This window comes from Acipenser ruthenus, chromosome 1 (assembly GCF_902713425.1).
Source record: "Acipenser ruthenus chromosome 1, fAciRut3.2 maternal haplotype, whole genome shotgun sequence".
NCBI classification, from domain to species: Eukaryota; Metazoa; Chordata; class Actinopteri; order Acipenseriformes; family Acipenseridae; genus Acipenser; species Acipenser ruthenus.
In genome coordinates, this window is record NC_081189.1 from 117,504,825 (window position 1) to 117,575,949 (window position 71,125).

Genomic DNA, 71,125 nt, shown 5'->3' on the forward strand with positions numbered 1-71,125 from the left:
ATCTTCTCTCTGACACACCATCAACATACTTTGTGGGATTCTAAAATCCCCTGAACTTTTTCCTATTCTGTTCGTTGTACTCGTGACCCCGGCTCCACACACAGTGGTCGTTTTTCCTATTCTGTTCGTTGTACTCGCGACCCTGGCTTCACACACGGTGGTCGTTTTTCCTATTCTGTTCGTAGTACATGCCACCCCGGCTCCACACACGGTGGTCATTTTTCTTATTCTGTTCGTAGTACATGCCACCCCAGCTCCACACAAGGTGGTCGTTTTTCCTATTCTGTTTGTAGTTCTCACGACCCCGGCTCCACACACTGTGGTCGTTTTTCTTATTCTGTTTGTAGTACATGCTACCCCGGCTCCACACACGGTGGTCGTTTTTCTTATTCTGTTCGTAGTTCTCACGACCCCGGCTCCACACACCGTGGTTGTTTTTCCTATTCTGTTTGTTGTACTCGCCACCGCAGCTCCACACACAGTGGTCGTTTTTCCTATTCTGTTCGTTGTACTCGCGACCCCGGCTCCACACACAGTGGTCGTTTTTCTTATTCTGTTCGTAGTTCTCACGACCCCGGCTCCACACACGGTGGTTGTTTTTCTTATTCTGTTTGTAGTACATGCCACCCCGGCTCCACACACGGTGGTTGTTTTTCCTATTCTGTTCGCAGTACATGCCACCCCAGCTCCACACAAGGTGGTCGTTTTTCCTATTCTGTTCGTTGTACTCGTGACCCCGGCTCCACACACGGTGGTCGTTTTTCCTATTCTGTTCGTTGTACTCGCGACCCTGGCTCCACACACGGTGGTCGTTTTTCCTATTCTGTTCGTAGTACATGCCACCCCGGCTCCACACACGGTGGTCATTTTTCTTATTCTGTTTGTAGTACATGCCACCCCGGCTCCACACACGGTGGTCGTTTTTCTTATTCTGTTTGTAGTACATGCTACCCCGGCTCCACACACGGTGGTCGTTTTTCCTATTCTGTTCGTTGTAAATGCCACCCCGGCTCCACACACGGTGGTCGTTTTGTAATGCCTACCCCATTACCATTAAAGGTTGTACAGTATTTATAGAGATTACTCATAACTTCAAGGTAATGTTGCATTTTACCCCCTGAAAATACATTTTACTCTCTCAGTGTTAAAATTAGAGGGTAAGTTACTCCCAGACCCGAAACCATATCTGGAGCTCTGTACTTACTGTACCTATTTGTGCTTTGCAATGCTAACCTAAGCTTTACCTTGCTGTCACTATGCTTTATTACAGTGTGCTATGCTTTTACTATGGTAAACTTATAAGGGTATAGCAATAAATCCCTGGTATTTGTTTCACAACAGACATTTCTTTCTCCTCAGCACACCTAAATAAACATGTTGCATGAGATCCATCAGCTGAGAACTATCATCTCAGCCAGCCATACAAACTGGGAATGGGGAATCCATTTGAAATATGGTTCAGGGTTCAGACTTTGGCTCCATGCACACCAACAATATTTAATATAACATTCTACATGCTGACCATTGGAATGTAAAATTTATACATGCCTTGGCACACTTACCGCATAGTCGCTTTTTGTTATCAAATAAGCATATTTACACATTCAGTTTTAAGCTTATAATACCACATAAACTTTCCATTAGAGACATGCTTATGACATACATTATTTATTGATGGGATAATTTGCAGTTGGATGATCACAGAGCAAGGAGCTCTTATATTCACAGGATACAAAACACTCAAGATCAGAGATTCCAAAAACTTGTAAAAGAAATCAAAAGATGAATCTCACTAAAATTGATTTTTATATTTGCCTGATTTCACACTTCTGAAGTTCCATTTGTAGCTCTTTTGCTAGGGATAGCTCAGCCACTAATGATTTGTAACGATGGCAGCTTTTGGAGACATCGAAGAGAATTTGAAGTTTCAGACAAATACATTATTTACTAAGCTTTCATTTATAAAGCTGTTCGGCGATTTCTTGAGCAAAATCATAATTCATAAAATACTTTGTTGGAGAATTAAATGGTACCATATGTATTTAATAATAATAATAATAATAATAATAATAATAATAATAATAATAATAATAATAATAATAATAATGTTTGAACAAGCAGTTTGTCAATAGCAATTTTTAAGTCTTATAGTGTGGAGTAGTGGTTAGGGCTCTGCGTTCTTGACCGGAGGGTCATGGGTTCAATCCCAGATAGGGGACACTGCTGCTGTACCCTTGAGCAAGGTACTTTACCTAGATTGCTCCAGTAAAAACCCAACTGTATAAATGGGTAATTGTATGTAAAAAATAATGCGATATCTTATAACAATTGTAAGTCGCCCTGGGTAAGGGCGTCTGCTAAGAAATAAATAATAATAATAATAATAATAGATCTGTCAGTTTTCAAATCAGGCGTGTGTGGTCATGTCTCTGCAAAAATCTTGTCTCCCGATGAAAAATGTCATCGTCTGGTGTGTAGCAGCCTTTAGTTAGACACACGTAATAATGAAAGCATCAGTTATTTTTAAAAGACATAAGGCATTCATCACTGTTCGTGGAAAGCAAATCATGAAAGAAAGTACGCTTGTTCTTGATATACCAGGCTTCAGTGTGTGATGGCTCCCCCTGGTGGCCTGGGTCCTTCAGTGCGACTCAGGTGCAGGATGATTCTGAAGCAAAGGAAGACACAGACACTTGTAGTTACAGTGAAATGTTTTTTATAGCTCTCAGTATTAGACAATTAACAGATCACACTTAACTTGGTTTCCAGAGTTATAGTAGTAACTCCCTGCATACATAGAGGTAAATTGGTGTAACAGGCAGTGTTGTGTGATGCCTTTACTCATTCTGCCCCTTGTCAGTGAAATGAAGTTAAAAGCTGTGTAACCATGAATGCATTGAAATGAGACCAGTGTTCTTTTGGAGGGGCAGAGTGGCAGAGTCAACAGTTTGTTTAAAACTCAATAACCAATGACTGTCAATTGCTCCCATGTTTTTTCAATGCCCATGTAAAGGACTGTCTGATCATGTGCTGAGTGCCAGAAATGGTTTCTATGGTACTTCAGTGTGTCATCGAAGCACCTGTATAAGTATGACAGCTCTGAGTACTGCAGACCGCAATGGAATATATCACTACAGTTATGAGGTCCAAAAAAAAAACATTCATTTCCATACATGAGAGGGAGAAGTTATAGGGATATTCCAGACCATTTTATGCAGACAGTGCTAATTATATAGCTTTGTTAGCATGCAAGTGAAGTTTTTGTGTTATTTGCTGGTGCGTGTGTCTGCAGTGCAACCCTGGTGCTTAACTTTTGAAAATCTTTTCCATATTCTGAGTTGTCTCAATCAACAAAGAACAGTAATTCACATATAAACTTGAATCTAAGAGAGTAAACATATTTAAATTCAAGATAATAATAAATACCAATAATACATTATTTATATTCAGTAGGTTAATGGAAGGTAACCTGAAAAGACTACATACAGATAACACTGAAAGGGCAACTGTACATCTTGATTCTTTCTGTTGACCTGTTTTACACGGTTGTATTTAAGATGAGACTGCTGAAAAGTTCACTGCAGACAATTCAGGGTACATCATACTTCGGGGATTAGGTTGGAGATCTTCAGGTACTATTTTTATGAGCAAAAACATATTTCAAAGTGCAAATGCAAAAGCTAATGCAAGAGAGAGCAACTAAATGATCATTCTCAGTATTTTTGTTTTGCCAATTCAATAACAATTCATTAATGTCAGTATTTAAAACCTTTTAATTGCATTTGTGAACTGTATTTACTTTTCTGAGATTTAGAGTGTATTTTTTTTTTTCATTAACCTCATACTGTGTGATGCAGAGCAAGAACAGTAATACATCACTGAAGTCTATTTTTAACCCTTTGTGGTCCATTTATTCAGCGCATCAGGTCCAATTTATTTTCACACTCGCAGTTTATTTTAGACGCGCTGTTTAAAAGTATTTTTTCACAGTAAAACAGGTTTAAAAGGCACTGCATATCAACAGGATACTCAGTACTGCATCTCCAGCCCTGCCCCAACACTTGTTCGCTGTATTTTTCACATACCTCTTCATAGTGCATACCGATAAATCATCTCCTGCTCACTTGTTTTATCACCAAACGCCTCCGTAATGCGATCCAAGTCATTATTTTATTATTATAACATCTCAAAAAGCTCTGCAAATGTCTGTGATATTCTTTGAGCGCTGGATGCAGAAGCAGCTATATCTTGTTTGTTTATGTGTGTGTCTGACACAGACTTGTAGCTTCCAAGGTTATTAACTTTGGTCATGGCTTCTGCTGATTCTTTCACTTTTAAACTTTAACAGTTTCAGATTTTTTTTATTACAGTAAAACCGTTATACTTATATATTGTTTCAACTGGATTAGAGTACGTGTGTTTAGTTTAACCCTTTAAGGACCAGGATCGTGTTAACACGATAAAAAAAGCACTTTATTTTGATGACTTAAAGGGACACCGTACTTTGCACTACAGGCTTAAAACACACATCAATGGACAGGGGAGGGACGGAAGTTCACTTCCTGATAGATTTTTTGTTGTGTGATGTCACTAAGAGGGGACATTTGGTGTCTAAAGGGCAGAGACAGTTTACAGCAGCCAGGCAGAGACAAAAGCAGAAACAAAACATAGAGCTAATTAAAAAAAGGGGGGAAACACTCACTGTAAATCTGATGTATTTGACGTAAAATTATATTAGAACATGTATTCTGTCTCATGTGTTTTAATATATATATATATATATATATATATATATATATATATATATATATATATATATATATATATATATTACAACATTAATAAATATCAAGAAACTGTGGATAGAAGCATATACTATTTCATAAATTAAATGTATCAGGTACATTGTCTTTTCCTTATTACTGATAATAATGGAATGAATAGCTATTATTATTTGGAGAAAATAAATTGAGAGTAGTGTCCATTATTGCTTATAAAGACCCTGAGAATAAATGTGTATTATGTTATGTCATTGCAATCACTCAGGTGAAACAATGTCTTGTAATTTGCCCAAACATCAATATTTTTCAGTATTTAACTGAGTGACCAGTTTCACAACCAACACACTCGATTCTTCTCACATTGTCAGGATCAACATTTAAATGTGGGAATGCTATCCCTTCAGGGCTACGACATTCAAATATGCAAGGTTTTGGCCTTATCATTGACAACCCACTCCGGCACTTGTCACATCCACAGTTTACCCGAGACTTGCTCTTAGCCCCTCTGTTCAGAATCAGTCTTTCACCACCATAAGCAATGGTTCTGGATTGATAACTGTTTCTTTCATGCATTTCAACTTGATCACAAAGGGCAATTTTTAAAAGGTATCCTCTCCATCCAGAACACAGGAGTAGGCCAGTACTCACTATGTTTCATGTCACTGGGTTTCCAACCTATCATCTCATCTACATCGTCCGTGGGCAAACACATCGTAGCTGAATCTGGTCCCATCGAAGAGCCATGCAACAAATGCCTTCCACTGAAAAGGAGCTTGTTTCTTACAGCACAGGAAAAACAGATCAAAATTGCCTGTGACATCGAAATCCAGCACGGGTAGCAATTGCACATTGTATTTTCTCAGTTCTTACTTGTCTCGTTCCTCTGAACAACCAACCCTGCTGAGCGGCTGATCCGCTCTTTATTATATACGTGGCCATCTCCCGATTTGGCAAGTGCTTAATTAATCTGGAAATGGCCACATTATGCACGTGTTTATCTGGATGGGAGATTTTAACCCCATCCATGCTGTAAAACAATAATAACCAAAACATCATGTTTCTAAACACTAAACAATACATTTAAATCATAATACAACAAATACAAAACAAGCAAGATGGGCTGACTGGCCTCCTCTCGTTTGTAAACTTTCTTATGTACAAAATATGCACATGGGGCACGCAGGGTGTTCCCCGTCACAGTGCATTATTTTGTATTTGTTTTCCAAAATCTGCACTGCCCCAACTTGTAAATCTCAAAACATATCCAAATATCATCCAGATGTTATGCCTGGGACACCTAAATGTAACTATAATGAGTTACCTAGCATGTATTAACTAACCACTGCGTCAAACAATTAATGCTTGAAAAAACTCCCCATGTACACTGAGAAAATGCACCAATAGCTCATATTATTATTATTATTATTATTATTTATTTCTTAGCAGACGCCCTTATCCAGGGCGACTTACAATCGTAAGCAAATACATTTTAAGTGTTACAATACAAGTAATACAATAAGAGCAAGAAATACAATAACTTTTGTTCAAGCAAAGTACAAGTGTGACAAAACACAATTCAATAATACAGCAGATAATAGTTACATCAGGATATGATTAAATAGTGATAGTTACATCAGGATATGATTAAATACAAAATACTACAGGTTAAACACTTGGCAGATTACAGTATTCTGAAGTACAGGATTAAATGCAGTAAAATAGGGGGCAGATAAGAGCAAAATAAAGCACATTTAAATGAAGGGTGATAGTGTCCCAGGATACAAACAGAGGAGTTCTACAGGTGCTGTTTGAAGAGGTGAGTCTTAAGGAGGCGCCGGAAGGTGGTCAGGGACTGGGCAGTCCTGACATCTGTAGGAAGGTCATTCCACCACTGCGGAGCAAGGGTGGAGAAGGAGCGGGCTCTGGAGGCAGGGGAGCGTAGCGGAGGTAGAGCCAGTCTTCTAGTGCAGGCGGAGCGGAGAGGTCGAGTGGGGGTGTAGGGAGAGATGAGGGTCTGGAGGTAGCTGGGTGCAGTCTGGTCAAGACATCTGTAGGCTAGTACAAGAGTCTTGAACTGGATGCGAGCGGTGATCGGGAGCCAGTGGAGTGAGCGGAGTAGTGGAGTAGCGTGGGCGAAGCGAGGCAGAGAGAACACCAGGCGGGCAGCAGAGTTCTGGATGAGCTAGAGCGGACGGATGGCGGACGCAGGGAGGCCAGCCAGGAGGGAGCAGTAGTATAGTACCATAGTAGCAGTATTCTCGCATACAGAATATCAGATCATAGTAGTTCATTTTCTCCTGCTGTATGCAATAGCACTCTGCTTTCTGCACAGCCCAGACCCCTGTTAGCAGAAGTAAGTAGTTTTCCAGCAGAATTTATTTAAATGCACCCCCTTAACAGCTGAGGAAACAGGCTGCTGTTTAAGAAACCTGCTTTTCCTAGAATGTCTCGCCCTTGGCGTCTCTGTACTCTGTGATGGTTATACATGTGGAAGGTAGATTTTCCACAACAGTGAACTAGAACATTTCACTAAAGGTCACGCACAGTGACAATAAATACTTCATTTTGAAAGGGGAAGGGGAGAGGAGGGTGGGTGAGAACTACGTCCAGTGTCCAGATCTCAAATAAAGCCACAGATGTTGTATAAACCCCATGTTTCAGTTGTATTTATTTATTCATTTTTGTACGTGTTTATCTGTTAAAACTCTCTTGAGAATTGAATTTTTAAAAAAAAGCTTTTATATTCAATGTGATTGGCGTTGCACTTTATAATTCATTATGGAGGGAAAAATATATAAAGTAGTTTTACTGTAAATTACTAAAATTGTGTTGCTGTTTAATATCTTTTTTCTTTTTTCTGCAGTTGATTTATTAAGCTGGGTGTACTGGCAGTTGAAACAAGAGCGGGTCAGCTCAGCGTAGTACTAGACCGATAAGCTACAGTCAGAATGTCCCTAATTATACAGAAACTGAGTGGTAGGAATTCCTGTCAATCAACGCCCGGTAACTATTTATTTTTTTAACGGAGGTTGGATCATCAACTAAACTTAAAACCTGATTGGTTACTACGAATGTCAGTGATGAATCAAGAAAGCGGTTGAATGTAATTTAATGATAGAAACATGGATATTTCTCTAACGTATTTACATTACATTAGATCAATCCGAGAAATTAATAGTACGTTTATTCGGGGACGAGCTTCGTGAACCGGGGACCGTTCCGGGGACATATTTGCCCGGGGACACAGTACTTCATCGGGGGACTGTCCCCGGAAAACGGGGACGTATGGTCACTGTATATAGTATGTGCTGACCGTGATTTACACTTACAGTCGCTTCCACATGTGCTTCAAGTTCATATCTGCATGTGCCTGGTCCGTGGTTTGGTGCATAATTGTTGGGAGCTGCATGCAGACCTGCCTAGGCATGTTATATAATCTTCAGTTTTGAGCAATACCATTTTTTTTTTTTTTCAATAAAAACGTTTTACATTTTATGAAGAGATAAGGCAGTTGAAATAGTAAATTAGTTTATTGAGAAGATTACAGGTGGAACACGAGTTACCTTCATTTGTCATTTAAACTTGTACAGAAGCTGTTCAGAAAGAGGTGATGCTGTATTATCGCTGATTTAATTTCAAACGTCATAAACTGTCAATCTTCTTTGTTGTTTTGGGGGAAATATACACACAAATGTAAGCGCAACACCAGGACCAACAGCACTCTGGAATACATTGAATATAGTTTTCATTACTGTTTCAGTTTATAGTTTTAACTTTTTTAACATTTAAAAAAAAATGTGAAAGCAATGAATGAGCATACAAGTAAAACAGCAGTGCTTCACTTGTCTGACTCAGTCTTTCATTTATTATACTTGTGAATAACGCTTCAGTACCGCTGTCAGATGTGCTTTGCAGAGTGACGTTATAGGGGCTATCAGAAAAATACTCATTTTTAAATAAACCTTTAAAGTCCAATACATGTACGTGTAGTGCTGTTTTTCTAAACATCTGAACACTAATTAATACAAACCCTTGCTATGTTCCCCAGCTGTTCGGATGAACAGGCTGGCGTTTCCATTTTTATAGCTTCTTAATTAGTGATTGCAAAAAGGGAGCTACAACCTGCATTCCGCGTGGTCCTAATGTCCCATGAATTACAAGTTAATCAACATCCTATCAAAATCCCAGGGGGGGCTGAGCCCCCTTTTCAAAATTAGTAGTCCAGCAGCTAATATATACAATAGCACCATATATATATATATATATATATATACAGCAAAACAAATACAATGTTTTCTTTTTTTCCCAAACCTGTTCGTAGATACCTTCTACAGATCAGTAGTAGCATTGCATTCAATAGAACAAAACAATGTAATTTAACAAAAAAAATGGAATACCTTTTCTGTCCTTTTACTTTTTTGGGTTTTTTTGTAGTGAGAGAAACAAACAGTATGGACTTAAACCGTTCTTGCCGGCTGCAGACATGCACATTAGAATTCCCTTCAGCCTCCCGCGTTGTGCACGTTTACCTTTACCTGCCTTTTGTTCTAAAATTCCAACCCCCAAATGAAAAAGGGATTTTTTTTAAATGTAAAGAGGCATACTGTGCACATCTGAGACCGGATAGGTTTTTGAATTGGCCCTAAAACTGAAATCATTGAATACATAAATTGAGCCTGATTCATACATATTATCCTGCAGACTGGTGCCTCTGATGTAGTTAGACTAGGGACGGATCTCTCCCAGGAGGTAGAGGGCGTGGGGCATTTGGTATTGTACATTAGCAGGAAGCTGCTTGCGTGAGAGACTCAGAGACCAGACACAGTGTAATCGAGACGGAATGCCTTGCTGTCATAAAAGAACAAGCTTCTGTGCGCATCTCTTCCTGTGTGTGTGGACCCGTCCACCTGCATGCAATTTTTGTAAAATGTCCCAAACAAACGGCGATTCGGCTATCATGTAATTTGCATATAGGTTAATCCGGCCCTGGGCAGGGTGTGAGTGGTGAGGGAATACTTAAATGTCCAAAACATACAGTATATTAACACAAAACGTCCGTATTTTAATAACAAATATCCACTCTCTATACCAGCAATGGTGTGGGGGTCATATGGCAGGTTTACAGTCCCAAACAAAAAGGTTTCACAAAACTAAATAACAATCCTGTGGTCCACAAGTGCACAGGTTGAAGGGGTGTGCAAGGGAATGTGCTCCGGGTGTCTGTCTGCCAACAACACAAAAACACAGCGCTCCAGCTGGATTAACGTTTCAGCGTAAGGGCCCGTACTCAGGTAGCTGCGTCCCCTTTGTACTGCTAAGCTCCTCTCTGTGATCAGCGCAGCGCAACACTCTATCGAATCGTCGCACACAACACAGCTGATCACAATAGAGCCGTTGAGCAGTCTTAAAGGTTCACCGTTTCCCCAAGATGGCCGATTTCCGGTTCCATCCTACCATCGAGTCAGCCCCTCCCTGTGAAGGCGTACCACCAACCTTAGCGCCCTTCCTGGTGGGGAGGTAGATTTGCAGCTCAGATTCCGTCTCTCCCATTCACAAAGACCCATTAAAAACTTTATTTATACCACTTGAAATATACCTGAATCCTTTATTCATTTATTTATCTAGCATTAGTTCAGAATATTCAGGGAAGGGAATATTATTATTATTATTATTTATTTCTTAGCAGACGCCCTTATCCAGGGCGACTTACAATTGTTACAAGATATCACATTGTACATTATTTCACATTATACAGATATTACATTATTTTACATACAATTACCCATTAATACAGTTGGGTGTTTACTGGAGCAATCTAGGTAAAGTACCTTGCTCAAGGGTACAACAGCAGTGTCCCCTACTGGGGATTGAACCCACAACCCTCCGGTCAAGAGTCCAGAGCCCTAACCACTACTCCACACTGCTGCTGAATATACGAGGGGTTAAGTGATGTATTGGGTTAGGCCTTTGTAATCTAATATGTTACTGTAACATCATTCAGCAGGTTTCATTCGACTTTATGAAGCAACGTTTGTTAATTCTGTATGGTGATGCAAAACTCTTGGCCACAGCCGTACAGCAGGAATCCTATTCGCATAGGTAAAAAATAAAGCATGATTACTATAACCCTAATAAATTATTAGTTTCCCATGCTTTTCCCATGGCATTACTATGCATTTAACATGGTTTAACATGTTTTTTTTTCTTATTATGCTTTACCATAACTCCCTGTGCTTACCTATCCTTACCTCTACTCTACCATGCTTTATTACACTTTGCTATGCCTTTACTATGGTAAACGTTTTATTGGGAAGATGCATAACTTGATTTTAGGAGTCATACACCAAAATACCACACAACCCAAAAACGATATTTTTTGGGTTGTGTTGAAGTACATGAGCAAAATGAACAGCAGAGCTGACTGCAACAAATGACAAACACAAAGCCCCATGCCAGGCATACAAACAGGCTTTGTGTCCTTGAGGATCTAAGCTTGGGTTTAACTTGTATTGATCAACCAGCGTCTGGACCTGGACAGCACTGAAACATGTGCTTGGAAAGTGAAACACTAAGAGCTCAAAAGGGGTGTCACGTCAAGAGTGTCCTTAGTGGAGAAAGTAGACAAGGCTGGGCTGAAACATTGGAAAACATTGCAAAGATTTTTCAGTTTTGATTGACGCAACACTGGTACAAATGTCATGTCACCATACCTTATTTGCTATCTGGAGAAACTGTTAGTGTACATAGTTTAGATTCAGAAGTGGAACTTATCTGTTGACGGGTTTGCCTACAGATAGCTATTCACACTTTATTTTAAGTGTCTTTAATTACTGTGTGTTGTTATTATGCATAGTTACAATGTATTTAATGTGTACATTCTTTAGGATGATATAACCCTAATCCGACTGTACATTGACAGTAAGTGACATTAATCCATTGAAACAGGGATCATGCTATTTAAGATACATCCTGAATTATACCTTATTGATAAGACCAGGGACAAAGAATCTGCACTGGGTTAAAACTTCAGGTATGATTAAAGGGGATTGGAGTACTTGTTTTATTCATTGACTTCCAGGTTGATGCATTACTAGTGTAGCCATATTTGCAATAAACAGTAACACATGAAATGGTTGTGTATGCACAATTGCTGTATAAAATACCCATTTAAAATCTGCTGTGATGTGCTTGTTAGATTTAAAGGCAGCAAATAAATCTGCCATGATCTGTGGCTGCCTCTGCTCCCCGAACTGCAAAATTAGCAAGCATGAGCTAAAACGAATGGCAATTTAATATAGTATGTATGGTTTGAATGACATCTCAACTGTTACTGTGAGTAAATTTAGACTATTAAAATACCCACATGTATTAATTATAATGGTTTATTGATTTTTGACATTATGGCCCATATCAACAGAAAGTGATATTTTCTTGCTACACTGTTTGACTCCACCAATGACAATCATAAGAATTCAAACTATGACATCATTACAGCTGTGGGTGTACTCACAGTCATATGTTCTGAGTAATCACCATTAAGAAGTTGGCAGGTATTAAAGAAATAAAAACACACTTATTTATTAATGTGTTAATTTCAAAGCATGAAAAGCTGTCCTTCCCTCACCTTTACAATTGAGTACCAATAAATGTTTTAACTTCTGCACTAAGATGTGCCAGTCGCAGTTCAAACATACTGCAATTTGCATTTTCGTTGCAACACTTATCAAATTAAACATTCTTTTGTATGTACTAAGAGAAAATGTTAATAAAGAGAGCCACACTAATACTAATTTAAATATTTGTTGCATCTTCTTAGCGAGATCTCTAGCACACGTTGTGAGAGTCATGCGACATTTTTCAAATAAATAGCGGGAGCTGAGTTGTGGTTTGCTGCAGCAGAGGGGGCCCGAAGGATAACGTCTATACATGCAAGGGTGCAAGAATCAAAATAACATTGTTTTTGTTTAATGTAAACGTCATCTATACAATGCATTCTGTTGTGTCTTCATTTTATCTATTTTAATACTATTTTACATATATATATATATATATATATATATATATATATATATATATATATATATATAATCCCATCAGAGTCTATAGTGGGGCCCCCATCCACAAAAAGCTCTTCATAATCATACAATAGCTTCTTACTAAACTGGACATGTTTGTCCGACATAAGGAGGTGTTGGGTTTAAAAACAATACAATAACATTGTACACACATACATTTACAGTGTCAAATGCATATTAAATGTAAATCATTCCGCTGAAATAACACTAATGTGTTTTGGGTAGGCTGCACATTACATTATGTAATAATATAAATCTGTACAATAGGCCTATACAGTATACAGTACAGCAGTAAAATCAAATGAACACCTCGCGCACTTTCTATTTACTTTAGGTTACCAGTAACACAAATTAAATCATGCTGCTGCATTGTACACATTGGTGTACAATGTGAATAAAAGAGTATTTTAAATTGAAACTAAATGATTTTAGAATTTTTCTTTATTTTTATTATTATTATTTTTAACTTGGCCTACTTAGTTGCCTAGACAATTGACACAAAATAGATCATGGTCCTCCTTTTTTTTTTGCACAGTAGTTAGTGAAAACCACACGCTGTGCTCTTCGTGCGGTTGACACATCTGCTGATCACTAACTTATACAACGGTAAGAACGCTTCATTATGTCTATTTTTACTTTTTTACTATCATGATGGTAGTGTGGTGTTGATTTGGGGGATACGTCTATTATATAATAATGAGTGTTTTTTGCGCATGGCCCCTCCCATGTGCATGATGCGTATGTACATGTTGTTTTACTTAAAACAACATGTACAGATATACTCCCATGTTCTCAGTCTTGCGTAAAAAAATGCAGGAAAAGTCAATTTTCTAATGGGATGTAGCATTGGTGAATAAGCATTCACAATGCTTACAAAACAGACACTCAGAAAAACCTCCTGTAATCTCCCATGCAATGCCAAACCCACTTCATGACATTGTACATTTGTGTTCTCCCTCTGCATGGGATGTAAAGTTTATTGGGCATTTGATTTAATTGAAACATATTGCATCTTTGAAGTAAGTGGAAAGTCATTTTACAAAAATGCAGAGATTTATACCAGGTTGTGACCCCCTGTGGCAAAGTGCCCCGCCCCTGTGTGCATTTGTGTGTTCTGTGTTGTGTATATGCGTGCGTATGTTAATGTTGGTGTATAGATTGGTACACGGGATATAAACGGGTCTGTGTTTCACGTGTGTTTAAAGTGTATAATTATATTTAGTCACGAGGATGGCACATCACTTCACGTGCAGATAAAATGTGTATAATGTGTGGCACGGGGTTGCACGTAATGAATTCACGTGCTGGGATTCAAGTGAGTAATTAATTAGTAATTGAATCCCAGCACAACAGTATATATAGATGCACAGTTTCACTCAGTCGGGGTTGGTGTTCGGTGAGTGGAGAACGGGAGAGAGAGAAGGAGAAAAGAAAGTCAAAAGTAAAGTAAAGTAATTAGTGTTTTCACTCACCGTGTTTGTCCGTTTGTCTGTTCACTGTTTAGTCTGTTTTGTTTGTCTCTTTATTTTGGCGTATAGTGCCGTGTCCCGTGTTTTTTGTGTTTCAAACCTTTTATTTTCTGTTTATTAAATGCTGAGCGCGATCACGCGCCCAGCTTATACCAAACCACATCTCTCTGTGTATTCCTTCCTGCTTCCGGTCTGACGCCACCCACTCTGGCCGTCTTTGTGACACCCCCCCACCACAAAAGACTATGTGATAAGCAAAGGGGGGCGGTTGTACTAATGTGAGATCAAAATATAGGTCACAGTTTACTGTACATTTTAAAACTAGTAAATAAACAATTACCATAATCAACATTAGCGTAATATGTTATTTTAAAAAATAATAGTACAATATATTCGTAATAAAGTTGAGTTCTTAAAGTTTGTGACTCACTGTCTGTAGCTTGATGTTATTTACATTCAAATGGGTAGATTCTGAGTGTTCAATGTGGACTATATCAAAACATTTCAGGTATCAAACAGATCTGATATACGACATAGCAGTAAACTGTTTCCTGTTTCCCTGCTGAGTTGTGCTTCAAAGCCAAAACAATTTATTATCTCAGTTTTGACAACCAGTTTGCATCCCAATTTGATTTATTAGAACAGCTTTATTCAGGCACTTGATGGTAATATGAGAACTCAATCAACTAACCCATTCCATCCACTGAAGTCAACAGCAGCCCTCCTCAAGACAAAGTGGCCCTTATTCACAATGTGCATGTGGTGTTTTCTCAAGATCAGGTGTGGAATCCATCACCCCTTTCATAAAAATGATTACACTCCTATTGAAATCTGAGATGCATCCCAACTCCTGTCGTTGTACATAACCCTTCATGCATGCGATTATTTATTTATATTAGCATTAACTCTTTCAACACTGCCAACCTACAGGCTAAAAAAGATAATGCCATTCAAAACAGAAGACCCGCAGCAAGCAATATACTAATATGTACATACCTGCCTGTTTCTATGAATTTATTAGTATACACAATTTAAACTACTGAATTATCCTAGGGCAGTGGTTTTCAGACTAGGCTCTACAAAATACTACAGATACTTGCTCTTATCTGCTCCCTATTTTACTGCATTTAATCCTGTACTTTAGAGTACTGTAATCTGTCAAGTGTCATTTAATCTGTAGTATTTTGTATTTAATTATATCCTGATGTAATATCACTGACACTGTTATCTGCTCCGTTATTGAATCTTATTTTGTCATATACTTGTACTTGCTAGAACCAAAGTCATTGTATTATTATTTGTACTGTGATTCTTGAAATGTATTTTTGTTTACGACTGTAAGTCGCCCTGGATAAGGGCGTCTGCTAAGAAATAAATAATAATAAAATAATAATAATAATACATAATCCTTAATGACCAATCACCGGCCTGCCTTTCCTATTGGCCTTCCAGCAGCAAGCCAGCAGCACCACCAGGCTTGTGCTAGAACCTTTTAATTTCAGGACCATCAAAAGTTAAATCCTCATCTTCCACCCTGTCTAACTCAGCTAAAGTATCTGAGGGGGAACTGTTTATCTGTTGTTGGCATTGGGTGACACCTTCCAGATAATGGGCACCAGCAGCTGGTACAATACAACTGCACTAGCCTTGATTTCAATGCTGGCTGTCACACAATGCTTGTGCTATCCATGACCTATGGATAAAGCCATTCCACTCCAGGTAAAATGAGATAATGAACTACCTCCTGGTCTGGGTGGAGGTTTAATTGGTTCAATTAAACATTTTAGAACAGGGTTGGAACAAAGACCAGGCGTGAAAGAGCCAACTTTGGCCACCCCTGATGTAAACAGTCCTGCTGCTAGAAGCTACTTCATTCCACTTGGAATGAAACTGACATGTTGTGTGCGGCAGGATCCTACTAAACACCTACAAGCACTGGAGCAGGAATTAGTCAGTCGTCACTGTCAACATGCATAACACATGTGACAGTAGCATTACTGAGAGGCAATCAAGCTGTGTGCAGATATACGCAGACCAAAAATGTTTATGCTGCAAGAATATTCACTTCAGTTCAGCCTCTGAAACCTGACAGCTCCTAGCAGTAACTCATTAAAGTTCCTCTTTCTCTTACACATCGCAGAGCTTAGAAAAAGTAATCTTACTTTTACAAAAATATGCTTCCTACTGAAGATTCCTTGTTGTAGCATTTTTGTGTTTTGTGTTGCAAAGCAATGATTTCTAGAGTAGATGTACAGTAATAGGAAATACATATACAATGTGTATGTTCCCTGTGTATTTCCATGTCATGATTTCTATAGGATTCATAGTTTGATATAGGAGTTATGTTGCAGAATTGTCAGTTTTAACTAAAATATGTAACTCACAAGTTTAAAATTGAAACCAGAGAGCACTCAGCAAACAGAGCGCCAGTTAAAATAACCTCCACAGGGGCTCAGGTGGTTTTACAGAACGTTCATTGCATTCTGGGCATCGTAGTCTGACAGTATACAGTAAAACATAAACAGATCAGAATGAAATGCTTTCAAGTACGCAGTGGCAACTTTCAGAAAACTCTTCATGCACTTTAGATCCTATTCCTGGCTAGAAGAAGTGCCACTACTGTGTACTGGCAAGTACCGGCCCATTTCAAGCACTGTATAGGAGGTTTGTGAAACCAGGCATGGAACTTATTTGATTCTTTGTTGCTTACTTTTGCTGATTTTACAAGTTCTCATAAGAAGAGGGTCAAAACAGCTGGGTTCAGGTAGACAGAAGCAGGGAAAAAAAGAAACTTAGTCAAACACAACCACCAGAAATCAAAACATCCAACAAATTTGAGCCACTTCAAAATTTAGATGATCAAAACCAACATCAAGAGCACGAAAGGAACAACATCCAGGACCCTATAAACAGTGCTGGCCAAGCAGCAAAAAGAAGGGAGGTCATGATTGTTGGAGACTCCATATTGAGAAACACAGCAAGTTCAGTTCACAGTCTGGACCCCCTTACTACAACAGTGTGCTGTCTTCCAGGAGCCTTTGTCAGACACATCACTGAGAATTTGCACAGCCTCCTAAAAACGAACAGGAGACGACCCGCTAGTAGGAAGTGACGGGCAGAAATCCCTGCAAAACAAATTTCGTTGAGCTAGGAATGAAATTAAAAGACAATTGGGATACTGCCAGCACCTTGCAAAGGAGCAAATGGACAGCTGGAAATAATCTAATAATCTAAACGCATGGCTGAAAATGTGGTGCACACAGGAAGGCTTCACCTTCCTTGAACATTGGACCACATTCTACAACAAGGACTATATAGGCAGGACGGACTGCATTTAATAAAAAGGGAACCAATCTACTTGAAGAAAGGATCCTCGAGGAGATTCAGAAGCATTTAAATTAGAAAGGAAGGGGGGAGAAATCAACAAAAAAACAGAAGGGCGACCACATCAAAACAAGGGCAACAACTCGGATAACACAGCCATTAAATGTATTTATCTTAATGCTAGAAGTCTCAGAAACAAAATGTTAGAACTTGAAGCTACTACACTAACAAGTAACTACGATGTGATAGGTGTTACAGAAACTGATGGAGACGAATATAATATTAGTGGGTATACACTGTATAGGAAAGACAGGCAGGACAAAAGAGACGGAGGGGTAGCACTATACATCAAAAATAGTCTTGAAGCCCAGGTGTTAAATCTGGAACAGCGCAGAATCAATATGGGTCAGAATAATGGACAAAAATTCAAAGGGCATAATAATAGACTGCTATAGACTGCCAAATTCAGGCACCGGGCAAAATAATCTGTTATACAATGACATTAGAAATGTGTGCAACAAAGGAGAAGATATATTAATGGGGGATTTCAACTTCCCCCATATAAAGTGGGAAAGCCTGATGGGGAGCATGACAGACAAAATTGAAATGGTGGAAATGACAAATGACTGCTTCTTAACACAATTTGTCAAGGCACCGACTAGAGGGGAGGAATGCCTTGATTTAGTCTTTTTAAATAGCAAAGACAGAATAACTAAAACAGAGGTCAGAGAACAATTGGTAAAAGCCCTTTGAAGTGCTTTTTAAAACCCCCAAAATAATTTCTGAAGCTAAGGTTTACAATTTTAGGAAGGCAAACTATGAAGGAATGAAACAGCGAAAATGGTTTCAAAGATCCATTAAAAAAATATTCAGAGAAAAAAGGCACTTTACAGAGCGTTTAAAAGGGACCAAAAACAAAGTATACAGAAAGAGTACTTGGAACTGCAAACACAAGTCAAAAAGGAAGTTAGAAAGGTCAAGAGAGAGATAGAAATGAACATTGCTAAGGGGGCTAAAACCAATTCCAAAAAGTTTTTCCAATGTTATAACAACAATAATATTAAAGGTAAAATGTTTAATCATAGATGAAGAGAAAAAAAATAGCAAATATATTAAATGATTACTTTTCACAAGTTTTTACAAAGGAGGATACGGAGAACATGCCCCACATGTCAACCTGTTCATGTCCGGTTTTAAATAACTTTAGCGTAAAAGAGGCAGATGTGTTAAAGGGACTAGGAGCTCTTAAAATAAACAAATCCCCTGGGCCAGATGAGATCCTCCCATAGTACTCAAAGAAATGAAAGAAGTTATTTACAAACCGCTAACCAAGATCATGCAACAGTTTCTTGACACAGGGGTTGTACCGACAGACTGGAGAATTGCAAAAGTAATACCGATCCACAAAAAGGGAGACAAAACCGAACCAGGTAACTACAGACCAATAAGCCTGACTTCTATTATATGTAAACTTATGGAAACTACAATAAGATCCAAAATGGAAAATTACCTAAGCAGGAGGAGAGGATGAGGTGTATAAAGGCCATTTCCCAGGCCAAACAGGGAGAATGGATGAGATGGGAGAGTGTGGAACAACGCAAGATTGGCTGGAAAGACCTATGGTCAATGGAACAGAGCAGGATCAGTTTCCTCATCAGGTCAACATATGATGTTCTCCCATCACCACAGAACCTAAACCTCTGGGTAGGAGAGGATCCCTCATGTCCTTTGTGTTCATCACCTGCAACATTAAGGCACATTTTGACAGGATGTAAGGTGGCTCTTAGCCAAGGACGGTTTACTTGGCGCCATGACCAGGTGCTGCGATGTTTGGCCTTAGCATTGGAAGACAAGCGTAACAAGACCAATAAGTTGCCACCTGTTCCATCAAAACATTACACACAAAAGACAACATTCCTCCGCCCAGGAGAGCAACCACCAAGAAAAGGTGTTAAAACCAATCCTCGCCCAGGACAACTGGAAGCTGCTAGAGACTGGAATATGTTGGCAGATGTTGGTCAACGGCTTATTTTTCCACCTGAGATTGCCACCACTAACCTTCGACCAGATATTGTCTTGTGGTCTGGATCAGCACGCCTTGTTCACCTGGTAGAGTTAACAGTGCCATGGGAGGATGCTGTAGATGAGGCGTATGAGAGGAAGAAACTGCGGTATGCTCAACTAGCCACTGAAGCGGAACAGCGAGGATGGAGAGTTCGGGTTTACCCAGTGGAAGTGGGTTGTCGAGGATTTGTGGCACACTCTACAACCCGGTTTCTCAGAGACGTCGGATTCAGTGGCCAAGAGTTGCGTCGCACAGTGAAGAACTTATCTGAAGCAGCAGAGAGGAGCAGCAACTGGCTGTGGTTGAGACGGAAAGATTCTGGCTGGGGACAGGTAAGTAAGCTGGGCTGAGTTGAGTGGGGGACGGAGGGGGGTGATGCTGGGACGCCAGAATCACCGTCGAGCCCTCTTGAGGTGTCGTGGGCTAGTCGACGAAACACTGAGGATGGAAGGTGCCCACTTGAAAACCCCAGAGATGTACCCTACTTAGCTCAATCGAGACGGTTGTCATGCTGATGCGCTGGGGAGGCCGCACTTTGGTTGATCCCCGGAGCCAGCATTGCAGCCGTTGTGTGTGCTGATGCGCCAGGGAGGCAAAATAAGCTGATCCCTGGAGCCAGCATTACACTTCAGCCATTAACACCAGACAGAAGGATATCTACACCATCATATGGAAGGAAACGTAAATGGATGGAGACACATATGGATCACATTAGTTTACTGTAAAGCTACGTCTTAGTTGGTGCTTATCTTGGCGAGAGCCGAGTTCAAATCAGCATGAAGTTTTAACATCTACTCTCGTGTAATGGAAATAATTATGGTAACAGTATCCTGTTAACCTATATGGTTTTAGGAAAGGGAGATCGTGTCTAACTAACCTGCTTGATTTTTTTAGAGGATGTAACATCAACAATGGATAATTGAAAAGCATATGACATGATTTATTTAGATTTCCAGAAAGCTTTTGACAAAGTCCCGCATAAAAGACTAATTCTCAAACTGAATGCAGTAGGGATCAAGGAAATACATGCACATGGATTAGGGAGTGATTAATATGTAGAAAACAGAAAGTACTGATTAGAGGAGAAACCTTAAAATGGAGCGAGGTAACCAGTGGTGTACCACAGGCATCAGTATTAGGTCCTCTGCTATTCCTAATCTACATTAATGATTTAGATTCTGGTATAGAAAGCAAACTTGTTAATTTGCAGATGACACAAAAATAGGTGGAGTGGCAAACACTGTTGCAGTAGCAAAGGTCATTCAAAATGATATAGACAACATTCAGAACTGGGCAGACACGTGGCAAATTACATTTAACAGAGAAAAGTGTAAGGTACTGCACGCAGGCAATAAAAATGTACATTATAAATATCATATGGGAAATACTGAAATTGAAGAAGGAATCTATGAAAAAGACCTAGGAGCTTATGTTGACTTGGAAATGTCTTCATCTAGACAATGTGGGGAAGCTATAAAAAAAGGCCAACAAGATGCTCGGATATATTGTGAAAAGTGTTGAATTTAAATCAAGGGAAGTAATGTTAAAACTTTACAATGCTTTAGTAAGACCTCATCTAGAATATTGTGTTCAGTTCTGGTCACCTCGTTACAAAAAGGATATTGCTGCTCTAGAAAGAGTGCAAAGATGAGCAACCAGAATTATCCCAGGTTTAAAAGGCATGTCGTATGCAGACAGGCTAAAAGAATTGAATCTGTTCAGTCTTGAACAAAGAAGACTACGCGGTGATCTGATTCAAGATTCAAAATTCTAAAAGGTATTGACAGTGTCAACCCAGGGGACTTTTTCAACCTGAAAGAAACAAGGACCAGGGGTCACAAATGGAGATTAGATAAAGGGGCATTCAGAACAGAAAATAGGAGGCACTTTTTTACATAGAGAATTGTGACAGTCTGGAACCAACTCCCCAGTAATGTTGTTGAAGCTGACACCCAGGGATCCTTCAAGAAGCTGCTTGATGAGATGCTGGCCTCCTCTTGTTTGTAAACATTCTTATGATTATATACCAATCTAAAGGATATGCAGTAAATTCATGTTGTAAAAGTTGGGAAGATTAAATGGTAAATTGATAGTTACTTTGCGGCAAATCCAGCACTGGGTGAAAATACTGATTCACTTGTTTTGCTGAACTTGTTCATTCAAGTCGCAATATAAGTATGACAGAGCAGCTGACTAGGCTGAGTGGTAAATTGATGTATAATACAGTTTTATAAGAGACTGGGATTGATCCTCAATCTACATCTATGCAGTACTCCTTAATTGCATCAGGTACCCCGTTCCTTGTGTCCAAAGTTAGTTCATTTTCCCATCTGAACCATCCACCTGAGCTCGACTGCAGGTCCATGGTGGTTTAAAGACTGTCCCACTGGGCTAATCAAATTCCCATGCAATTAACTGGAAATACTGCCCCCTAGCTCTCTGGTCACATTAATCTCATGCAGACTGTATGTTGCTGGGGAATCCTCATAACAAACAACCTGAAGCTCCCAGACCTAACAATCACCATGGTGCAAGACTGTTCAGGGCACTGACTGTTACCATGCTAAATTAAAGAAAGTTCTTAGTTACTATGCCTTATTTTGAGGTAGTCTTGCACTTTCACCCGGCGAGAGGAGTTTAACCCATCCATTCAATGCATTCTTTTCTTACATTATGCAACCAGCTACTTCCACTGTTCTCCTTTTGACTGGCATGCTTTGCAACCAGAGATGATTTGACCCCGAACACACTGCTGAGGTGAAATCATCATGGAAGTGTTAACAGACCATCTGAATATTTTGATCAAACAGAATGACTTGAATAACTTCATTTCTGAGCACAGGAGCGGTACAGTTCACCCAAAGTGAAAGTCATAGCCACAGAACCAAAAAGCTTAACATTTATAAGAAATAGCTGCAGGTATGTGCATCCCTGTAATACAATTATAAATGTCAAAACGGCACAATATTTTCCCAAAACAGCTGTTTTAAATACAAACTAAATGCCAGTTTGCCAGCTGTTAATCTATATATTTTTCTCCATGCAGAAGTGGTGTTACAAAAGGGTATAAAATAACTTAATTAGAGTTTCTAAATTTAGAATATAATTTAGTTTTTTCCCTCAAAAAAGAAAGAGAAAATTCCAGAACAACTTTACAGTGTACATTTCTAAACAGGGTGCAAATTAATCAGACTGCCACATGATTTTTAACAAAAGGGTTCGGTTCTATCAGGTCTTGCAGTGCCCATAGATAGTATCTTATTAGTCCTGCTATAAACACTGTCCAATAATCGGCAAGGAAAAGATTTATATCTTACCTCAGTCTGTTACGTCCCCGCTGTGTGCCAGAGTTCGCCTCCTCCTGCATTTTAGCTTCATAAAATGGGCAGGGCAGCTATCCTGCCCCCCCTCCTGTTCATGGCTTCTCTATGGCCAGCCTCTCCACTTATCTGCAAGCTAATTTATGGGCAGGGGTACCTGGAAAGGGGAGGCCAAAAGGCCAAAGAATGTAATGTAAAATATGTGTAATGTAGTAGTGTTGTCTAGTTCATGTTTTAATAAATAATCTATCACATGAGTTTCCTGACTGAATTATCATTATTATAATATTTCCATATGTAGCATAACTATTTAGCAGCATGCAGTTGTCATGTGTGGTCTAGTGGTTAAAGAAAAGGGCTTGTAACCAGGAAGTCACCGGTTCAAATCCTGCTCACTCCCTGGCTCACGGTGTGTCTTACGGGTGAGATGTTGTAAGTGACTCTGCAGCTGATGCACAGTTAACACACCCTAGTCTCTGTAAGTCGCCTTGGATAAAGGTGTCTGCTAAATAAACAAATAATAATAATAATAACATAAGTGAAATGTACCAGTTGTTAGTTCAGAAAAAGCACTGTGAATCCACTCCACTCCAGGTCTAATGGAAGAGCAGACTAAATTGAGGGCATTCTCTTGAAGTGTATAGCTGTCATGTATTTGTCTGGATGTGTAAAATGTTGCATTGAATTTCACTGTTGGGCAGTTTAATTAGATCAGCATTTGTCTTTCAAAATGCAATTGAACAGAACGGAGTAACTTGACAGAGAAGTCACATTTCTCAAATGAAGTGGGAATCTGGGTATTTTATTTTCATCCATCTCTTGGTGTCCTGCTGTGTCTCATTTGCTGAATGGGCGGTGATGTGCTGGAAGAACGCAATCTTAAAGCCATTAGGACACACATCACAATAAATATAATATGATTGAATACAGGATGATTGAAACATGGAAACTTCAAAGAAGAAGAAAAGATTGGTGGCTCTGATAAATATTTTTATATTAACCCCTTAACTGGTAAAGATATTAAAATCTTGCTGCAATGCAGCTAATACAAAATGAGAGTGACCAGTCTCATCAAAGAGTAAATCATGTCAAATTGTATGTGACATACAGATGGATGGACAGACAGATAGATAGCCTTCATTTACCCACAGATTCTCTTCTAGAATGTCCGTATGGCTCACCTGGTAAAGGCATGACTGTGTGGTGTGCAGGGTGAGTCATACAGTCAGAGGAGCATGGGTTCACATCCTGGCTGTGAAGTCCTAGCTCTTTACTGGGGACTCCACAAGGAGCGTTGCTCTGGCACTCCCATGGGCTGGGGAGGTGTGGCAATGTGCCCCGTCCCTGTGTGCATTTGTGTATGTTGCATGTGTAAATGTTGGTGTATAGATTGGTACACGGGATATAAACGGGTCTGTGTTTCACGTATATTTAAAGTGTAGATTTGTATTTAGGCACGAGGAGAGCACAAATCACTTCACGTGCTGGTTAAATGTAATATGTGAGCACGGGGTTGCACAGAATTAATTCACGTGCTGGGATTCAAGTGAATAATTAATTAGTAATTGAATCCCAGCACAATAGTATATATAGACGCACATTTCTTGCACTCAGGGTTGGGTGTTCGAGAGTGGAGAACGGGTGAGAGAGAAGGAGAACGTAAAAGTAGTAAAAATAATATCTAGAAGTGTTTGTACTCACCGTGTTTGTTTGTCTCTCCGTGCACCGTTTGTTTAATGTTAGTCCGTTTTGTTTGTCTTTTTATTTTGGCGTGTAGTGCCGTGTCCCGTGTTTTTGTGTTTCAAACCTTTTATTTTCTGTTTATTAAATGCTGAGCACGATCACGTGCCCAGCTTATACCAAACCACATCTCTCTGTGTATTCCTTTTCTGGTCTGACGCCACCCACTCTGGCCGTCTTTGTGACACGTGGTGTCCTGCGTGGGATCGACAGCGCCTCCAGGACTCAGGCCAGAGCAGGAACCGCAGTTTGGATTTAAAAAAAAAAAAAAAAAAAAAAAAAAATGGCAGAAGACGCCATCAAAATGCGGGACTGGATGCTGGAAAATGCTGGGCTGGAGGCCCAGTCTATCCCAGTAGTCGTCCAGTTCCTGGAGTTTATGGATAGGGAGCGATGGGAGGCTTATGCAAGGGAGCAGACCGTAAGCACCTGGGAGGAAGGTGTGGGTTTGGTCCTCAGCTACCTGGAGGCAATTATAAGTGGAACAGCAGCCCAGGTAGCAGTCCCACCAGCAGAGGAAGAATGCCTGCTGTCCCCGTCTCCACCAGCAGAGGAAGAATTCCTGCTGGTTTTGCCTCCACAGCCCAAGCGGGAGGAGCTTGAGTGTCCACAGCCCAAGCGGGAGGAGCCCGAATGTCCTACGCCTGAGTGGGAGGAGCCCGAACGTCCTACGCCTGAGTGGGAGGAGCCCGAACGTCCTACGCCTGAGTGGGAGGAGCCCGAACGTCCTACGCCTGAGTGGGAGGAGCCCGAACGTCCACAGCCCAAAAGGGAGGAGTCGGTGCGTCCACAGCCCAACGGGGAGGAGTCGGTGCGTCCACAGCCCAACAGGGAGGAGTCGGTGCGTCCACAGCCCAACAGGGAGGAGTCGGGGCGTCCACAGCCCAAAAGGGAGGAGTCGGTGCGTCCACAGCCCGAAGAGAGGGAAGACGGGGCTTCCACAGCCCTAGGACCCAAGCTGCCAGCAGAGGGTGAATACCTGCTGGTCCCACCTCCACCAGCAGAGGGTGAATGCCTGCTGGTTCCACCTCCACCGCAGTGGGAGGACTGCTTGCCCCTCCCACCTCCACCAGCAGAGGGTGAATACCTGCTGGTTCCACCTTCACCACAGTGGGAGGACTGCTTGCCCCTCCCACCTCCACCAGCAGAGGGTGAATACCTGCTGGTTCCACCTCCACCAGGAGCAGAGGAGCTGGAGCTGCCTCTGCCTCCACCACCGCCAGGAGCAGAGGAGCTGCCTCTGCCTCCACCACCTCCAGGAGCAGAGGAGCAGGAGCTGCCTCTGCCTCCGCCACCACCACCGCAAGGAGCAGAGGAGCAGGAGCTGCCTCTGCCTCCGCCACCACCACCGGAAGGAGCAGAGGAGCAGGAGCTGCCTCTGCCACTTCCAGGAGCAGAGGAGCAGGAGCTGCCTCTGCCTCCACCACCGCCAGAAGCAGAACAGCAGGAGCTGTCTCTGCTTCCCGTACTTCCACCACGGGGAGTACGGTGGCCGGAGCCCCAGAAAGGGGAGCTGTCGGCCACGAAGAAGGGGGAGGAGGTCTGGAGACCACCAACCCCAGCAGCAGTTTCGCTGCCGGAGATCGTGGGGGAGGTCCGGAGACCTGCTCCCACTGCAGCAGTTTCGCTGCCGGAGATCGTGGGGGAGGTCCGGAGACCTGCTCCCACTGCAGCAGTTTCGCTGCCGGAGATCGTGGGGGAGGTCCGGAGACCTGCTCCCACTGCAGCACTTGTGCTGCAGAAGAGACTGTGGCCGGAGCCCCGGAAGAGGGAGCTGCCGGCTACGAAGAAGAGGGGAGGTCAGGAGACCATCCCCCAAGCAGCCTTTCCGCTGCCAGGACTGCCCCTGCTGAAGGAGTCAGTCTGGGAGCTGTCAGCACGTCTGCTGACAGCATGGCCAGTAGCAGCCTGGCTACTGGCAACATTGCCACCTGTGGGCCCCTGGAAGCCTCCCTTCCCAGCCCGAGACTTTGTCCTGGACTGCTGGATTTTTAAGGGGGGAGGTGGCCGTTGAGGCCATGTGTGCTGCGCACAAGGGGGGGTATATGTGGCAATGTGCCCCGTCCCTGTGTGCATTTGTGTATGTTGCATGTGTAAATGTTGGTGTATAGATTGGTACACGGGATATAAACGGGTCTGTGTTTCACGTATATTTAAAGTGTAGATTTGTATTTAGGCACGAGGAGAGCACAAATCACTTCACGTGCTGGTTAAATGTAATATGTGAGCACGGGGTTGCACAGAATTAATTCACGTGCTGGGATTCAAGTGAATAATTAATTAGTAATTGAATCCCAGCACAATAGTATATATAGACGCACATTTCTTGCACTCAGGGTTGGGTGTTCGAGAGTGGAGAACGGGTGAGAGAGAAGGAGAACGTAAAAGTAGTAAAAATAATATCTAGAAGTGTTTGTACTCACCGTGTTTGTTTGTCTCTCCGTGCACCGTTTGTTTAATGTTAGTCCGTTTTGTTTGTCTTTTTATTTTGGCGTGTAGTGCCGTGTCCCGTGTTTTTGTGTTTCAAACCTTTTATTTTCTGTTTATTAAATGCTGAGCACGATCACGCGCCCAGCTTATACCAAACCACATCTCTCTGTGTATTCCTTTTCTGGTCTGACGCCACCCACTCTGGCCGTCTTTGTGACAGGAGGCTTCATGGGCAGGTTTTGTTTCTGAAGGTAACCACTATTGGAAACTAAGAGTAATTTTAACAGTAAAACAAAGGGCTGTGTTTCTATTTCGAATTGAGACCATCTTCAATTAGTCTCATCTTAGTTGGCTGGTTTCAAGTAAGGCTTTTTTTTTAACCTTGGTATATAAACATTCTTGCAGAGCAAACAGCTCAATTAAAATCTAATCATTTATATAACAATCTGAAAATGCAATTCAATTCCAGTTATAGTATCAGCATACTATAACTTTTAAATAAAATAAATAAAAACACAGCTGGGTAACCCAGATAGTTAGGATTAAATATGTATTTTTATTTTATTTTTTTTAACTTTCCACTTGTCATTTTAATGACTTAGGACTCCAGGAAAAACAGAAATTAAGAAATTCATTTTACACAGCGTGATCCTTACTAGTAGTGACTAGCAAACAAAAATCTCACAAGGCATTTCTAATCATGCAAGGCAACTAATGAGCACCACTGCTTCAATATCTCCAGATTGAACTTTCAAACTAACTTTGCAAGTGTTCCTACATAGTGAAATGCTGAATTAAATACACGCTTGAATGAATGGTATACTAGTACATCTTTTATTGAAAGGAGCGTGTGACAGTGTGATATTTCAGCTCATTAATCTGTCTTGACATATGTACTGTATGTACTAACTATTTTGGGCAGTTACAAGAAATGAGAAAAACCACAAAGCAAGTGATTTCTATAAATTATTATTGTTCTACTGAAAATACAAATAAAGGTAGAGATTCAGCTTTATAATCAAACAAAACAAATATTACGTAACATGAAAAATAACATGCTAACACTAATTTCATACTTTGACAAAAGTATTTGTTCACCCTTACATTAGTATTTTGTGTGCCCATCCTTTGCTTCCTTTACAGCTTGCAGTCTTTTTTTGTATGTTGAAACAAGTTCCTGGCATCTTTCTGGAGATATTTTTGCCCATTCTTCAACACAAACAGCTTTGAGTTTTGCAATCGACTTTGGTTTCTTTCAAGTCAATCCACAACATCTCGATGGGATTCAAGTCTGGGGACTGAGATGGCCAATCCATAATTATAATCTTCCTTTTTAAAAAAAAAAAAATCCTTTGTAGGCTTTGCAGAATGCTTAGGGTCAAAAGTTTGTCCAATAAGCCTTCTAGCACTGGGTAACAAATGAGAGTGCAAAATGTCTTGCTATTTTGCAACATTCATTGATCCTTCTACAATAGAAATCACCAGTGCCTGAGGAAGAAAAACAAGCCCATACCATCACACAACCTCCACCATGTTTAACACTGGGCATGGTGAGTTTTTCTTAAAATTCTTCTCCTCTCTTACTCCAAATATATTGTTGCTTTCTTGGTGAAAAAGGTTCTATTTTGGATTCATCTGACCATAAAATTTGGTTGAAGAAATAAGAACATAAGAACATAAGATCATAAGAACATAAATCATCAAGCTTTTTCAATCGTTTTCTTTTGTCTATTGTTTTTAACAAAGGTTTGCATCTTGGTTTTCACCCACGGACATTCATCTTAATTGTTGAATTGTTCACTCGTGAATGTCTTGACCATCTTCTATCAATTCTTGTGTCAATTATTTTGCAGTAATCCGAGGATTTTGCCGGGCTGCTCGAACGATTCTTCTTCCAGATTTTGCAGAAATCTTTCTTGGTCTTCCACACCTGGAGCTAGTTGCAGTAGTTCCTGTTCTCCTGTGTTTGTCAATATTAGTCACACAGAGCTTTTCGGAAAACCGAGTCTTTCTGCTATTTTCTGGTAGTTATCACTGCCGTTTTGAGATTGCTGCTGTACTCCTTAACCATTTTTGTTGCTTTTTTGAATCACAAATTTCCAGTTTATTTTGATTATGTATTCATTTATTCTATAATAATCATCAGGTGTTGGTTGTCAATCATGATCATTGTCAATAATTAGCTACAAATGGGTTCATACAAAATATGTTGATTGCCCAAATACTTTTGTCAAAGTATGAAAATAGTTTTTCCATATTATTTTTCGTTTTATGCATGTTATGTAATAATGTGTTTGTGTATGTCAGAATTCACTCCTAAAATACTTTAGTTAGACTAGCCACATGAAGTCGTTAGACTAGCCAACCATGGAAATCCATCAAATACAAGCTTTTCTTTATTTAGTTATACAGTTATTTTACAATATGCACTGAGGTCAAGGTCTCTCCTTCGCTTTCAGCGCTTCGTGCATGCTGGCTGCAGACAGCCTCCGGTTGATGTTTCTGTACTTGCACCTGAGCAGGTTCCAGAAGGTAGTCCTCAGATCCCGGTTGAAGAAGGCATAGATCAGGGGGTTGATGAGGGAGTTGGTGTAGCCCAGCCACAGCAAGGTCCGCTCCAGCCTCAGAGGCATGCAGCTGCACTCAATTCCGCAAATGAAGGGCCTGGCCGTGGAGAGGAGGAAGAAGGGCAGCCAGCAGAAGGTGAAGGCACCTACGATGATGCCCAGGGTCCTGGCAGCTTTCTGCTCCCTCTTGAAGATGGAGATGTTCCTGCGGTCAGGCCAGAGCAGCTTGGAGAGGGTGGCGCACTCTTCCATCACCCTGTCCTGGCGAGAGACATGACGGTGCTGAGCCCCCCGCATCTCCTGGTCCATGCTGTAGATCCCGTCGCGGTCGTACTGCTGCGGGATGTACATGAACATGTGCTTCTCTGCGCTGATCTTGGCTGCCTTGTAGATGCGGAAGTACATGATGAGCATGACCGTCATGGGGATGTAGAAGGCCACGGCCGTGGAGTAGACAGTGTAGCCGAAGTCTTGGCTGATGAGGCAGACGCGCTCCACCGTGACGTTGGTGGCCCAGCCGAAGAGGGGCGGCAGGGTGATGGAGGCGGACAGCAGCCATGCGATGAACACCATCTTCGCCATCAGCTTCCCGTTCTGCCGCACCGGGTACGTCAAGGGTCTGGTTATCCCCAGGTACCTGAAAAATGGATAGAAACATTTCTGATTCTTGTTAAACACCTACAATATTACAATAGTAAAAAATAAACAACAACATTGCATATTTTAATCAATGACTGGCTGAAACTTTCTAGATTTTATTCGATAAAAGGGATCTTAAGTTTAAGTTCTAAAAAGGTGAAGAGGCAAAAAAATAAAAAAGTTCCGACCCCATGCAGTAGTGCAAAAATTCCTGAACAGTCATGTGATCGCTAACAACCAATCAGAGTACTTAGTTTGACCAGGGGTATTTTATAAAGACTGTTATTAATATTTAAAAAACTTAGATAGACTATTTATGTGTAGCCTACATTTTTTTTAAAAAACACCTGCCTTTTTGAAGTCACGTGAAAATCTTTTTTGCCTTACTATTTGATGGTGTTTGCTTCAGTCATTCTGAGTGCTTCTTTCCATTCCCCTGACTATTTGATGGTGTTTGCTTCAGTCGTTCTGAGTGTTTCTTTCCATTCCCCTTACTATTTGATGGTGTTTGCTTCAGTCATTCTGAGTGTTTCTTTCCATTCCCCTTACTATTTGATGGTGTTTGCTTCAGTCATTCTGAGTGCTTCTTTCCATTCCCCTGACTATTTGATGGTGTTTGCTTCAGTCGTTCTGAGTGTTTCTTTCCATTCCCCTTACTATTTGATGGTGTTTGCTTCAGTCATTCTGAGTGCTTCTTTCCATTCCCCTGACTATTTGATGGTGTTTGCTTCAGTCGATCTGAGTGCTTCTGGGTTCTGTTGCTCCTATATTGAGCTACTGTAATTTCTCCAAAGCTTCCTTTACCTAGCTTTGAGCTGGAAAGAGGAAGTTCAGTTATGTTCAGTCCAGGCAGTTATGATTCCCCAAGCCAGGAAGAGTAAGATAACTCAGAACTGGAGCAATATCAAAATTATTGCAAACACTGTGAAATAGTAAGGGGAAGACAAAAAGGCATTACAATGACATCAGTAGTCACCTACACCTACTTTAAGATTTCAGAATCAAAAGCCAAACTAGACATTCAATAACAAAACTTTGGAAAAATGACCTTCTCAAGCTGAAAGTGGAAAAAATAGTACATATATCAAGACTGACCAACGCAGTGCTCAATTGCCGGAGTGTAAGGTAGCGCTCTACCGCGGCACACATTGTACCCCATCCCGAATGCATTAACTGGCCCAAAATGAATCAGGCATGGCATAAGCTGCCACATGTAAATGCTCTGCGCCGGTGCTCAAAATGGGCTACCGGTAGCACAGATTAACAGACGAATCTGAAAAATAACCCCTCCCCTCCAAATGGACTACCTCAATTGAACAATAGGTATGTCATTTGGAGAGGCAGAAATGACAGTTCAAAATGGGCTAACTTGTGTTTTAAATAAAATGTACAGGTTTTAACCCATTAAAGCCCAGGTAGCTCATCTGGAGAGGCAGAAATTACCTGTGTTGAGTAAGTGTCTTGAGTTTATATTATATTATTATTATATGATGGGTAAAACCAAATATACATAATGAAAAGGATAACTTAATGAACCGAGTTTATTATATGACATGTTTTGTGAGCGATATACTTTAGTCCTTGTGACAGAGAGAGAATGAATTCTAGTCAACAGTCTCCCTCCCGACCTGTGAGGGCATTGTGTAACAGGAACAGTGTGCCCCGGACTGGATGGTTTGTCAGTTCATTCCAGGGTCAGTCGAAAGCCGGCCATCCAAGAAGGGGGCGGAGTCACAATACCAAAAGTCATCGCCTTAATGCGGTAAGCGATGTGTCAATCAAGGATTGGAGGATACGTGATTGCACTCACTACCGAAGGGGGGTGGGACTGAAGGTATATCAGGGGATGCGGCCAAGCAATCTGTTCCTTGTGTTATGGTTACGCAAAGACCTACAGGAAAACCACCTGCACTAAGAGTGCTACTGTGACCGTGTTGTGTTTGTGTGTATGATTTATATCGTGTCGTGTTATTTCAGGATTGAACCCATTGTTTTGCATGGAGCGATACACATTGCTGTGTAGAGCCCATGCTTATTATTTGTAATGGAAATCATAAGTGTTTCCGGCACGCAACCCAGGCAAATAAAGAGCTGTTTTACCGTGAACTGTCTTGTGTATATTATTCCTGAGCACTGCATCACCTGTTTTATAAGGGGTGCTTGTACCCATCTTACACCCCTAATGTTTGGTCTGCAACTAGGGATATGTTGTTGTCCAGTTAGCAGGAAAATGGGAATTGGGTCTAAAAGGTTTTTAAAGTATCTCAGGATGCTGGTTAGGTTAGAAGAGCTTATGGAAATGCTACAGTATGATATATTAAACTAAAGCAGAGTTGTGAGAACCAGAGGTAATTTAAAAAGATGACAATATTTGATGGGCTAAAAGGATTCAGCCTTCCCCCACATAGTATAGGACAGTGTTAAGGAAAGCTTACCTCCCTATAAGTTTAGGTCCGAGGAAGATAAGTTTTTGTTTTGTTCCTTAAAGGGCCAGAAGCCAGAAGTTTATCTTTTGAATAAACTTGTGCAGCCAGCGCTTGAACTCTGACACTGTGCTTCTGTGACGTCTTTATCATCAAAAGTGTTTCCCCTAAAAACTGTGACCTAGCTCACCTGACCTGCAAGGCATTATATCACAACCAGCCTCTTCCTGCATCTCACTTTTTTTCTTGAAAGCTCTTTGCTTCAAAACAACAATGATGACAACAATCTTTGGCGCACCGATGCAATGTGGGATCTGTATTTCAGACACGGTTGAAGTATTCAAGCAGCTGAACCCAGCCCCTGGGGTTCAAAGTACGATGAGACATTTTAGAGTGTAAAACTGACACATCGATTTTTTTATATTGTTATTGGTATTGCTACTAATTTTAATAATTATAATTATTCCTATACGCCTGATTGAACATGCAAGATAAATATGTTATGCACCACTTCAGCTTCATTAAGCAAATGGTTCCAGTCAATTGCGTGTCCGGTATTATCTAATGAGGATTACTGATGGTTTCACAGCAGGGCAATCACTGTGAGTTACAGCCGTCAGCAGAGGTTTAGGTACTGTATACTACCAATAACATCACTACATTTCTACAGTAGTAAAAACTTTCCGAGTAGTTTATCCAGCGTACCTCCTGCTTGTAGAGATGAACTGCCTGCTGATAGGGACAACTTAAAGTTGTAGGCTGGACTCTGATGTGTATGAATACTGTATAATTGTGCAAAAAAGGGCGTTTACTGAGAAAACACAGGCATACAGTATATAAGCCCATGGTCTTGTGCCTGAGTAAAAGCTCCCCATCTGCTGCTAAGTGTAAATGCAAGGTAAGATGATTACTAATGTACCGTACTGCATACATGCTAACAGTCCCTATATGGTCCCAATTTCCTAGCAAATGTCCCACGTCTCGATGCACAGGAAGAAAATCCCGATAGTTATCCTTGGAAATTTTCCACAGCTCTAGGGTGTTTGCTCTCATCCCTGTACTGTTTTTTTTTCCTCTCTTTAGTGGCTGCTGACCCTCGTGCACGGCACTGCCTGGCAGGGATTGTGTTCACATCATGACCAGATCTCAGTTTATTGCCATGTGTCACATCCAGTCATATTGGAGAAGCATATTGTTTCTTAACTGCTGCTGCAATATGATCCGATGTGTATGATTATGAGTAAAATGGAAAATGGAAACCAATGGAACCTGAAGCACTGGAGTTAGCTAGCATGTGCCAGAGTTAATGAATGAAACAGTCAACTCGGGCACCTGTCTCTTAACAGGATTCCCTGTGACAAAGAGAGAAAGGATCAATGTTGTAAATCTCCCTACCGACCAGAAAGGCCGCTGTGTAAGGATGGTGGTAAGCTGCCTCCTAGATGGACGGCCTTGACGGTAGGTGGAAACCGGAAAGTGACCATATTACTATACGAGTTGCAAGTACTCAGGATGATTCCATCGCAATCAGCTGTGGGCCCTCTATTGGAGAAACCATGGCGACGGGTTGATTGCAGGGAGGAGTTTGTGGGTACAAAGGGGAAGCAGCTACGTCAGTACGCCTGCTTGCGCTGACAAACGTAAACAGACGGCCGGAGCCTGTATTGTTTGTTGTTTTTTTTTATGTGTGTTTTGTGTTGCAGAGGAGGAGTGAGCACAAAGCCAGCAGGCAACCCTGAGCACTTCCCTGCACAGCTCCACGTCTACTTGTACCATGATCCGGAATTGAGCATGCACTCTTTCGTGCATGGAGGATGCTGGACGGACATAGTCTCTTGGATTATTATTGTTATTATAATTTTTGGGTTTGCAAGCCCGCTGTGTACCCCCCAATACCATCGCTGGAAGAGGGGTGGACTCTTTTTGTTGTATTATAATAAACAAGGACCATTCTTTTGGGAGAAATACTGTCTGGACATTTACTCTGTTCCCCACACTACTTGCACCTGATGACATGCCCATATTTCGACTTCCTGTTCCCCAGTTTCCTAATGTAGCAATCTGTGTATTTGTGTTCCCTGCTCTGTATTCCCGTCGCCGCTGTGTTTACCTCTGTATGTGTAATTCTAGCCTGCTGGTTTGTGTTCTGTTTCTCCCCTGTGATTGGTCCCGTTTGTGTGTGTTCCCAGTGGTCTGAAGTGTGCGGCCGAGGACCAATGGGACGTGTGTAAGCTCCCCACCCTGAATTACATACGGGGGCAGAACTAAGTGTATAAGAAGGGCTGTGTCCAGCATTCTGTGTCACTGTTTGGATCCCGAGTTGCTGACAGAGCTGTGGACTCTGGTGTGTCAGAGAGTCGAAATAAAGCTTTGAAAAGAACCAAGTGTCTTTCCTATTTTCTGCCTCTTGTGAAATGCTACTGTTAGTTTGTCAGAGCGGCCCCATGAGCCAACATGGGTATTACACTCCACTATATTTTTAAGTGCAGGGCTTTCACCCTTCCACACCACATATAGAGTAAGCACATGTGTCTATTTGAATGATTACACAGTAGACTTGGAGCAGGGGTGGAATAAGGTGTGCGACTGGGAGACAGTGTCAGAGCTGTTGCTTAGGAATTAAATTTATTTATGTTTCAACACAAGATTTAAATAAGTGAAACCTGGAGGTGTTTTCTTTTTTTGGTGCAAGATGAAGGTCAGTTCAAGCTGAGTTTAGTTTAGCAGGCGCATGGGGCGCTGTGAGGTTCAGAGCTGAGCGCTCAAATATCTGAGTAGAACAACAGCTGATGTTTAAAAAGGAAAGACCATTTTAGTATAGATAGCCTCATTGGGGGGGGGGGAACCGCACCCCTTGCTTTGACCGATCCCGTGAGAAGTAAGTAAGTGAGTGCCTGTGCAACTCACAGTAAGCCCCACTCAGCTTTGATGAAACTCCTCAGTTGTGAAATATTCAGTAATCCTCATTCATAATACCAGAAACAGTTGCTTGGAGCAGTCTGTTTATTTAACCAAACAGCAAACAAGTCATTTGCTGAATGGATCTGAACCAACACATGTTCAATTATCTTACATGTTTAATCATAGTAATACTTCAAATGATGAAAAAAAAAAAAAAACTTTATCAAAAACATGGGTGTACAAAACCTCTATCCTGAAAAGTCAGTTTGTTTTCACCACTGAGCTCAAAGTTTAGCCTGATGTGGGGTTAAATAAATCAGGACCTGTGGTTTATTCATAATCTGTTTTTATCATAGTAATAAAATAATAATAAAAAAAAAACGTATAGCAGGATAAACATAATGATAAATCTTGTTTTGAAATTGCAAGAGCTGCCCTGACTGAATACCTGATATTTAGTTGGCTTAGAAGTCTGATTTTGCATTGCTCGCAGATGTGGGAAGGGATTGCATACAGTAAGGAGCTCTTCTTCACCCATCATACATGGCTTGACAAGCAAACCCCATCCCCCATTATTGTATCATCAATCCAACCGCCTCCCGCCACAAAGGTAATGTTTAAAACACAGTATCTATGACGGGACAGTACTTCTGTTAGCTTGTCCTCAATTGCTGCGGACCCTTAGGTGTGCATGCAGTCACCGTATCGGTTAAACTTACAGGGATTTACATTTTTTTTATGGTAAAACTGAGCCTTGACACCCTGTCCCCTTCCCATCAATGACCATCATCGGCGATGACCTGGTCCTGAAGCACAGTGAGTTCTCCTCATGTAGGATCACATGCTAATGTTAATACTTGCAGGATTCTGTTGTTATTTTTAGAATATGTCAGATTATAGCAGAATAGCCTATAGCATATGTTTGTTTTTTATTTTACTGTTACAGGGATTCTTTTTTTTTGAGTTGTAATGTCTGGATATTTTGTTGGCGATATTCTATCCATTTGTTACTTGATTGCCTTCAGGCCAAACATGACTTATTCTTTTTTTTTTCTGAATCTTAATCAGTATGTACCGCTGCAAAGTGTCTTCAGTTTCACTCTTCAATGAATATCTCCCTGACACGTGAAAGTTATCCCCATGCCTAATGTCCTGGATGTTTATGCTCCAGTGCCATACCTTTTCACAGAGCACTTTAAACAGAGTGGTTTTGTTCTGAAGATCCTGGAAAGAGAAGCCATTCTGAAGGGAGTAAATGCTGAAATGTTATTCAAAGTGACAACTAGTGCTGTCTTATATAACAGCAAGAGTTTAAAAGAGAGAAAGGGATTGCTTTCTTAATAGCTGAGGACCGCTCTAAATGATTACTGTTAAAAAATAAATAAATTCTAAAATGAAATGCTACATGAAAATAAAGCCTGCTCTTTTCTTGGGGCTCAGGTTTCATACATGTTTTGATAATCAAGTTGATGTTGGGTTTCCTTGATGTTAAACTTTATTTGTAAGTATTTTAGATGCACACTGAGTTAATGTAAAATACTGGATTACTCTCCTCTCCTGATTTGAGTGTCATTTGGGTTGATTAGGATGCCTGGCTTCGGGTTCGATGTGGAGTACATTTACATTGCGACTAGGGGATTAAGAGTAGTGTATCTCATGCTTTAGACGTTAGTGTAAAATTGATTTTCAAAAGCAATTAATTAGCTGCGCGAAGAAGTAATCGCTGGGGACTCTGGGAGCGTCACATTGGCTCTGGCGCTCTGGTGGGTTAGGGAGGCAAAACTAGCAGGGGCTGTTTCTCCTCATCACGCTACAGCGAACCCTGCTGGCCAGGCACCCAGTGAGCTCAGAGCGGACACCTGCAGGGCTGGCCTTTGTCCTCCAGATTGGGAGAACATCAGGTGAAAATAATAATTGGACACACTAAGTGCTTAGATGTTTGTAGACGCCTAACCATTTTGATGTATGTGTAATAGTTTAGACATTCTCATGTGTGATTTTCATTTACACGTCTAAAAAGAGTAGTTTAGACATCCTAAGGGACACATGTTGGTACATGGTGTAAGTCATGTCTGAAACAGACGGTGAGTTTCCTCATTTTGAATCACTGCAGCAACTGGGTTTTTTACATGCTAGTATTAGTACTGGGAGTGTTCTGTTCTGTTATTTTAAGATACGTTAAATTACCTATCAAATAGAAAATAGCAACAAAGCCTATATGTTTTTTTTTTTGTTTTTTTTTATTGTTAGGAGAATAACCATCAAGGTTTCCATATTGATAAATGAATAGTTGCAAGCTCAGATCTGGTACCCCAAGCCCAAATTCGGTATGGTTAGGGATTCAGATTTGGGAACATGCCTATTTAGGGATCTCAATTCCTGTGCATCTCAGCTGAGCTATCCTGAGTAGATATAAGCAAGGGGATTTTGAATTCAAGCTAGTCCCTTTCTCTCCGTTGGGAAATGACATATGTCTAACTAAACTGGGAACTATACTAGGATTCTGTTGTGTTCCAGTTTCCACCATGAGCAGTGAGGCCTTTCTCAGCAGATGGGTAATTATTATATATGACGTGACAGATGTCTACATAATAAACGTCGCGCGTGTGCCGCACAGTATATTCTGTTTTAGATATTATGAATAATGGTAATGTCAGCTGGTGATTAGGTTGAACACGAATATGTTCAGAAATCATCAACTGTTCAGTTTCTATACATTTCAATGTATACCTAATATGCATGTGCTTTGATTCTTATTTCTTTGTTTTTTTTACAAGTAACTTAGGAAGCTAAATACTAGCAAACTGTCTGAAAATAAGGCATGCAAACTGCTTTCTTTAGACAGTTTTATTTAACCTTGCATGGTACCATGCAAATGACATGCTTCAGGGGTGCAAATCATTTTGAAAATTGGTGCTAAACTGTTTTGAAAGTTTAGCACCAGAGAGGAGAGTCTACTAGTTCTAAAGGATCAACCCTCCCCCCAACTCTTCAATTCATTTTTAGTGTTTTGTGTTACAGTAAATAACTTTTTGTCCTATGTATGTGGATGAGTGTGGGTGGGTCCTGTGACCTGTCAATCATCTATGGTTGCTAAGGAATTAAAAAAAAAACAGAATAAAATTAAACTTGTCTACTGGTGCCAGAATGTACACCACTGATGTTTGCACATAACAGTTGCTTCTCTTTAAATTGCACATACATTATAGAATGATGATTTTTTAAAACATCTGTCCACAGGGCTAAAAGGTTTCTTAGAATTTAAATCCAAACCTGACATAAATCTGCATTCCTTATGGGAAGTGACCAAGTGTTTCATTGGAGGGAGCCACACTTCCTTTGCTTCCAGTATAAATAGACAATGTAACAAACAGCTCAGTTAGAAACTAATGTACTGCAGTTGGAGATGGAGCAAAACAGTTAATATTCAGAAACCAAGGCCAGACAGCTTGCTGATCATAAAAATGTGTCTAGATCTAAAGCTGTTTCTGCTACACAGATCTAGGCATCTTTATTATGAACATGTCGGAAGACCTATTAGACTACTGGTTCTAAGACTCAAACAGTCTGAAAGCTTGGCCTCTATAAATGCAATTAAGGATTCTAATGGTACCTTTTTTCCCACCCCAACCAGATTAACACAATTTTAAAAAGGTTTTATAAACACCTGTATCAATCTGAGGCTACTACAGATCCAAACAAAATCTCAGAATTCTTGACTAGGTTAGAGTTGCTCAGTATTACAAGCGGAATTACTACCTGTGCCTCTCACTTTACAGGTGCTGAAATCTGCAGCATCTGCCATGCACAAGCGTAACTCTCCCGGCATACCCCCTGAATTATTGCTGGCAGTATGGGGACCAGATCGGCCCCATATTACTAGATTCCATCAGTTATTCGTTACAAATTGGCTCTTTTCATAGAGATCAGAAATCGGCTCTGATTTCACTCCTTATTAAAAAACAAAACAAAGACCCATTTGAATGTTCCAGTTATAGACCTTTATCGCTCCTTAACCAACATAAAATGATTTGCAAAAGTTCTGACCAAAAGGCTTGAATCCCACATAGATAAATTAATACATCATGATCAGACTGGTTTCATAAAGGGTCGCTTAGCATCTGATAATATGCGCCGCCTTCTTCATATTATTGAGCAGTGCTTTCGCTGGATGCAGAGAAAGCTTTTGATCGCTTGGAATGGAGCAGTTCTAGAGCGTTTTGGTTTTGGCCATTCATATATCAATATGATTTGTGCTCTGTACAATAACCCTACTGCATGTGTTCAAACCGGTTCTGTTATATCTTCTCAGTTTCCGCTGGAAAGAGGAACACGGCAAGGATGTCCTCTCTCCCCTTTATTGTTTGCCATCTCCATGGAGCCTCTTGCTCAGGCCATCAGAGAAAGTACTGTCATAACTCCCATCGGTATACAGGGATCCAAACACCATGTGCCCCTTTATGCTGATGATATATTGTTGTTCTTATCTGATATCTCTAAATCGCTTCCCCCAGGGATATATAAAATATTTAACGATTTTGGTGTAATCTCTGGTTATAAAATAAACTGGTCTAAAGCAGTCTTATTGCCTTTGAACCCTGCATCGAAACTGCTCGCTCCTCCCTCTCATCCTTCTCCAACCCCATATTTGGGAATTAAGATATGTTCTGACATCCAACAGATTCGCAAAGACATTTTTTTAGGTGCTCTAACCTGATTAAATCTGATTGGATTAGATGGTCTCCCCTGTAGCTCACACTCCATGGTAGAACATTGGTAATAAAAATGCATGTTCTCCCCATATTCATTTTTTAATTATAAAATACTTGGAATTAATTGTACTCTTGCTTTATTTGGAATAATAAACGCCCAAGAATCAGGCTAAAGACACTGCAACGTCCCAAAAAGCTTGGTGGCTTAGCATTACCTAATTTGAAATTCTATTATTGGGCCTTCCAATTAAGAATACTTAAGATATGGCTGAATCCAGAGACTTCGGTCTCTTGGTGTCCCATGGTAGAATCCCTAGTTAAACCAATCTGACCAAGACCTCCTATTTTGTGGCCTCAAACAACTTGCCCTTTCTCTTCACATGGGTCCCATTATTACAAATACAGGGCAGCAGTGTGGAGTAGTGGTTAGGGCTCTGGACTCTTGACCGGAAGGTCGTGGGTTCAATCCCAGGTGGGGGACACTGCTGCTGTACCCTTGAGCAAGGTACCTAGATTGCTCCAGTAAAAACCCAACTGTATAAATGGGTAACTGTATGTAAAAAAAAAATGTGTAAAAAAAAAAATTAATTGTATGTAAAAATAAAGTGATATCTTGCAACAATTGTAAGTCGCCATGGATAAGGGTGTCTGCTAAGAAATAAATAATAATAATAATAGATTTATGCAGCAAAGCAAACAAATTCCTAGGTATATCTCTCAACTTCCACAAACTCTCCCCTATTTGGAACAACTTTCTCCTGTTATCAGACTCTCAACCATTTACGTACCCACCCTGGTCCACAAAATATATTCATATCCTTGATGATATTTACGATGGTAAGGGCCTACACATGTTCCAGGACTTCAGAGGCTTATTCACTCCCCAGGTTTTCCTTCTTTCTAGACCTCACGCTCCGCTTAGCTCTCCGTGCTTATGGTGTCCCATGGGACGCTGCCTTGCACACTCACCCAGTAGTTCGCTTTTTTTGTTTGACGCACCCCTTGAAAGGTATTGACTCCTTGTGGCAATGCACATTTTACTTACTCAGGGTTGTGTGTTCAGGGCAAAAGAACGGGAGAGAGTGAGGAGATAAATAATTATAATAATCAATTGCTACGTGGTGCTGGAGGACCAGCACGGTACTTGTTTGTTTAGTGTTCGTCCCTGTGTGTTAGTGTCTGTTCGTTTTGTTTGTCTGTTTATTTTGGCTAAAGTGCCGTGTCCTGTGTTTTGTTCAAATCTTTTTATTTATAATAAACCGGCGCAAGCAAGCGCCTTCATCATTTCATTTCATCTGTCCTTTCTGTGTTATTCATTTCCTGGTTCTGACGTCACCACTCAGCCAGCCTTGTGACATATGGTGTCCTGTGTGGGATAACAGCGCATCCAAGCGTCAGACCAGGAAAAGTGTGTTTTGTGTGGAAGAAAAAAAAAGAGCGAGTTTTTTTTGTCTTCTGTTCTTTTGGGGAAAAAAAATAAAATAATATAAAAAAAGAGGATTACAAATATTGTTTTTGGGGAAAAAAAGGAAATGGAAGGCTGGAGAGATGGCTGCCGGGACCTGTAGATCCTCCTCGGGGGACTCGAGGACCAAGGCTGGTGCCTTGCCTGCGGGGTCTATGGACACACGGTGGCGATCTGCCCCTTCCAAGGTGAGGAGGAGGAACTGGCCCAGGAGAGGAAGGTAGGGAGAAGGAGTATGAAGAGAAGGGGGAAAGGAAAGCTGCAACAGCAACCACAGCAACAGCCGGAGGAGGTCGGGGATGATGGCTGGGAGGTTTTTTTAAAGAACCTTGCGGTGGAGTTATGCCCTGGCTGTGGGGCTTATGGGCACACTTTAGCCATATGCCCCACGCTGTGTGAAGAGGAGGAACTAGCGCCCAGACGGGGGGACCGCGAGCGTCCAGCGCCCAGACGGAGGGACCGCGAGCGTCCAGCGCCCAGACAGGGGGACCGCGAGCGTCCAGCGCCCAGACGGGGGGACCGCGGGAATCCAAAGCCCGAGAGGCAGCTGTTCCCATCTTCCCATCTCCACCAGCAGAGGGAAAATGCCTGCTGTCCCCATCTCCACCAGCAGAGGGAAAATGCCTGTTGTCCCCATCTCCACCAGCAGAGGAAAAGTGCCTGCTGGTTGCACCTTCAGTGCTGCACCGGTCCCTTGCAAGAGAGGGAGACCCGCACCAGTCCCCTGCAAGAGAGGGAGAGCCGCACCAGTCCCCTGCAAGTGAGGCAGAGCCGCACCAGTCCCCTGCAAGAGGGGGAGACGACACGCTGCTCCCACCTCCATCGCCAGGAGACTACACGCTGCTCCCACCTCCGTCGCCAGGAGACTACACGCTGCTCCCACCTCCGTCGCCAGCAGACTACACGCTGCTCCCACCTCCGTCACCAGGAGACTACACGCTGCTCCCACCTCTGTCGCCAGGAGACTACATGCTGATCCCACCTCCGCCACTAGGAGCAGAGCAGCGGGAGCTGCCTCTGCCTCCGCCACCACCAGGAGCAGAGCAGCAGAGCAGCAGGAGCTGCCTCTGCCTCCACCACCTTCGCCACCAGGAGGATGGCAGCAGGAGTTGCCTCTACCTACACTGGCAGAAGCAGAGCTGCAGGAGCTGCCTCTGCCTCCTCCACCAGCAGAGGGTAAATACCTGCTGGTTCCGCCTCCACCGTCGTGGGAGGACTGCTTACCCCTCCCACCTCCACCAGCAGAGGGTGAATACCTGCTGGTTCCGCCTCCACCGTCATGGGAGGACTGCTTACCCCTCCCACCTCCACCAGCAGAGGGTGAATACCTGCTGGTTCCGCCTCCACCGTCGTGGGAGGACTGCTTACCCCTCCCACCTCCACCAGCAGAGGGTGAATACCTGCTGGTTCCGCCTTCACCGTTGTGGGAGGACTGCTTGCCGCTCCCACTTCCACCACCAGAGGAGCTGCAGCTGAGTTTGGCACCGCCCAAGGATGCCTGCCTCGCTTCACCCAAGGATGCCAGCCTCGCTTCGCCCAAGGATGCCAGCCTCACTTCGCCCAAGGATGCCAGCCTCGCTTCGCCCAAGGATGCCAGCCTGTTGCTCCGCATCGCCTGGGGCTGCCTGTTGCTCCGTATCGCCTGGGGCTGCCTGCTGCTCCGCATCGCTTGGGGCTGCCTGCTGCTCCGCATCTCCTGGGGCTGCCTGTTGCTCCGCATCGCCTGGGGCTGCCTGGTGCTCCGCATCGCCTGGGGCTGCCTGTTGCTCCGCATCGCCTGGGGCTGCCTGTTGCTCCGCATCGCCTGGGGCTGCCTGTTGCTCCGCATCGCCTGGGGCTGCCTGGTGCTCCGCATCGCCTGGGGCTGCCTGGTGCTCCGCATCGCCTGGGGCTGCCTGGTGCTCTGCATCGCAGCAGGAAGTACTGTGGCTGGAACCCCACCAAGGGGAGCTGCCGGCCACAAAGAAGGGGGAGGAGGTCTGGAGACCTCCAACCCCAGCAGCAGTTTCGCTGCCGGAGATAATTTTAAAAACATGAATACTTTAGTTTTGCTTATATTAGGTTAGCTATCTGGTTGACTATTATATTCATAAATGTATTTATAATTATATTTATGCCTTGTTTAAAAATGTACATTGATTCAAACGGCATCATTAGGAGGAGAATGGGACATTCCCATACAATTGATTCAACTATAGGAGGCTGTGTGGTCCAGTGGTTAAAGAAAAGGGCTTGTAACCAGGAGGTCCCTGGTTCAAATCCCACCTCAGCCACTGACTCATTGTGTGACCCTGAGCAAATCACTTAACCTCCTTGTGCTGTGTCTTTCGGGTGAGATGCACTTGTAAGTGACTCTGCAGCTGATGCATAGTTCACACACCCTAGTCTCTGTAAGTTGCCTTGGATAAAGACGTCTGCTAAATAAACAAATAATAAATAATAACTATTTAATCACTTTAATATAAACAAGATAATAGCTTAATAATCATGAACAACAGGATCTTCACGATCCGTTAACTAGGGATTTCAACATGTAAACAAAATGCTGGGGTAAATCACATACAAAGAAAATAGAAAAACTCTTTTAAGCGCTGCCTTTACTTTTTTTTGTTCAAATGCAGCTCGCCTAGTGTATTCACAACTATACTATATGTATTGTGTGTCATAGTTCACACGGAAGGAGGGTTCTGAACATAAATGATCAGACAAATGCTGCAAATCCATAATTGTTTCTGAGCAATTTATTATGTGATTGTTGTGTTTGGAAAACAATATTAGTATTACGAATATAGATCTTTTATGCTTATGTTATAAAGTGTAAATAATGCTTATAAAGTAAATATATACTGACTAATGGCTGTAAATATTTAAAAGAGGTACAATTTAATTCATTAGTATATCAACTTCTGGAGTTCCCATTGGAGATAGAGCTGTCAATCATGGCACTGCATCTGGGGTTTAGCTTCACAGTGAGTTAAGGTTGGAAGCATTTAAATAGTTTTTTTTAAATAAGTCTCCAGAGCTGGAAGAAGCGCCGCTGTCTCCAGAGCTGGAAGAAGGAGCAGGAAGTGAGGAGACTACTTACTCCACAGCCCCGACCACCACCCCACTGCGCCAATCCGATGTCAGTAAGTCAGGTCCTGGAGCTTGCGCTCCAAGACACCTTGCCGGTGTGTCCAGAACTCCTGTTGCTGGGCCTAATACCAGGGTTCTTGGATTTGCAGCTACAGTTGCCCCACATGTTCCCCACTTCACTCTCCCTGATTCCCCAGACGTTGCTGTGCTGTCTCCAGACGTCACGGGTGTTCCCCCTGTCACCTACTTCACTCCCCCTGCTAGACCAGACACCATCAGCACGTCTCAGGCGCGTCAGGTCCAATTTATTTTCACACGCGCAGTTTATTTTAGACGCGCTGTTTAAAAGTATTTTTTTCACAGTAAAACAGGTTTAAAAGGCACTGCATGTCAAAAGGACACTCAGTATTGCATCTCCAGCCCCGCCCCACCCCTTGTTCACTGTATTTTTCACATACCTCTTCATAGTCGTGCATACCGATAAATCATCTCCTGATCACTCATTTTATCACCAAACTCCTCAGTAATGCGATCCAAGTCATTATTCTATTACTATAACATCTCAAAAAGCTCTGCAAATGTCTGTGATATTCTTTTAGCGCTGGATGCAGAAGCAGCTATCTTGTTTGTTTATGTCCGTGTTATCTCTGTGGTGCTGGAGCTATGTAAGAACATAAGAACATAAGAAAGTTTACAAACGAGAGGAGGCCATTCAGCCCATCTTGCTCGTTTGGTTGTTAGTAGCTTATTGATCCCAGAATCTCATCAAGCAGCTTCTTGAAGGATCCCAGGGTTTCAGCTTCAACAACGTTACTGGGGAGTTGGTTTCAGACCCTCACAATTCTCTGTGTATGTGTATTGCTCAGATCCGCCCCTTTTTTTCGGCTTCTCTCAGCTCCTATCGGTCTCACTCGGCCATTGAATGGTTTTCTCGGCTTTTCCGGAGAAAAAAAACGACTAGAGACCTGTGTTTTACATCTTTTTGACCGGAAAGGGAAAATTGTAATGTCGGACGCATGGCATAAAAGCAGGCCTTTGTTCTTAGTATGAGGAGGGTGTTGGAGTGAGAGGCTGTCTGTGTGAAGCCTGTGAAGAGACCTGTGTGGTCAGAGGGAGAAAGGTACTGTGTGAAGCCTGTGTGGTCAGACAGAGAAAGGTACTGTGTGAAGCCTGTGAAGAGATCTGTGTGGTCAGATGCTTTCCATCCACTCACACAGTCCACGAGCACAGCGTTTCTCAAATGTGCCATTGTAATGATATTACTTTATGAAAATGTGTCTTTTGCCACTTTGTTTCTTGTGCAGAAACCACAATACCAGGGATAAAATAAAATAAAAGTCTACTTTTATACTGTTTCTGCCTGAAATCTTTTTCTGGAACAGATCATGGTAATTAATCTACACAGAAACACAGCACAGAAGCACACAGAACATATTATTGTAAGATAAGTAATAAGTACAAAATAAATAAAAGAAACATGGATATATGTTCTAATCCAAGGCTATTATTGTAGCATGGCCAGGACCTATTGTAGTACCCAGGGTCTGGAAAGTATGGGGATGATTTCAGAGAATACTATGGAGATTAAAATGGCCAAGTACATCATTAGTCGTAGTAGTGCCTGCTGCATAATAAATCTGAGGGGTATTTTAGCCCCTATTGTGCATTGTTTGACTTAGACCTTTTTGTATTATTTGTTCATAGCACAGTTGTTTTTTTTAATACCATTTTTCATAACATCATCCCTTTTTTAGGATATCTTGAAATAAAACTCCCTCTCTACAGCAGTTGCTGTATAGTGTAATATTTCTTAATGCTTGTAATTTAAGGTTTAACTTAAGTGTCATATTACAGTACATGACTGAGTGATACAAGCAGAGGGTACAAACCTTTCAGTATTTTCAGCTTCTTTGTTTATGGTGAATTGGTTATAATTGATCAGTTATTTTTTAAGGCTTATTTTGTATTTATAAATGTATCGTGTACCGATATGTATACATTTTAAAAGTATTTACTCATTGGCACTCAAATTGTCTCCATTTTTAAAATGTTTACACCCGGCTGTGCATATGAGTACCTGCACTTTTTGTTGAGAATTTCACCCTTGATTAATATTAATACAACATTAATGAGACAATATGAATGAATTAATATTAATACAATATTAATGAGAAAATAATAATTCAGCAGAAAGGTGCTCTTCGGTTCTAGTCGCCTGCCAGAGATATATTTAACATAGGCTAGAGCAGCCAAAGAGCCAGCATCCTCTAGCCACTTTGGATCAAGTTTGCTGGTGCTTAATAACATAGCTGAACTAGCCGACATCACATATGACAGCTGAACTAGCCGACATCACATATGTCTATGACAGGCAACTAGAACTGAAGACAACTCGTGAACTCATGTTGAAGCTCCATAACTCAGACCTGACCACATGAAAAGCAGGGGCACTGATTCATACATGAGAAAATGTAATTGAAGCTACACACTGTTATACATTTTCAATATCCCTTTTTAACTGTCCAGAGATGTGCTGGCTGCAGCAAATAATGATTCCTGGGTCATTGCTTACTGCATTCTTTCATGGGTCACATATGCTCTCTATGTAAAGGGCAGTGTTGTGTGATACACGGCCATTACAGATTCTGTCCAGTCCCCTGTCAGTGACATGAGATCAGGTTAAAGGCTCTAAAACCATGGATGCAAACGAGCCTGGCTCTTTTACATTGTGGTTTAGATGCTCGCTTGCAATGCTTGGGGTCACTGGTTCATACCCAGCCTGTTCCATCTAGAAACAGGGTCTATCTAACCCAGTATATAGGAGTATTATCTGCATGCTCACAAGCTGTACCTGCATCAGAACACGGACGAAGGCATTATTGCAAACGTTTGTCTAAATAAAAAAAAAATAATGAATGAATGTGGCAGGATGGCTAGAGTGGTGCGTGTGGGTGGTGACGTCAGGTTCAGGAAGCAGTATAAACAGCACTGATATGGGGCTAAAACAGCGGCAGCCGTATCTTTATTAAATAACAAAATAAACAGTTTATACAAAAACACAATAATAAACAAAAGGGCACACGGGCCAAAACAAAATAGACAAGTATATTACTGTAGCAATTGATTTCTATTTTATGGACTCACGTCTTGTCTCTCCTCCGACACTCTCTCGACCATGAGCCCGGAGTGGGTCTTTTATATTTTATGGCTGGAGCCTTAATTACCCATTAATCAAATAATTACCTTACTAAGGCTTCAGCCACATTTCCACGAGATTTTATCGGGATGGGGATTTAACCCATCCACGTCAGCTACATTTTATGAGGCTGGCTTTCTGCCGTTCTGCCGGTCTCTGCACACAAACACTATATATATACTATATAATAATAATAATAATAATAATAATAATAAATGCAAATAAAATACATACATAATAACCCCAAGGGGAGGGCACCCCGGCACACTGAATAAATACACATTAATACTGGATTCATAGCTATTTATCTATAAATTAGAATTAATTAAGCTGTTTTTTTTCTTCTATATTTCTGCAGCTGATCCAATTAAAAAACACTCAATCTCTGTCTTCTGCCAATGAGAACAAAATGATGTGAAGCATACTATATGTGAGCAATGCAGTGTTTACTGGCTGGCCTACGCTAAGCAGCTGGTGAATTTGACTTTTAACAGTTACAGCCAGAAATGTTCTCAGCATTACGCAAATGTTCTGACAGCATTTCTTTCAACACTTGCTGTTTAGGAATTAATTAGCCTACATTTCTGTGATAATTATCATCCAATAGCCAAAACAGATTTTAAAAACCTGAGACGTGTCAACAAAACTATTTCAAGAGCAACACAGAGACTGGGACTACACAGGGCACAGCTGGACATTGAGACAGACAGAATGTGGGGGACACAGTCTGATGAAGGCCATCTGACCAAAACAGCACTTTGTTTTTGTTCTTTTTAAATAATAAATAATAATGGATGGGAATTTGATATATGCTCTGTTGTTATGGTGCTGCACCTCTTTTCAGTGTTGGGATATTTGGGGAAATGATCCCAGAGGTAGCACCCAGCAGTGGAAACAATTGTATTATAAGAGTCAGTGTGTGCTGTTAGCTACGTGGTCTGGACTTTACTATTTACCAAACCATGTTGTTTTTGTTGAGTTATTAGACAGGACTAGACACATTTCTGGGATCAATTAACTAACAGAAACTGGACAGGCACTGATGGGCAGGCTGACCTTGTTCTACATTTTTCTGTTCCTTCGGATCAGAAGGTTAAGTGTTCAAGTCTCTTTGCATGTGTAAAGCAGCTACACTAATTCTATTATAAACTCAATAGTGCTCAATTTTTAAAAATACTTAAAGAAACATAATACATCCAATGACAAACATTTAAACTACAAAGTCTTTCTCCATGTCTTTAGTGTTCTTTTACTTGTACATCTTCTGATACTATGATCTTTAGTTACTGCTATTTAGTTAAACAATCGTGTATATTGGTACAAACGCAGCCAATATGTATTTTTTAAAATCAGCTAGTTTTCTAAAAAAAATGTTTTTTTTTTTTAAATCAAATTCATTTTTCAATGATAATTTGTCTCCATGGAAAGACTTTTACTGCATATTGGATTTATATTTGCTCAGTCAAGTCTATCGTTACAAAACCCTGAAATGTCACTCCGTCCTTGCTGGTAAAAGTCTCAAGTATGAGGGGCTTGAAAAGTCTGAATTAGGTCAGTGTATAGACACTGTTAAAAACATAAAACAAGGAAAAACTAAAGCACATGGTCTAACGAGAGGTCCCAAAGTGTACTTTAACATTTAAGTGTAAGATCCTCGGACACTGTTATCCCCTTGTGCCCTGTGTTTATCACTTAAATATGTGCTGTGAAAAAAGGAAGAAAAAAAGACAGGAGGATGTGAATCATTTTAGCAGCTAAAGTTTGTGATCCAATTGCCTCTATTACCAGAGCAGTTTACTAAAAAGAGCAATTCTCTTGTTAACGTACACTTCTCGGAAATGGTACAATGCTCACGTGGACATCTGAATCCTTAACTAACCTTCTGAAACAGAGATTTGATACATGGGCTCGCCTATATCGTTGCCCAAATTGATTATACAAAAAGTGGGGCAATGCCATGGAAAAAAATAATGTCTCACCTTTTTCTCACTCTATTTTGGTAGTACTTTAGGGTTGTGTGTGTTTCCATGTGGGGTTTTTTAGCCAGAGAAATTCTCGTTCCAAAATGCAAATAACCTAATTAATATGAAAATGCAGGACAGCATATTTAAATGTTTGTGTCTGACTTCCAATATGGTCTTGCCCGGCAACTGATATCATACAGGTTTCTTAAACTGGGTTTCCACTAACTTTTTAGGATGTGTTACTGCCAGTGTTGCCAGATCCCCCCCAAATTCTCTAGATGAATGCAAGACAACCTTTAGAACTGCCCCTAAAACCAGTAGGAAAAAATAATTTAGTATGAGGGCTCAAGTTCCTGTTTTTCTAATCGTAAACACAAATAATTTATTTTGAAAATGTATGTTCCTTATTCTGAGTAAATTAAAATGTATGTTCCTTATTCTGAGTAAATGCATGAAACTGTGAGGCTGTGACAGGATGGCTGCAGTGCGTAGCTGTGGTGACGTCATGGACCAGAACAGAAACCAAAACAAGGAAATAGCGGGGCGAAACTGAAACGCAATGGCGCTCAGCACGTTTATTAAATAATAACAAAAACAACAGATTTAAACAAACCCTACAAAACAAAAGGCGCGTCGGCCAAACAAACAGAAACACAAAACAAGTAGCATGCTGGTTGCAAAACCAGCATACGTAGCAATTCTTTATTTATTTTCTCCCACTGACTTCCGTCTCTCCTCTGACACTCCTCCCATAATGAGCTGGGAGTGGGTCTTTTGTATCTGTGGCTGGAGCCTTAATTACCCATTAAACAATGACCTTATTAAGGTTCCAGTCACATTCCCACGAGCTTTACAGGGATGGGGATTCAACCCCATCCACACCAGCTACACTTTGAGACCAGCTTTTTCGCCAGTCTCAAATAGTAAACAGTGACGGACGACTTTCGTCCGTCCGCACAAAACACATATTGCAAATACCAAACAATAATAATAATAATAATAATAATAATAATAATAATAATAATAATAATAATAATAATAATAATAATAAATTACAAAAATAGTGCACAATATATATAGGGACGGGGCTCCCCGTCACAGAGGCACACAGCAATTCACATGAATCTATTGCATGTGCATTTGCATAAGAAATGTGTTTCACTTTTTTTAAAGTTCAAAGGAATATGCAATTATCATATTATATTTGGCACACCATGGCTAATTTAATGTCCTCACTAAAATGATATGCAGCACAGACTGTGGGCCTATTGGCCCTAATACCAGCTGCGCATGAAGTGAGCAGTCAAAGTAAATCTAAGGTCTGGAGAAATTCTATAGAAATCAGTGGTCGTGGCTGCCAACTGGCATGATGTTACACAGCACATCCACCTTCTTAGTAAAGGACTTACACATTATGATTAATCTTGGGTAACAAAATATTTTCAAACAGGAACAAAAAAGCCTTTAGAAAAGCCTCTAAAATTTAAAATGTACTTTTAAAAAAACCTCTGCGCATTTGTTACCTCCAGATTATCCTGAGCAAAAACATAAAACCTTTAGATCTGGAGGGAAAACCTCTGATCTGGCAACACTGATTACTGCAAGTGCAGCCTGCCTCATTTGGCCAACAACAAAAATGTAATAAAAAAAGCAGGGGGGATGGGGGTGACGCAGACACAGCGGAAAACAAATAATAATTTAAAAAGCAGGGGGGATGGGGGTGACGCAGACACAGCGGAAAACAAATAATAATTTAAAAAGCAGGGAGGATGGGGGTGACGCAGACACAGCGGAAAACAAATAATAATTTAAAAAGCAGGGAGGATGGGGGTGACTCAGACACAGCGGAAAACAAATAATAATTTAAAAAGCAGGGAGGATGGGGGTGACGCAGACACAGCGGAAAACAAATAATAATTTAAAAAGCAGGGCGGATGGGGGTGACGCAGACACAGCGGAAAACAAATAATAATTTAAAAAGCAGGGAGGATGGGGGTGACGCAGACACAGCGGAAAACAAATAATAATTTAAAAAGCAGGGCGGATGGGGGTAACGCAGACACAGCGGAAAACAAATAATAATTTAAAAAGCAGGGAGGATGGGGGTGACTCAGACACAGCGGAAAACAAATAATAATTTAAAAAGCAGGGAGGATGGGGGTGACGCAGACACAGCGGAAAACAAATAATAATTTAAAAAACAGGGGGGATGGGGGTGACGCAGACACAGCGGAAAACAAATAATAATTTAAAAAGCAGGGAGGATGGGGGTGACGCAGACACAGCGGAAAACAAATAATAATTTAAAAAGCAGGGAGGATGGGGGTGACGCAGACACAGCGGAAAACAAATAATAATTTAAAAAGCAGGGAGGATGGGGGTGACGCAGACACAGCGGAAAACAAATAATAATTTAAAAAGCAGGGCGGATGGGGGTGACGCAGACACAGCGGAAAACAAATAATAATTTAAAAAGCAGGGAGGATGGGGGTGACTCAGACACCGCGGAAAACAAATAATAATTTAAAAAGCAGGGGGGATGGGGGTGACTCAGACACAGCGGAAAACAAATAATAATTTAAAAAGCAGGGGGGATGGGGGTGACGCAGACACAGCGGAAAACAAATAATAATTTAAAAAGCAGGGAGGATGGGGGTGACGCAGACACAGCGGAAAACAAATAATAATTTAAAAAGCAGGGAGGATGGGGGTGACGCAGACACAGCGGAAAACAAATAATAATTTAAAAAACAGGGAGGATGGGGGTGACGCAGACACAGCGGAAAACAAATAATAATTTAAAAAGCAGGGAGGATGGGGGTGACGCAGACACAGCGGAAAACAAATAATAATTTAAAAAGCAGGGAGGATGGGGGTGACGCAGACACAGCGGAAAACAAATAATAATTTAAAAAGCAGGGCGGATGGGGGTGACGCAGACACAGCGGAAAACAAATAATAATTTAAAAAGCAGGGAGGATGGGGGTGACGCAGACACAGCGGAAAACAAATAATAATTTAAAAAGCAGGGAGGATGGGGGTGACGCAGACACAGCGGAAAACAAATAATAATTTAAAAAGCAGGGGGGATGGGGGTGACGCAGACACAGCGGAAAACAAATAATAATTTAAAAAGCAGGGCGGATGGGGGTGACGCAGACACAGCGGAAAACAAATAATAATTTAAAAAGCAGGGAGGATGGGGGTGACGCAGACACAGCGGAAAACAAATAATAATTTAAAAAGCAGGGAGGATGGGGGTGACGCAGACACAGCGGAAAACAAATAATAATTTAAAAAGCAGGGGGGATGGGGGTGACTCAGACACAGCGGAAAACAAATAATAATTTAAAAAGCAGGGAGGATGGGGGTGACGCAGACACAGCGGAAAACAAATAATAATTTAAAAAGCAGGGCGGATGGGGGTGACGCAGACACAGCGGAAAACAAATAATAATTTAAAAAGCAGGGAGGATGGGGGTGACGCAGACAGCGGAAAACAAATAATAATTTAAAAAGCAGGGCGGATGGGGGTGACGCAGACACAGCGGAAAACAAATAATAATTTAAAAAGCAGGGCGGATGGGGGTGACGCAGACACAGCGGAAAACAAATAATAATTTAAAAAGCAGGGCGGATGGGGGTGACGCAGACACAGCGGAAAACAAATAATAATTTAAAAAGCAGGGAGGATGGGGGTGACGCAGACACAGCGGAAAACAAATAATAATTTAAAAAGCAGGGGGGATGGGGGTGACGCAGACACAGCGGAAAACAAATAATAATTTAAAAAGCAGGGCGGATGGGGGTGACGCAGACACAGCGGAAAACAAATAATAATTTAAAAAGCAGGGAGGATGGGGGTGACGCAGACACAGCGGAAAACAAATAATAATTTAAAAAGCAGGGCGGATGGGGGTGACGCAGACACAGCGGAAAACAAATAATAATTTAAAAAGCAGGGAGGATGGGGGTGACGCAGACACAGCGGAAAACAAATAATAATTTAAAAAGCAGGGGGGATGGGGGTGACGCAGACACAGCGGAAAACAAATAATAATTTAAAAAGCAGGGCGGATGGGGGTGACGCAGACACAGCGGAAAACAAATAATAATTTAAAAAGCAGGGCGGATGGGGGTGACGCAGACACAGCGGAAAACAAATAATAATTTAAAAAGCAGGGCGGATGGGGGTGACGCAGACACAGCGGAAAACAAATAATAATTTAAAAAGCAGGGCGGATGGGGGTGACGCAGACACAGCGGAAAACAAATAATAATTTAAAAAGCAGGGAGGATGGGGGTAACGCAGACACAGCGGAAAACAAATAATAATTTAAAAAGCAGGGAGGATGGGGGTAACGCAGACACAGCGGAAAACAAATAATAATTTAAAAAGCAGGGAGGATGGGGGTGACTCAGACACAGCGGAAAACAAATAATAATTTAAAAAGCAGGGAGGATGGGGGTAACGCAGACACAGCGGAAAACAAATAATAATTTAAAAAGCAGGGCGGATGGGGGTGACGCAGACACAGCGGAAAACAAATAATAATTTAAAAAGCAGGGCGGATGGGGGTGACGCAGACACAGCGGAAAACAAATAATAATTTAAAAAGCAGGGAGGATGGGGGTGACTCAGACACAGCGGAAAACAAATAATAATTTAAAAAGCAGGGAGGATGGGGGTGACGCAGACACAGCGGAAAACAAATAATAATTTAAAAAGCAGGGGGGATGGGGGTGACGCAGACACAGCGGAAAACAAATAATAATTTAAAAAGCAGGGCGGATGGGGGTGACGCAGACACAGCGGAAAACAAATAATAATTTAAAAAGCAGGGGGGATGGGGGTGACGCAGACACAGCGGAAAACAAATAATAATTTAAAAAGCAGGGCGGATGGGGGTGACGCAGACACAGCGGAAAACAAATAATAATTTAAAAAGCAGGGAGGATGGGGGTGACGCAGACACAGCGGAAAACAAATAATAATTTAAAAAGCAGGGCGGATGGGGGTGACGCAGACACAGCGGAAAACAAATAATAATTTAAAAAGCAGGGAGGATGGGGGTGACTCAGACACAGCGGAAAACAAATAATAATTTAAAAAGCAGGGCGGATGGGGGTGACGCAGACACAGCGGAAAACAAATAATAATTTAAAAAGCAGGGAGGATGGGGGTGACGCAGACACAGCGGAAAACAAATAATAATTTAAAAAGCAGGGAGGATGGGGGTGACGCAGACACAGCGGAAAACAAATAATAATTTAAAAAGCAGGGAGGATGGGGGTGACTCAGACACAGCGGAAAACAAATAATAATTTAAAAAGCAGGGCGGATGGGGGTGACGCAGACACAGCGGAAAACAAATAATAATTTAAAAAGCAGGGCGGATGGGGGTGACGCAGACACAGCGGAAAACAAATAATAATTTAAAAAGCAGGGAGGATGGGGGTGACGCAGACACAGCGGAAAACAAATAATAATTTAAAAAGCAGGGGGGATGGGGGTGACGCAGACACAGCGGAAAACAAATAATAATTTAAAAAGCAGGGCGGATGGGGGTGACGCAGACACAGCGGAAAACAAATAATAATTTAAAAAGCAGGGCGGATGGGGGTGACGCAGACACAGCGGAAAACAAATAATAATTTAAAAAGCAGGGGGGATGGGGGTGACGCAGACACAGCGGAAAACAAATAATAATTTAAAAAGCAGGGGGGATGGGGGTGACGCAGACACAGCGGAAAACAAATAATAATTTAAAAAGCAGGGCGGATGGGGGTGACGCAGACACAGCGGAAAACAAATAATAATTTAAAAAGCAGGGCGGATGGGGGTGACGCAGACACAGCGGAAAACAAATAATAATTTAAAAAGCAGGGAGGATGGGGGTGACGCAGACACAGCGGAAAACAAATAATAATTTAAAAAGCAGGGAGGATGGGGGTGACGCAGACACAGCGGAAAACAAATAATAATTTAAAAAGCAGGGCGGATGGGGGTGACGCAGACACAGCGGAAAACAAATAATAATTTAAAAAGCAGGGAGGATGGGGGTGACGCAGACACAGCGGAAAACAAATAATAATTTAAAAAGCAGGGCGGATGGGGGTGACGCAGACACAGCGGAAAACAAATAATAATTTAAAAAGCAGGGCGGATGGGGGTGACGCAGACACAGCGGAAAACAAATAATAATTTAAAAAGCAGGGAGGATGGGGGTGACGCAGACACAGCGGAAAACAAATAATGATTTAAAAAAACATTTCATAGGAAAGCACTGTGTTCTATCCTTGTATTCTTTACTAAACATTTTTGACAGCATATATATTTTTTATTATTATTATTATTATTATTATTATTATTATTATTATTATTATTATTATTATTAATTAGTCATTTAGCAGATGCTTTTATCCAAAGCGACAGAGACTACGGGTGAACTCTGCAACTACAGAGTAACGTCTCACCCGAAGGATATATACACACGTACATACAGTATATACCAGTTTTCATACAGAACCATAGCTTCAGCAAATCTGATCCTTATAGTGTACGAATGGCGCTAAAATACCAGCACTTTAGGTTAATGATATGAAGAAGAAGAAGAAGAAGAAGAAGAAGAAGAAGAAGAAGAAGAAGAAGAAGAAGAAGAAGAAGAAGAAGAAGAAGAAGACCTGAATCCGAATCCCACAGTGACAGTGCAAGGTTCTCGCCAGTAGAATGTTATACATAGTTATTGTTGTTGGATGAGCCAGTATATCACTAATCCAGATGAGTTTAATATATAGTACAGCTATGCTAATTTAATACATATTTTTGGTACTAACGTGACTTTTTGTTTTTCCTTTGTAGGTATATGTGGCAATGTGCCCCGCCCCTGTGTGCATTTGTGTGTTATATGTTGTATGTTGCGTGCGTGTGTTAATGTTGGTGTATAGAGATTGGTACACGGGATATAAACGGGTCTGTGTTTCACGTGTATTTAAAAAGTGTAGATTTGTATTTAGGCACGAGGAGGGCACAAATCACTTCACGTGCTGGTTAAATGTAATATGTGAGCACGGGGTTGCACAGAATTAATTCACGTGCTGGGATTCAAGTGAATAATTAATTAGTAATTGAATCCCAGCACAACAGTATACATAGAGACACGTAGCTTGCAGTCGGGGTTAGGTGTTCGGTGAGTGGAGAACGGGATTGGAGACGGAGGTAAAAATAATAATAATAATAATAATAATAATAATAATAATAATAATAATAATAATAATAATAATAATAATAATAATTGTTTTTATTATTTATTTATTTATTTATTTATTTATTAGTAGTTTAACAACAGGTCTGAAGAAAGAGTAATACTTGTATTTTATTGACTTTAATAATAATAACAATAATAATAATAATAATAATAATAATAATAATAATAATAATAATAATTGTTTTTATTATTTATTTATTTATTTATTTATTTATTAGTAGTTTAACAACAGGTCTGAAGAAAGAGTAATACTTGTATTTTATTGACTTTAATAATAATAATAATAATAATAATAATTGTTTTTATTATTTATTTATTTATTTATTTATTAGTAGTTTAACAACAGGTCTGAAGAAAGAGTAATACTTGTATTTTATTGACTTTAATAATAATAATAATAATAATAATAATAATAATAATAATAATAATAATAATAATAATTGTTTTTATTATTTATTTATTTATTTATTAGTAGTTTAACAACAGGTCTGAAGAAAGAGTAATACTTGTATTTTATTGACTTTAATAATAATAATAATAATAATAATAATAATACCTGTCCACACTGATCACGCACAGTGTCATGATGGAAGCAGTGCAGCAGATGACGTCCATGGCAATAAACACGTTGCAGAAGAACTTCCCGAACAGCCACTCCCCCCCCACCAGGTCAGTGGTGATGACAAAGGGCATGACCGCCAGGGCGACCGACAGGTCCGCTGCGGCCAGCGACACGACCAGGTAGTTAGACGGCTGTCTGAGCTTCTTAACTGTGCAGACCGAGATGATGACGAGCGAGTTCCCGCCGATGGTGGTTAGGGTGATGATGGAAAGGACAATCCCGATAACGACTTTCTCCACATCTCCGTACAGCAAGATTTCCTCCCCGCAGTCCGTGGAGTTCGTCCCGTTGGCGAACTGGAGCTCCAAGGTTGGCAGCTCGGGGGAAGCGGGGAAGGGCCCCCCTGTCACGGCCGCAGACGGGTGTAATCCCTGCCAGTGTACCAGGTCCTTCGTTTCCCCCAATGACAGGTGACTGTTAAATATTAGACTCGGGTTGGCGTGTACGACCATCCTTCCGGGTTTTAAATGCGCTTAGAATTCCTTTTAGATGCACTTAATGTGCACAGCGATATAAACTCACTCCAGTCATGTTTGCGCATAAGAACTGAACGTTGCATGCCCAAACAGATTGCACATTTAATATTAATATTAATATATATATATATATATATATATATATATATATATATATATATATATATATATATATATATAAACACAACAAAAAATGATAGATTACTAATAACAATATTAATTATTTAAAATAAATAAAGTATACGTGTATAAGAATAATCACAAATCCTGTTTACTAAATGTGAAACATATTTGCGCCCCCCTCCCCTGAATAAGCTCACAATTATTTTGCTGTGCGGTGTCTGTAATGCAAAGTTTGACAAGCACAAGTCAACCTCCTCAGAGCGCTTCTCCTCCCGTTGTGAGAAAGCCGAGCAACACTGTGAACCATTCCGTTAGAACTGAGTGGCAAGGCAGTTTATTCCGGAGGGAGACTCACAGCAGCGGAAACCTGACCACCCCATTATCTGTGCGCGTTGACAGATGGCTTTTTCCAATATCGTCCAAATCCATCCAAAAATGCTTTTAATTTAACAGTTAACTTTTTTGCTTTTCATCTCTCTCTCTCTCTCTCTCTCTCTCTCTCTCTCTCTCTCTCTCTCTCTCTCTCTCTCAAATTCAAATTCAAATTGGAGGTATTGGCATGACAATAACAATAATTGTGTTGCCAAAGCACATACATGGCATAACCGACTCAAATAATCTCTCTCTCTCTCTCTCTCTCTCTCTCTCTCTCTCTCTCTCTCTCTCTCTCTCTCTCTCTCTCTCTCTCTCTCTCTCTCTCTCTCTCTCTCTCCATATACACACACAGTTGAAAAACGGCATGGTTTCAACCAGAAGCAAACAAAAGGTTTACATTTTTAAACTCCATTTATATATATATATATATATATATATATATATATATATATATATATATATATATATATATATATATATATATATTCCCTTAATTTCACCAAGTGAAAATACTAAAACAGTCCCTTTAATCCACTCATCGAATTACCTTAAAATAAAATTAAACAGCCTTTTGAGGGGAACCCCACGTTGACTCACCCTTGTCCCCAAATCTCCCGGCACTTCAACTGATAAATTTATACACACATTTCAACTTTTTTATTTGTTTGTTTGACAACCCAATTGGACGTTTTGATGTATTATTAATAAAAATGAAATCAACTTCATAAAAAAATAAGATAGCTTCTTTAATTTATTTGTATGTGTTTTCTATCGCTGAAGCTTGCTGTTTAATCGTTTGGTATCATGCAGTCTTTGATCGGTCCATTGCTTATTTAATTCCCGTTTAGATGTGTTTTATTTTTGTCCCACGAAGCGGACATGTCTTTATTGTTTGTGTGTGGATGAAACACGAACTGGACCCGGATTCAGACCTAAAATGTATTCGTGGAACCCGGGCCGGAACACTTATTTATAATATTCCTTATCCCACGTTTTAAACGTGCTTTATAGTCACCCATTGTTTCATTATCTGTCTATATATTTCGTGCAAATCTGAATATGCTACTTCACTCATACTCGCATTGTCCAAATACACCAATATAGCCAACTTTCTATGCAAGCTATACTCTTTACAGTCCAGGCAACAACAACAGAATTGCAGACACATCCAAAAAAAATCGGTCTCCTGATTTCATTCAGCTGCTCGCGCACTCTCGGAGTGCATCAACTGAACAGCAGCGAGAGGGCGTGTGCCTGAACACACCAAAGAAGGCAAAATAGCTTTTTTGTTTTTGCAGGGCACTGTGCTGTCTGATGCCGCGATTGTAGTGAGGAACGCTAACATTTCTAATGCCAACACAGACACGGTGCAATCTCTAGACAAACGGAGCAGTGCGAAATAAGACTAAGAAAAACAATAATAACAGACATAATACAGAAAGTGGTTAGCTTAAAAAAGGTTTACAATATTGCCCTGCCCTTAATTTAATACAGTGCTTAACAATAAGAAGAATAGTTTGTTTTGGAATTATTATTATTATTATTATTATTATTATTATTATTATTATTATTATTATTATTATATAAAAACCCCAGAGATGTACCCTACTTAGCTCAATCCAGACGGTTGTCATGCTGATGCGCTGGGGAGGCCGCACTTTGGTTGATCCCCGGAGCCAGCATCGCAGCCGTTGTGTGTGCTGATGCGCCAGGGAGGCAAAATAAGCTGATCCCTGGAGCCAGCATTACACTTCAGCCATTAACACCAGACAGAAGGATATCTACATCATCATATGGAAGGAAACGTAAATGGATGGAGACACATATGGATCACATTAGTTTACTGTAAAGCTACGTCTTAGTTGGTGCTTATCTTGGCGAGAGCCGAGTTCAAATCAGCATGAAGTTTTAACATCTACTCTCGTGTAATGGAAATCATTATTATTATTATTATTATTATTATTATTATTATTATTATTATTATTATTATTATTATTATTATTATTATTATTGTCACTTTGCTCTGGGACCGCACCTGGCACTACATTATGTATATATTTTATGAAGCATTCCATCTATGAAACTGTTATTATTTGCAGCGTATGTCTGTAAACATTAACCAAAAGAGTGAGTGACGAATTGTCACACCTTGATTAGTTTTTTTATTGGAATTCCCGACCCAACAAATGATCATAGTTATACTACAATGAAGAGGACTTAGAAATACTAAAGAAAACCAATATATTTAATTACAAACATTTTTTTTTTCGCTCTGTGTTTTCAACAGATGTCACAAAGGGTAGGTACCTAGTAGCCTTCCAACAGGTAGATTAGGTCCGGATCAAGCGCTTTAATGAATGTCAGATGTAGTAGCCGCTAGAGGGTGCTAAAGAAGCAGTGTTGAAATAATAGTAACAGTTAGTTTAATATTAACACAGTTAGGTTTAGGGGTCGAGATTAGGTTTAATAGTAACACAGTTAGGTTTAGGGGTCGAGTGTAGGTTTAGGGGTAGAGATTACGTTAGTGGTAGACATTAGGTTTAGGGGTAGAGGGTAGATTTCGGGGTTAGGAGATCGGCTGAATGCACGCACTTGCAGATAACCACCCCCTGTACTGCGGTCTCTGGTTTGATCCACTTCCTGAACACTTGACGAACCCACTAGTTTTCATTTAATCAGTCTTCAAAGCGCGAGTGTCATCCTTAAATTGTGCGTGGTCTGCTGGTCAGTGCGTTTACTGATTTGTGTTAAATGGCTGACAGGACCAGCATTAACCCAAAGAGTAGGTGCCTTGAAATGTCATTTTAATTTCCTTTTTACATTTCTGATCCTATTTAAGCCCTTTCAGTCCTTATCTTAGCGCCATATGTTAATGGAAATCACATTGGAACCTCACAGGTTCCATTTGAGGTAGTGTATAAATATGTGTAAAAAAAATTAATTAATTAAAAAGTCCTGTTCTCATGTATACTCAATAAAGGAGATTATTCTTTAGCTTTGAGCTGCTTAAACTAGAGATCCTAAGTGCCAGTACTGAGCAGCCTTGAACAAGGAAGGCTGTTCATTCCTGGCATTTAGGATTCGACAGGCAAGCTCGTAGGTAAGCATAGGTAAGCATTGTAAAGCACAGAGAGGTATGTTAAACCATATGAAGAAATGTATAACCATGGTCAAAGTGCAAACATACTGTGGTAAACTTGTATAAGGGTTACTAGGTTAAAGAATTGGTTTGCATGCCTTATTTCTAAGTTGACCAAGTCATGTCAGTCATTAGGGGAAGCAATTGGTTGGTTGGCAACAGGAAAGAGGTGGTTGATGGGAAGGATAACATTTTGCTCGCTAGGTGAAATGATCTAGGAAATGCAGGTGTAATAAACAGCCTGAAAATAAGGCATGCAAACGGTGAGCAGATGGGACCAGATCTCATTATTTAAAATGCAAATATGTGTTTGCTATAATATGTGTTTCTTTCAAAGCTGCACATGTGAGCTGTGCAAAGCACAAGTACATCTGGATTGGTTTAATAAGCTGGGTAACCTCATATCAAATTTGAGTTGAGTGCATTAGGGCCACCATGAGTAGTCTAGACAGTTTGGGTGTTTAAATTGTTCTGGAGGAAAACAAGTATGATTCAGTTTCTAGAACATGGCTGCTCGTTTGAGTGATGTATATGGGCGATGTTAGCGTTGGTTGCTGATCTTGCATCTCAAGGGTAGAAGCCACGCACCCCCCTCTACCCCCCCACCAGTGGCGGAGGAAGAGGAAGATGGGCCCCACTGCAGGACCTTATTGTGGGCCCTCCTGCCCAAACGTTAATTTAACCCTTATTTATAAACATCAAACACACCAAATCAAGTGTTCAATATTGAACTATATTTAATTGTCTGAATGTTAGCATGTATGAAACAGCAGTTACATAATAAGAACGTTTTCTACTCACCTACTTCATTTTATTTTGCGTACATCTTTACATCCAACACTACACAATTTTTTAATCATAAACGAACAGGTTTAATCACCAACCCTACCAGGATTCCCCAATTCTGCGATCAGACATTTGCAGAAATTGTCTCGCATAGGAAACCATTTATTATTATTATTATTATTATTATTATTATTATTATTATTATTATTATTATTATTATTATTATTTAAATCAGAAATACAGGCATGTTGATATGCTGTAGTTTATTTTGGTGCCCGCAGCAGCACCCATCAGCTTCCGTCTAAACTACAGGATGAATCATGCACACAGAATATAACTGGTTGGGGAAGGGGGAGTGATAAAGTTGCAACTGGGATTATGACAAACCCCCACTAACCCAGCATTCAAATCTTATCTTCATCCTTATATCTACCATATTCCCTGAAATATATTTGAGTCACGTCGTTAAAAGCGGGTGCATAAACTACATAGTAATCACAGCTCCAGCCGAAGCACAGCTTGGGGTTTCACTGGTGTTCTCGGCCTTTGTTCCAAGACTGGTTTTATGGCTTCCTATTAGGTTATTGTCTAGCTGGCACATTCATTTAATAGCGATAAAATGTTTAATCAAATTAAAAATTACAAGTCATTATGAAAAGCAGGAAGAGCTGCAGTCATGTCTGGATCATATCTGTGGATGCCAGTCGATTTTATAAAATGGTAATTATAAAAATGCAAGCCTTTCTTCCTCTTTGTTGTCAATGAAATCACTGCAATCAAGGCTGTACATTTTCCTTCTTTCAGCCAACTAAATAGAAGAGACAGGGATGCTGCTGGGAGAGGTGGAGGGGGTTATTCTGTAACGCTGTTCAACGTTGTTACTTTAGTATACATTTGATATAGTTGCTATCATAATTTAACTAAGTAGTTAAAAATATCTCATAAAAATCTGCATGTGCAAAGAAACACCAGAAAAGCAACAATACTATACTAAATGGCTGTAGCAGCCAGCTTGCATGGAGAGACAGTTTTCAATGTCAGGTAGTGTTTAATGTCCACCAGGGGTCACTCTTATTCCATGTAAAGAGAATATCATTTATGGCAGCCCAAAACAATTTGTATATATACAAAAACACACTAAATCTTCCAACAGAACTTCAAATCATGAAATATGCATTCTTTTAACAATTCAAATATTATTCCACCACAGTAACCCGGTTTGTGAAGCTTTCTGATTCTGCTATTTCTGTTTTAATGCAGGATAGATGGAAAGCCAGTAACATGCATATTCCTTAGCCTGCCAAGTTCCTCCCCCAGTTTCCAGGCTGCTTGTGAAAAGGTGATTTCCATCCCCCAAGTGTACCTGTGCTCTTCAGTGCACAGAGAGGTCCTCTGCTTGGAAACCTGCCTGACTGATGTGTAACAGTCCAGGCACAGTCCCTCTGCTCTTCAAAACGATCAAGTGCTATCAGCGGCTTGTAAATGCCGGTCAGCTTGCCTGCATCCCGGTATGAGTTGGAATGTAGTGCCATCTAGTAGTGTAACACTGAAGAGCTGAGATTCAGAAAAGGGCAAGTCTGCATCCAGCAGTGTGCGCATTGCAGCAATGGAAATTCACATTGTCCCAATTGTTTTGAGGCTTTATATTCACACATCCTGGTTCATTAATCAGCTGGGGAATGCATTTCTCAACTTGTTTGTGTTTGTTGGGCAAGAGAGAATTTCACATATAAGCATCGTAGTGTATCTAGGCCAGGCCCCTTCCAGTATTGTTGGCGATCTGATTGAAATGAGTGGGGAAAAATACATTCCCCATGTGATTTTCTGATCCGCGATGTGTGAATAAATATATCACTGCAATAACAGATCATACAGTAAAGGTAAAATAATGTGTTTCTTGTAATGCTACAATGTGTTCTGTAATACTTAAACCCTAATTATACAATAACCGGACATTCCCCCTCCATTGTTTTCTATGGAAGTCAGCTGTTCTGTTGTTATTCAATAAAAGAGGGGCAAATAAAACACAGCTGAGAGTTGACCCTAATAACACCTGATCTGAAACCACTGCCTACTCTAGAAAAGTGAACTCTTTTAGTGGACTAAAATGATTGTTTCAGACAAAGGTAAACAAATAAATAACTTAAAGTTATAATATAACACCTTTTTGGACTTTATTCCATTATTACCTCATAACACACCACATCATGCCACTGTCCCCTAATTCTAACTGTATTAGAACCCTAACCATATCCATGACCTAGCCCTAACACCACTGCTAGGAGGAAGAAGTTGGGTCTAAGGCAGAGGTGGCCAAAGTTGTCCCTTCCAGTTCTAGTCTTTGTTCCAACCCTGTTCTAAATGGTTTAATTGAACCAATCAAACCTCCATCCAGACCCTGAAGTAGTTCATTATCTTTTTACCTGTTAAACCTGGAGTGGAATGTCCCTCCTGGACCATAATTGGACACCCTTGGTCTAAGGCAGTTCCTGGAGGGCCGCAGTGTCTTCTGGCTTTTGTTCCACCCGAGCTCTCAATTACTTAGTTGGTCTAACTATTTGATTAACTGGACACATTTAACACTTCTCTCCAGGCCTCAAAATGTTTTATAGGTAGTGCACCCAGTGCCGGCGCTAGGATTTACAGGGCCCTGGTCAAGACTGCAAAATCGGAATCAGTTTTCTGTCTAATAAAACCTATTCTAACGTTATTTTAAGATGACTGTGAACAAGACAGTAATCAATCAAGTAACAGTATATCTAAACACTTAATAAATCAATTGTGTAACAAGATTAATCAAATTGATTAATAACTTGATTTAGTTAATATTGAAACTATATTTGAAATATTAATAGCTTCAAATTCGTCACAAACTCATATTAATCATAGGCATCAATTGAATGTTTGCATCTCAAAACTTAGCCCATAGCACAAATGAATTCAATACAACTCATAAGCGAAACCAGCATGCATTCATGAATGCGGTAGCTTAATGCAAAAAGTCCACACAATAAGTTTGTTTCAGTTATTCAGCATATCCATATTGAACACTGGTATAGGTACGTCATTTTATTTCATTTTTTATAAACTGAAATTTATAAAACAAATTAATAATAATAATAATAATAATAATAATAATAATAATAATAATAATAATAATAATAATAATAATAAAGCATGTTTCTTCTTTGTAAATAATGTAAAATAATTCACATTTTTCAATTACAGTGCAGACTTGTCTGCAAGTCTGTTTTCAATTGACAGTATAGCCACTGCAGACAGTCTTCTGTGACATTGTTGCCCACAGGTAATTCAAAAACGGTTTGCTGAAGGATTTCTAAGGATTAGCAGCTTTGGAATTGGAAGCAGTGTTTGCAATCCAGTGTGGTGCTGGGGAATCCTCTGCTCAGGTCTTTCTGATATATATATATATATATATATATATATATATATATATATATATATACAGACGTGCTCAAATTTGTTGGTACCCTTACAGCTCATTGAAATAATGCTTCATTCCTCCTGAAAAGTGATGAAATTAAAAGCTATTTTATCATGTATACTTGCATGCCTTTGGTATGTCATAGAATAAAGCAAAGAAGCTGTGAAAAGAGATGAATTATTGCTTATTCTACAAAGATATTCTAAAATGGCCTGGACACATTTGTTGGTACCCCTTAGAAAAGATAATAAATAATTGGATTATAGTGATATTTCAAACTAATTAGTTTCTTTAATTAGTATCACACATGTCTCCAATCTTGTAATCAGTCATTCAGCCTATTTAAATGGAGAAAAGTAGTCACTGTGCTGTTTGGTATCATTGTGTGCACCACACTGAACATGGACCAGAGAAAGCAAAGGAGAGAGTTGTCTGAGGAGATCAGAAAGAAAATAATAGACAAGCATGGTAAAGGTAAAGGCTACAAGACCATCTCCAAGCAGCTTGATGTTCCTGTGACAACAGTTGCAAATATTATTAAGAAATTTAAGGTCCATGGAACTGTACCCAACCTCCCTGGGCGCGACCGCAAGAGGAAAATTGACCCCAGATTGAACAGAAGGATAGTGCGAATGGTAGAAAAAGAACCAAGGATAACTGCCAAAGAGATACAAGTTGAACTCCAAGGTGAAGGTACGTCAGTTTCTGATCGCACCATCCGTCGCTTTTTGAGCGAAAGTGGGCTCCATGGAAGAAGACCCAGGAGGACTCCACTTTTGAAAGAAAAACATAAAAAAGCCAGACTGGAATTTGCTAAAATGCATATTGACAAGCCACAATCCTTCTGGGAGAATGTCCTTTGGACAGATGAGTCAAAACTGGAGCTTTTTGGCAAGTCACATCAACTCTATGTTCACAGACAAAAAAATGAAGCTTTCAAAGAAAAGAACACCATACCTACAGTGAAACATGGAGGAGGCTCGGTTATGTTTTGGGGCTGCTTTGCTGCGCCTGGCACAGGGTGCCTTGAATCTGTGCAGGGCACAATGAAATCTCAAGACTATCAAGGCATTCTGGAGCGAAACGTACTGCCCAGTGTCAGAAAGCTCTGTCTCAGTCGCAGGTCATGGGTCCTCCAACAGGATAATGACCCAAAACACACAGCTAAAAGCACCCAAGAATGGATAAGAACAAAACATTGGACTATTCTGAAGTGGCCTTCTATGAGTCCTGATCTGAATCCTATCGAACATCTATGGAAAGAGCTGAATCTTGCTGTCTGGAGAAGGCACCCATCAGACCTGAGACAGCTGGAGCAGTTTGCTCAGGAAGAGTGGGCCAAACTACCTGTTAACAGGTGCAGAAGTCTCATTGAGAGCTACAGAAAACGTTTGATTGCAGTGATTGCCTCTAAAGGTTGTGCAACAAAATATTAGGTTAGCGGTCCCATCATTTTTGTCCATGCCATTTTCATTTGTTTTATTATTTACAATATTATGTTGAATAAAAAATCAAAAGCAAAGTCTGATTTCTATTAAATATGGAATAAACAATGGTGGATGCCAATTACTTTTGTCAGTTTCAAGTTATTTCAGAGAAAATTGTGCATTCTTCGTTTTTTGTGGAGGGGTACCAACAAATTTGAGCACGTCTGTATATACAGTATATATATATATATATATATATATATATATATATATATATATATATATATATATATATATATTAGGATTTTCTGCTTCTTTCTGACAAGCTGTAGCTGTCTTTTTTGCTCTTCGTTAGTATCAATCAAGATATTCCTTTGGTATCACACATCTGCCAGCAGAGCAATCACATGACACTACCACTGACCTATTGCCAGAGCTCTCTGTGTCCCGCCTCCAGATAGACAAGCTGTTTGCTCTGATTTGCAGATTTTGTGTTTTGATTGACAGTCCAATAATACTACCTTGCTATAGTTTATTTTTGTAATCCCAGTAGATTAGACAGCGCCTATGTATTTTTAGTTATTAAAGTGGGCTCAGGAAAAAAAAAAAAAAAGAAATGGTCAGGGCTGGGCACCCCAAAGGCCGGCCAATGCAGGCCCTGACTCTACCTTGAATCAACTGCATTTTTAAATCATCAACTGTAAATATGTCCAATTGAACAAATAATGAGATCAATTAAGTTGGAATGAAAACCAGAAGACCCTGTGGCACTCGAGGACTGGAGTTTGACACCCCTGCTCCAAGGTGTGGGGTCCATTAGCCCCTTTTCACACTGGCGTGGTTCTCAAACAACATTTTTTGGTGCCTCAGTGCAGCCACCAACACTTATTGGTGGCCACACTGCTAATTTTCGTAAAAATACTGACATACCATATGAAATATAAAGAAAATAGACATATGCACTTCTATTTTTTGTGATTTATTTCTAGAATAAAATCAAAGTGCTTCCCATTTAACAATACAGCAGCCCCTCTCAACTCTACACTGCATCTTAATTCCCAGGCCTTCTAATAATAATCTGGAGACAAAAAACAGGTGTTCTGTTAAATTTTCTTTTTTATTATTATTGCTCTGACAACAGGTCAAGCGTAATAGGTTAATTAATAGATTAATTAATGCAATACCCGAAGCTAAAGTATATTACTAACATACTGAAGTGAAATAAATACAAAAAGCTACTTTCACTTTCCTGTTCTAATCACATTAGAATCACAATTCCCAGCTAAATCTAACAAAATAACAATTTGCAATGCTGTTATATCATAATATTATATGTAAAACTATAATATTCCAGAATAATACTAGTGTCACACAATAGTTAAAGTTATATTTTTTGTTTGTGTGCAAGAGACACATTTTCACAAAGTAACAGCATTACTGGGGTTTATTTATGCCTTTTTTATTTTAGCTGTACATACAGATGAAAATTGTCACATTTAACTTAAATAAACTGTTCAAAAAATAAATGTGGAAAAGGGGGCTAACAAGGTAAAAAAAAAAGTCACAGTTTTGTTTTATGTTCATTAATACTGAAGGCTTGTTCATTTAATGTTCAGTTGTCCTCCCCTGTGTGTTGAGAAGCACAGCGGAGTAAACCAATGCAGCTCCAGTATTATGTAGTACAGAGAAATTAGTAAGAAATGCATACAGTAGTTGTGCCGCACACATTAAAAAACATTCTGCATGATCAAGAGCAACTTAAATTGTTTAAACAAAAAATAGAATGATATACTGTATATAACACATGAAATGACATTGTTATTTCATCAGGATACTTAAAAGGGTTTTGCAAAATGGCACAGCTCAGTGTGCTTTGTACAGTACTGAGTCTGCTAGGTAATCTTAACTGTAGCCCAAATCACTCCAGGACCTTGCTTTGTATCTTTCAGTGGTCATGCTTCTTTGAAACAGGCTTCCTCCATCTACAGATTTGTTTTATCTTTAACTGTCCGGACCCTGTTCTTATTAGTGATTGGTAATGATCGTAATTTGACCCATACTAAGCATGCCTTGTCTTGTCAGGATTGTGGTTTTGAACCCGACTTGTACTTCTACTCCTTCTTCTATGCCCTTATCTTTGAGACTCTCATATAAAGACTTGATTTCTCTGCAAATGTGATGTTCAAGCACACTGGCACTATCCAGCAGAAATAACCTCCAATAATAATAATAAATTTGACTCTGACTGACACACAAAAAAATGAATTCTGAAATATCGAGGATAGTAAATTAGGGTCTGTAGCAGAGTGAAGGTGAATACAAGGTGTGAAATCTGGCCTCCTGACAGGTGGCGTGTGGCCGAGCTGTTGTTGCAGTGACGTGTGGGTAGTGATGTCATGGACCAGGAAGTAACAGAAACCAAACAATGGATGGAGGTGGTGAAACTGAGCACTACGGCGCTCAGCTATTTTATTAAATAATAAAACAAACAAAAGATTTAAACAAACAACAAAACCAAAAGGTGCGTTGGCCAAACAAATAAGTATCGTGCTGGTGAAAACCAGCACGCTTAGCAGTTGTTTTTAGCAGTTGTTTTTAGCAGTTGTTTTTAGCTCTCCTTGCTCGCTCTCCCGTACTCTCCTCTGTACACTCTTCGCCTTAGCGCAGACAGCTGGAGGCTTTTATATTCTGGCCGAGGGGTTAACTAGCTATTAATTAATTATTACCCCTCGGCAATAGTCTGAACGAGTTTAGTAAAGATGCGTGACTGTCAGCTAGTTAAATAATCAGTAGCTGACAATCATGCATCCTCACGAGGCTTTTAAAATATAAAAAAATAACAAATACGCGGAGCTTTTATCCGCACCGCAAACAATAATACAAATAATAATTAAACAGTGCACAAATATATATAGGGGCCGGACACTCCGCCACATGGCGGCACTGGAATGATCTACCTGCGTGACCTCACCAAGATGGAACATACATTAGGTATAGAGACAGTTTTCGGCTGCCGAATCTCATAATTTACTTTTCCAGTTTTTCGGATGACTTCATATGGGCCCTGCCATTTGGCAAACAATTTACATTCTGAAGAGGGGAGAAGCGACAGCACTCGATCGCCGGGTTGTTATGATCTAATTCACGCTTTTTGATTGTAAGTCTGCTCTTGACGTTGTTGTGCCGCTTCCAGATTTTGTTTAGCCAGTCAGTCAACCAATTCTAGGTCATCTCTCAATTCAAGCACATACTTTACAACATTTTGTGCTCTACTTTGTCCTGATTCCCAACCCTCTTTCACCAGGTCAAGAATGCCCG

General features: G+C 40.6%; 1 protein-coding gene across 1 annotated transcript; it reads right to left on the reverse strand.

Annotated features, from left to right (window-relative positions):
* Positions 1 to 28,024: 28,024 nt before the first annotated feature.
* On the reverse strand, positions 28,025 to 58,551 carry LOC117420707 (5-hydroxytryptamine receptor 7-like). The gene is made up of 2 exons (XM_059034620.1): positions 57,971 to 58,551; positions 28,025 to 30,408 (listed from the first exon to the last, which is right to left on the reverse strand). Exons 1-2 carry the CDS (start codon positions 58,486 to 58,488, stop codon positions 29,640 to 29,642), a joined length of 1,287 nt encoding a protein of 428 aa, XP_058890603.1. The 5' UTR covers positions 58,489 to 58,551; the 3' UTR covers positions 28,025 to 29,639.
* Between the last annotated feature and the right edge of the window lie 12,574 nt (positions 58,552 to 71,125).

Bases quoted from the DNA above. Each gene is read 5' to 3' on its own strand.
- LOC117420707 (XM_059034620.1), bottom strand. From the start codon at position 58,488: ATGGTCGTACACGCCAACCCGAGTCTAATATTTAACAGTCACCTGTCA. The intron at 30,409-57,970 runs GTATTATTATTA...TCCATTTTTCAG, and splicing joins TGCGTGATCAGTGTGGACAG to GTACCTGGGGATAACCAGAC.